The sequence below is a fragment of the Lygodium microphyllum genome, chromosome 7 (genome assembly GCF_053477565.2).
Source record: "Lygodium microphyllum isolate KBCC chromosome 7, Lygodium_microphyllum_v1.1.10, whole genome shotgun sequence".
Classification (NCBI taxonomy): domain Eukaryota; kingdom Viridiplantae; phylum Streptophyta; class Polypodiopsida; order Schizaeales; family Lygodiaceae; genus Lygodium; species Lygodium microphyllum.
In genome coordinates, this window is record NC_141141.1 from 86,533,915 (window position 1) to 86,606,003 (window position 72,089).

Here is a 72,089-nt window from a genome sequence, read left to right on the forward strand (position 1 = left end):
ATACAGCTCTTGCAGAGGCAGTATGGATTGGACATGCTGTCCAAATATGGGATGATAGGTTGTAAGCCTATTTCAGTTCCTTTGGAGCAGAATGTGAAGCTGAGCGCAGATGCAGGTGAGCTTCTAGAAGACCCTACTATGTACAGACGCATAGTAGGAAGCTTGATTTATATGACTATTACCAGGCCAGATTTGAGCTATGCTGTTGGATTGGTAAGTCAGTTTATGCAGGCTCCAAGGAAACCGCATTTGGATGCGGCTAGACGCATACTCAGGTATGTGAAGTCCACATTGCAGTATGGACTATTTTATGAGACTGGGGTTCAAATACAATTGCATGGATACACTGATGCTGATTGGGCTGGTAGCACTTCTGATAGACGATCTACCAGTGGATATGTGTTCTCTTTTGGGAGTGCTGCAGTCACTTGAAGTAGCAAGAAACAGCCTACAATTGCCTTGTCCAGCACAGAGGCTGAGTACAGGGGTGCAGCAATGGCTGCATGTGAGGTAGCTTGGTTGCATAAGCTACTTTATGATATGCATCAGCCTACAAATGGGCCAGTTGTCATTTATTGTGACAACATGAGTAGTATACACTTAGCAAATAGCCCAGTCTATCATGCTAGAACAAAGCACATTGAGGTGCATTATCACTATGTGCGAGAGAGAGTTTTACTAGGTCTTATTGATCTAGTTTATGTCAGCACAGAGGTTCAGGTAGCTGACATATTCACGAAGGCATTGGGCGCAGAGAAGCTGCGCAAGTTCAGAGACCTGCTTGGTGTGTAGGAATTGGGATTGAGCTCGAGGGGGAGTGTTGAGATATCGAGCTCCACTCGTGATATGCCAGGGTGACCGTTGTGCATTTATGTCACCGACTTGTCAGTTGCAGATGCGGTTGGTACACCGCCCATAAATAATAGCTGGATGACAGCTATCCTTATCTACTCTAGTTCGTGGCTCAATTAGCATGCCACCTTAGTTAGTTGAGTTTGGTTTGAGACCCATATATAGGGTTCTTCTATTTCTTTGTAAGAGAGTTCTTTTTGGCTTACACAACTAAGAAGAGGAAAACTGTTTTTTCAGCCTCCACCTTTGTGTGTATTCCCCCATTGTGCAAGCAAGAAAGCTACAAGTGAGACTCCTTCCTTCTCTCCCACAATCTTGACAAGAATGTCACTTATACTTTCATACATTCATTTCAAAATCTCCCTCTTCATTTATTCACCACCAATACATCCCTGCTTCCTAATCTAAAGGATATTTGCATGCACTTTGATGAATGGATCCCTAATACAAATTTCTAACCAAGATAATGCCATCTTTGAGATGTTCTCAAATATCTTTAACCTTTTGAAGTTGTGCTCTCAATTCTAGATCCCCACCTCTAGGTTAAGAGGACTTTGTAAGCACCATTGTTTCTAAAACTCCACCTCCATGTTAAGAGGACTTTGTGAGTACCATTGCTTCTAGGCTCATGCTCCATTGATGACTCTAGTTTCTTTGGGAACCTCAAGACTTGTTGCTAGGCATGCAAGAGGGAAGAAACCAAAAAAATTTGGTAAATATATGATTGGCCCATATATCTCCTACACACAAAGCATGCACCATTTCTATGGGTAGTGCTCCAAATACGAAGCCTTGTGAGCTTGTGGAGTGTGGTGCTACATTGTCCATCTTCTTACTTACATTGGACTTGCTAAGATATGAGGAGGATAGGATGAAGTCACAAGTTCATGGACTCTTGTTGTCACATACAGGGGAGAAGAACCCAATAAGAGCTAATCAACTTAGAAGAGGAGTATTGCATTGTTCTCATTGCCATCTTCATTCTACGAGACAACCCTTGGAAAACCCAATCTTTCTTCTTAGATAAATGGCACTTAATATCTAATAATCTATGATATATTACAGCATTTGGAGATGAAAGAAGAGTTATTCTCGAATCTCATAAGGGATTCTATAGAGGACTTGATAGACTACGAGTACATGGATGTGTATCCATCAATAGCAAAGGCTAAGACATTAAAAAACATTGATTTGGATATTGTTAGTTCCATATTTTTAATAGAAAATTACTACAATTGTGGTTAATTATAACTTGTCTGAGGTTGAGACCAAGGTATGGATTCCTTTTCTCAGAAGTCTCAATCAAATCATACTAGTGTTGTACATGGTTTAGTCTCATAGGGTGATTTTGGCCTTAGCAAACGTTAATCTCTCTCTCTCTCTCTCTCTCTCTCTCTCTCTCTCTCTCTCTCTCTCTCTCTCTCTCTCTCTCTCTCTCTCTCTCTCTCTCTCTCTCTCTCTCTCTCTCTCTCTCTCTCTCTCTCTCTCTCTCTCTCTCTCTCTCTCTCTCTCTCTCTCTCTCTCTCCCCAAATAGCCTTTCCATCCTTTGCATGGCAAGTTTCACCAAGTGACAACCTTTCTTATCTATTTTCCAGCATTTTTCAAACCAATCAAATTAATCTTTAGAATGTTAATTTTGAAAATTAATCTAATTATAATTTATTACTTCTTGCTCGAAAAGATAGTTGTGCTAGCCAACAATTAAATTGGCTAGGTTAATTTGTCACCCAAGCAATCATGTGGAAATACTCAATTAATTAATTCCTAGTTCTTAATTCCAATTGACATTAATGGCTAATAAAACACATTATGACAAAATTTGTCACTAAGCACCATATATATGATCTTGAGAAAGTTTGTTTTGAAAATTCTAAATATTGACATGCAATGATACTCTATCATTAAGCACATCAAGCTAGGAAGAAGTTGCTAACTAAATTCAAGTGAAAATCAAGCCTCCAGATAGCTAACTCAAAGTTTGGCATCCAGAACATTTTCTTTGCAATAGGAAAATATCCCTAGACACTAGATTTTGGACCAATTGTCTTGAGGCCTTATCCACCCAAAAGAAAAAATTCATCAACAAACTCCTCCTAACACAATGCACTTGAGGATAAAGTCTAATGTCGAAAGCCATTTTCTTAGTATCTCTTCTGTTTCTTTCTTTTTTGGTGGCGAGGAAAAGGAGAGCCATGTGGTGTTTATGGCCATTTTTCCTAGTAGGTACCAAGAAAATGGCATCAAATGCTGACTAGAGCATACCTCACACATTTTATTCACCAAAAAAAGAGGATATTAGTGACCATCTTTCAAATGTGTATAGGAAATTACATTTTAATACGGTTAGGTATTCAAAAAAATATTATATTCAAAAATCATGCATGGATAGATGATCGAGGAATTAACATTGCAATTATTGATCCTCAAAAATTTAACACCATTTACACTCTACAATTGCATCATCAATAAAGTGTGCAACAAGTTTTGGAAAATTTCCACATGTTTTACATTTTGAAATTGACAATCATAAGATGTGCTACAATAACACATAGAAATAGCAAATCCAAGATATAAAGTAGTTGAAGCACGGTGCAGATGCAAAACCAACGAATATGTTTGAAAAATATTAGGAGTTGAATGAAGTCCACTATTAGATTTCATGACAAAATTAATTTATTTTATTCTTGTGAATGAAACCACTACTCATGACTTATGGAAAAAGTTATGTGAAACATATGAGAAGGAGATTGTTTCAAATATAGTGTACCTGATGAAGTGACTATTTGAGTTGCAAATAAAGGAGGGTAACAATATTGCTGCCTCAATGTGTTCAACATAACATTCAATCAAATGCAACTATGGAAATTGAACTTTGAAGATGAGGTTAAGGCAATCTTTCTGCTATGTTCCTTGCATGTATCATGGGACACCTTTAGAACATCCATCAATAATCTAGATCTAGATGGTGAACTTAATCTCAATGATATTGGGGGTAGTTTATTGGCTAAAGACATGGGCAAGAAATCAATGGACTAGGGTAGAAATGGTCAGGCATTGGCAACTAAACAAGAAAGAGACAAAAATTTATATAAAGGTAGAACCAAGTCTGGACTATCATGTAGCACATCTGGGTCCAAGAAAGACATTGAATGCTTCTAGTGTGGTGAAACAAGCCATGTCAAGAAGGAGTATTATAAATGAGAGCAAGAGCAAAAGAGGAGAAGAAAAATGGCAAGGATGTTGACAAAAGAGAGGGTCAAAAGAGAGGTACAGTAAGATGGAGCCAAAGTCAAGAAAATGCATCTTTATAGGCTATGAGACAGAGTGGCAAAATGGTTTACCACCTTTGCTAGGATCATACTCATGCCTTTCATCCCCCTAATAGATTTCAACTTGGGGTAGACTATGTAATGCTAATAGATTGTGGGGAGCCATCTTGCTACAAAGAGGCCATGGCTCATGATGATAGGCTTAAGTGGGAGCTAGCTATGCAATCAGATTGGATTCTATCATGAACAATTAGACTTGGGAGTTAGTTCCTTAGCCAAAAGACAAGAACTATTTATCATGTAAGTGCAGTTTAGAAATTGAAGGTTATAACCTCTGATAATACTAAGCCAAAATACAAGGCACTTTGGTAACCAAAGATTTCAAGCAAGAAAATTGTGTGAATTTTTTTGAGACCTTTTAAATTATAGTGAGAATGACTACTCTTTGCATTGTGCTTGCCTTAGCAATTAGAGAATATATGGATCTTATGCAATTGGATATAAAGATGGCATTCTTACATCATGACCTTCACAATGAGATCACATGCATCATCCAAAGAGCTTTCTGGAAAAGATAAACAAAACCTTGTATAAAGCTCAAGAACAGTATTTATAGCTTAAAGTAGGTCCCACTAGAATGTTCAATGAGTTTGATGATTCTATACAGCCTTATGGACATAAAAGAAGTGAGATAGATCAAGGCTTATATATAGAGGAGCTAAGGATGGTAGCTTGATAGTGTTGATCTTATATATGGATGATATGTTGATTGCTAGGACAAATCAATATGAGATTGATGTCCTAAAGAAATGGTCAATGGAAACCTTTGAGACAAAGGATTTGGCACATGTCAATCACATTATTGGTATGCACATAATCAAGGATACAACAAAGAGGTTATTCTATCTATCCCAAAAGGATTATGTAAGCAAAGTGTTGCATCATTTTAATATGAAGCATTACCTCCATATTTAAAACTTCGTGGTAATGGTTGTCCCAAATCTAATGTGGAAAAGGCTAAAATGGCAAAGATTCCTGACGTATCATGCAGTAGTCTTGTGTATATCATGATTGCTACTCTCTCAAACATTGTATCTACCGATGGGAGTTGTGAGTAGATACATGTCAAATCCTAGCAAGAAACATTGCGAAGTAATGAAAGGCATCTTGAGGTACTTGAGTGGTACAAGGGATATATGCATATGCTTTAAGAGAAGCACTACTGGTGTAGTTGAGTATACAAATGCTAACTATGCAAGGAATGTTGACAATAGAAAGTCAACCACATGATATAAATGTACCTTGTATGGTGATGCAACCCTATGGATATCATCATTTGCTGAAATGTGTGGCATTATCTACCATTGAGACAAAGTACTTAGCAGACACCATAGAGGCATACAAAGAATGTTTACTCATCTACTGGAATATTTGACATGACATTATTGCACAGTAATAGCCAAAGTGCCTTATGTTGGCAAAGAATCCTATATTTCATGTGAAGACCAAGCATAGAAGTGAAGTATCACTTTATTCATTAGGAGCTTAAAGATAAGCACATTGAGCTTGGTCAAAGTGCATACATGTGAAAAACCATGCACACTTTCTCACAGAGTCTGTCCTCTAAGAAGTCTGTGCAATATCAAGAGTTAATGGACATTGGGTGAGTGTATCTCACATATTCTTACCTCACATAGTATTTTATTGTTCTTTCTCTATTGAAGGCACATTGATCTTTAAGTGGAGATTGTTGGTGTAAAGGCCAATGTGGCTAGCCAACCATCTCACTTACTAATCCTGACTATACATGTACATACTCATTACTTATGTGTTAAGTGATAAGGCAGTAAGATGCTACTCACAATAAAGCAATCGAGGCATTATATGCACAACGTCTCTCTCTCTCTCTCTCTCTCTCTCTCTCTCTCTCTCTCTCTCTCTCTCTCTCTCTCTCTCTCTCTCTCTCTCTCTCTCTCTCTCTCTCTCTCTCTCTCTCTCTCTCTCTCTCTCTCTCTCTCTCTCTCTCTCTCTCTCTCTCTCTCTCTCTCTCTCTCTCTCTCTCTCTCTCTCTCTCTCTCTCTCCACACTATGTGTAACTCCATCATTAACAATCTCACTTTCATCTAACTTTGTGAACAATTAGAGTTTACTGGCATATGCTTCTACAATCATATTATAGTACACCTTGTAAATTGCACCTTGTATATATCCAAATGGTAATTGTTAAGCTCTATGAACTTTCATCTAGTGTAATAATCCATTGGATTTTATCATCATTATATGCTACACCTTGTATAAATCTAAATAGTAATTGTCAACCTTTGTGAACTTAACATCATAGGCATTCCTTGTCCTTGGCTTTAATGTTTCCACACTTGTAGCATGCATAAGATCTCTTATGGGATCCAAAATCTTATTGTTGAGTATCTTTCAAGACACTATCAATTTAAAAGGGTATAAGAATAGGTATAGTTCTATTTTTTTTAGTGCATGACCAAATCCACCTTTTATCCCTTTAAACAATTTGGAGTAAGTCTCTATGGTAATCCCAATCCTATCATAAATAGCTTGTGCATCCATATAAGATAACTGATTTGAAAATCTTTCTAATTTGACTCAATTTATTTCTCCATTATATCCATGAACTTTGGGTTACTAAAGCATTTTCCAATATTGACTCCATCAACCTACAAATGAATGATCTAAGCTCTCCCTCACCTAGACAATTGATTGATTGGTTTTCTCTTTCTTTTGTATTCTTGTGTCAACTTATTTCATCTTCTGAAGGTTTTCTAGTTGTGACTTTGTCTCCTCTTATATTGTGTTGATATTGCAGGATCCTCCATTATGTCTAGCTAACTAATTTTTTCACCCAATAACTCATTGAGATGCATAACTTGTCCTGATAGTTGTTGATTTCAAAAACATTGTGCACTAATGGAGTTTTGATCTTGTTTTTTTGTATTTTGATTGCTTGTAAATACCTTCAATGCTTGATCATTGAGATTTCAATAACAAACCATCCAATAGGATCAAAACAAACATATTAGCTTATCATACCAAAGACACTAGGAGAGATATTAATGACGCGATCAATTGGGTAAATTGCTCCATCCACCCACATCTACATGCTTCAAACCCATGTCCCTTAACTATATAACTTAAGGATTAGCTTGGGTACATCCTATCCTCTTAGATAAGGGAGCATAGTCAACATCTAGCTCAATGTATAGCTCTTTCTTTCCTATGCTCATATTCTTAATTAACTAAGAGCTTAATGTATGTGTTAATCAAAAATTGGAAATATTTCAATAAATTCAAATAACTAGCTAAATGAATGGTGGTAGAGAGAATGAACAAAGAGAAGAACGTAAAAGAGCTCAAAGGAAAGTGGTAGGCCAAGTGCATAAAGTAGGAGAGGGTTGGGCCAAGGAGGGGACCACTTCATGACGTCTAAGCTAGGGGAGAGGATGTTTGGTAGTCACTTGAATACCTTTCCTAAGTAGCATCATCTAAACCCCTTAGGATTTATAGACTTAACTAGTCATGTGAGTCTATCTTGCAACAAAATGTTTGGCCTTGATTGACCAACCCACTAGGATTTTAAGGGACCTATGACCTAATAGTCTCTATTAGCATTCTAGCACCCAACCAAGAAAGGTTACTTTTTAAACAAACTCGAACAAGAGCAAACTAATCAATTGCACTTGGTTCAAAGAAAGTGAGAGATGAAGGGGAGCTGAGCTCAACCCCTCTATCCATAAGGTATAATCTCAACTCTAGCACATGGTGCTTATAGTTGGGATCTATGACATTGACCCTAAGAAACCATCTTTCAACTCTATTTCTATCAAGAATCATTAGAAAAGCACACCCAACTTATCAAGTCCCCATGTCCATAAGATAGCATCCTCGTGATGACCATCCACCTACTTTCCACATGCACACTCAATATTCTTAATTATTTGATTAGATCCTACCACACACTATGAGATATATTAAAACTAGTTTATTGGCCATTACACAAGGTTTATTCCATGCCTTTATGCACAATACGAAAATAGTGAGAATAACCTTTTCCAAAAAAAAAAACTTTTTATTATAATAATTTACCTAGTCTCCCATCAAGACTACCATGATACATCAACTTTATCCCAAATTTCTCTTTCCACTTGATATCCATCTTTGGATATCTTAACCCTAGGCCATGTCAAAAACACCCTTGACCCCTGTCTCCTAATCTGAGTCCTCCTAATGCCCATCACCATGTACCATGCCTATCGAGGCAACAATCATTACCTAAACAACCAGAGTGCTACTAGTTCTCACATAACCATGAGGGGAGGCCTTCCTCACACATTTGATCTCTTGTCTAGGCGGTGATCTACACTTTAGACAATCATATCTAGCTGAATGGATGCCATCATGGCAAGATGCAAGGGAGAGTACATGCCTCATGATTCCATAATAATCATATGATAGATTCCTTATGTCACATCCACAAACAGCCATATATCTAGGTGCAAGCATTTCCATTAAACAGTAATTTCACTTTAATCAACCATTCACAACCATTTCAAAGGATAACAATGCATAATCTCTGTCTTCAAAATCAACACATCCATTCAAGGACAAGGAACTATTCCAAAAATCATTACATCTTATGTGGTGATCAGACGATTTTACTATTGCATGATCCCTATCTTCAATAACAAGGTGTCGATAAAAGCGCACCAAATGGTACAAGAAGATATTGTGTTTTTCCACCTAAACTAATCTTGGTGATACTAGCATATCTTTTATATATCTCCTTGCTTTCTATATTTCTAAGGATACCATCTCTTGCATATGAGTATAGGCATAACCGATTGCTATGTTCTACTTTAACAAACACTAATGCTACTTTAAGAAAACATCCATATTTTATGCATGTTTTTGCCTTAGCCTGTGTAAAAGTAACATCACACTATCTACATCTAGCCCCTACAAACTTGAATAATCTATTTATCCTTCATTTAAATTTTATTTCACACAATTTTAACAAGAATTTTAAAGAAATCTTATACAAATTTGCATTGGGGAAAACTCTAGATCTATGAATGACAACCATGTGCTTGCATTTGTTGATTGCATCTAGGAAGGGCCCTTGGCATCCTCATTCATGAAGGAATGTAGGAGCATGGGAGGAAGAAGCATGGATAAAAAAGGGGAGGGGGTGAAAAGATGTAGTGTCGCACATGAGTCAAGGAGTTTGGCATGCCTTGATTCTTTAGCATTTATCTAAGCATAGTCCTCTCTCTCTCTCTCTCTCTCTCTCTCTCTCTCTCTCTCTCTCTCTCTCTCTCTCTCTCTCTCTCTATATATATATATATATATATATATATATATATATATATATATATATATATATATATATATATATATATGGGCCATCCCTAGGTGCCAAGTAGAAGGATAGGGGAAAAGCTCCTTTATATAGTGGATGGGGGCTTGGTGGTCATTTACAGGCCACCTCCTCCAATTTTTATTTCTCCCTTACCCCCTTAACCTTAGTTAATTTTTTAATTAATATAAATTAATGTACAAAATTTACCTACTTTAACTATTTATTCTAATTAAACTAACTATTGTACCAACTAGGTAAGTTGCTTTACTAACATACTAATTCCTACCTCCTAACTCATTTTCCAACATGAATAATCACTAACCAACTTAATAATATTTTAATTTCTTTTTTTCTTTTTTCTCAAAGTGCATTACATATGTGTTCACATGAATTAGTTAGACATTGCATTGGGCAAGGTATTTGCACAATTTTCAAAGGAGGAAATTGTGACTCTTATAGAGGGTGTTTGTGTGCAACATGCACACCAATATTAAGGGCATTTGCACAAGAGCAATCATTTCACCATCTTTTCAGACAATAATGGGTATGTCAAATGCTTGGAGGGATGAGGGGGAGGAAAACACATGGGTGATGGGAGGGGCAAGAAAGGTCATGGGAGGGAGTGGATTTTACATCCTCTCCCCCCATGAAGAAATCGAGATGTCCTCGTCTTAACAAGATATGGGGAATAGCTTTTGCAAGAGCGATCGAATAAGCTATGTAACATTGTTTCGAGAACATATTCTAACATGATCTATGGAAATCAATGCCTAAGACTTTATCCCAAGTATATATACACTCGCTATAACATTTTTCTTAACAATCACTACATGATTTACGCTAGATACAAAATATCGAGGAGATTTCCTAGGTTTTTAAGGTCTTATAGAAAATTTAAATTATTATATCTCCAAAATGAATGATCAAGGTTGCGATCTACACCACATGCATCATATATGCGGTTCCTTTGCATACTTGGTTTCCATCTTCTTGATCAAATGTGAGGCATTCTACCTAGAAATGTCTTAACTTATTACATTAGAAACATGAGTAGCAATTGGGTGGCAACACACTTGAATGGCAAGGGGGGAGCACAAGCAACATTCGTAGCTTGCCAACTTTTCTCGTCCTTTACGGGACATGTGCAATAAATTTGGGAACTAAAAAAGTTAAGAAATGAAAATGGAGATGGTGGCAAGAGTGAGGGTTGGGTCAGGGATAGGAGCTCTTGGAGGGATAAGGGGGAGGGAAACATGTGTGTAATGGGAGGGGGGTCATTAGCTACCTCCCCTTTTTTCTTATGTCATTCATTCTTTATTTTGTTTAAGGGGAGTCACATGCAAGAGCAAGGTAGCTCTCTCTCTCTCTCTCTCTCTCTCTCTCTCTCTCTCTCTCTCTCTCTCTCTCTCTCTCTCTCTCTCTCTCTCTCTCTCTCTCTCTCTCTCTCTCTCTCTCTCTCTCTCTCTCTCTCTCTCTCTCTCTCTCTCTCTCTCTCTCTCTCTCTCTCTCTCTCTCTCTCTCTCTCTCTACAAGGTATCAGCCTTTTTTCTAACACAAACCAATATCATGTGGCAAATAGATAAATAAAAATACAAAAATAAATAAATAGAATTTTACTATCATAGAAATAAAATAATAAATTATCATAACATGCATCTCCCTCATGCATGTACTTATGGATTATGATTTTAGCTTCTATGCTCAAAAATCATGAAAAGCATCCTTTTGGGATTTTTGCTTTCATTGCTTAAATGGCATGGTATTAGCCAATAGTTTTCTCCAACTCTTATGTAATAGCTCTAATATTCCAAAAATATTTATATTACCCTTAGGCCTTAGTATAAATTATACACCAATTAAAAATAAATCCGCACATGAGTGCACAATAAATTTGTGTGATAAAGACTTCCAATAATAATCATTCTCGTGCGACCAAATGTGCTCCTTTGATAAAATATGAAGAAAATAATTCATCTACATATCTCCATCTAATGATCTACTCATTAGAGACGCAAGATATATTAGCTCCCTACCATCTATCCACCAAGCACAATGTGACTAGTGTCATACACAATGCTATGTGTAACAAGCACTACTATGCGGCAAATAAACAAATGAAAAGTTACAAAATAATAAGTAAATAACATATTATTTTCATGGCAATAAAGTAAAAAACTATTGTAACATTGCTTGGGATGTGAGGGGACCTAGCTACATGGCAAGGTGGCTAGCAATCAGATAGTGAGGTTACATGGGGGGCAACGAGAGCTTGAGGGGGATTGTAGTGATGGTAGTGAAGGGAGGGCTAGGTCAGAGAGGGGGGCTTGTGTAGGGGTCATATGCAAGAGTAGAGGAGCGGTACAAGAGGGGAGGATTTTATGCAAACAAAGACATGATTCAGTGGACAGCATACACTAATGTTCACCAAAAATGAAGTTTAAGGTTAACGCACATATAAGCAATGGAGACATGAAGTGGACAATATACATTAATTTTCATCAAAAATGAAGCTAAGGTCAAGCATATTGGTAAAATTTGAAAGAAAACCTCTAAATTTTTCCAAAAAAATTAATATGAATAAATTATATATCATTGTAGTCATTTTTTATGAATGTACTCAAGTTTAAGGCTTTTGTATTAGTTCTCAAAATTTGTTTTGCCTTTTTAGAGACATTGATAATCAAAGAAACCCTAGGCATTAAGATGTCAAGCACTCAAACATAAATAATATAGTGTTCATAAATACCCACAATTCAAAGTAAGGTGAATCACAAATGTTTCAAAATGAATCTTTTGAGTTTGAAAAAGTGTAAAAGTTAAACTCTAAATATTTTGTCTTTTCACATATAACAAATGATGTAATTTTATTCTTAAACTTTGAGATAGAGGTTTTCATATTTCCTACCAAAACTGCTTCTCATGAACGCTCAAAAGGGCCATCGAAGAATGCCTTCATGTGTAACAATATAATCCCTATGTGAAGATGCCCTTGAAACTAATTTTTGGAGCTCAATGCTCTCGTTCATCTATCTTAGATGTGGAATTAGAGTTTAGATCCACTCAATCATTATAAAACAAATGCAAAAAGAACATTTGGAAGTTGACTAGACATCAAAGAGGATAGTAAAATTATAATAAATTCAAATAATATCCCATACTACATCCGACAAAGGCGCACCAACAAATCCTTATGTGAAATCACGTGTGAAGAATGTTTAATAGGGTAGCAAGGGATTAAAAGCTCATGTATTGTGTTTGTTTTTTATTTAGTGCAAATTGTGCATTTACATAACATAAATATCAAGCTATCAAGTGAGAGAGAGAAAGAGAGAGCCATGAAAGAAGTGATTTATTAATGTCTACAAAAGGCCAGAAGGACCTTTGAAACCATCAATTACAACCATCGATAGTGTGATACAATTGTCTAGAAAAGAAAAATAAGCATAAATCTAAAAGCTAAAAGAAATTCCTAGCTAACAGTTATCATGAGAGATACCAGCCGAGCTGCATACAAAACCTAGCATGGTATACATAGTATCAATCTCTGATATGTGCAATTCATGATTCTCAATAGTAACCCAAATCTATCGATAAAAAGATATGGTGAAAGCACCCAGGATCTAATAATAGGTCAAACACAAGGTAAATATAAGGCTCCCTTGTCTCTAGCTCTAGCTAAAAAACCTTTCATATGTGCTTCTCAAGAGGTATGGATCTATATATGTCGATCTCAATCTCTAACAAATGTGAAGAGGTGCACATTTGGCCAATACCACATCTGATCCTATGAGAGAGATGGGCATCCATATATCTAGAAGAAACAATAAAACCATCATATGTAGTGTGTAGAAGATGCTCTCAATCAAAGGCCATCTTCATGCCCATTCCCTACACTAGTGTCAACTATGTCCTCCTAGTATCTAATTGAATAGGTCATGTTTGATGATCCTTACAATCCTAAGTGTCTCATAGTAAGGGAAGGTGATAGTATATCCATGCTAAATCCATGTAACTCAAGCCAAGGTATCTAAATATACCAATGTAAGGTATCTCCCTCACTAGCAAGCTGTCTTAAGGACTCGAGAGTCAATTGTGCATATCTATGTCTAGGTAACTCCCATAGGCTATGTATGAATGATATTGATCTAATGAGGTCCTCTACTAGATTCAATGTACCCCCTACATTTGATCATCCTTGAAATCATGGACACCTAGGGTCTCGTCGTCAATCTTCACATGTCATATGTGCAAGTCAATCCAATGCAGTGATCAAGGCTAGACCCCCATATATTTTCTCCATGAAATAATGTGGATGTGACCAATGTATCCAATAGCCATAACTTAGTATGAGACTCCAAGAATTGCACCTATGAGCACATCGACTATCCTCATATCTATTTAGTCTCTATTGCCTCTCTCATAGAGGTGGGCCCTATGTATAAGACTTCTATATATAAAAACAAGAATTCACATTCTATCCTCCTATCCAATAGTAAACACAAGTGTTGATCTTTGGACCCATTGTGATATAGTGTTAAACTTGCCATACCAAGGTTTTAGCCCACTATGTTCTACATAGAAATTAATGCATCCAATTGTCTTTGTAGCCATTTGGAGAGTTGGCCGTCAACACAATGTCATCTACATACACCAAGGAGGATATCCAAGTACCTACTAGCTTAGCTCCTCTATACCCTCCTCATAAGGTATATAGTATGAGTCTCATCAACATATCATCTAAATAATGTTAGGGAGAGGAATTCTTGTCACTCCTATCATGGAATGAACAAGTGATAATAGAACCTCGAATGTCTACAATATGTCAATTTCCCTCTCATATAATGATAGAATTCCCTAAGTGAGTCCCCCTATGCACACCCTTTTTTTTTCCATGTATCAATCCTTTAAAGCATATCAAAGCCTTTGTAAAAATCCACAAAAAAAGCCTCTCCTGAATCCATCCTATTTGTGTGCTCTAAGACCCGCTCTCCCTACCCAATATCTCAACTTATGCTCAAGAATGGAGGCATATAGCTTGGCCAATATGTGACCAATCTCATGATAGTGCAATAATTAGTAGGTAAGGGAGGACCACTTGACTTGAGTTTAGGTATAGTCATGCCGCTAGTGGTCCAACTCTCTAGAAAGCCTTCGCATTTAGTTGTATGAAGTGCTTTGCTACCAAGCCATCAGCCCATCATTATCCTATGATTTACATATGCAAAGCCTAGTAATATCCTCTCAAACCATACTTCATGAAGTAGATCTCCATGGGCAAGGTTCTTCATAGAGTATGGTTCTAGTGGATCGAGGAGGAAGGTTGATTTGTCACAATGGATAGATTGGCTAGATAATTCCGAGTCAAAACAACTAATAGAAGTCCCTCTCCAACTAAGCTAAGAAAACTCTCTACTTTTGTCACTGTATAGATTAGCTACATATTTCCCCAACTCAAAAATAACTAATAGAAGTCTCTCTCCAACTAAGCTAAGAAAGCTCACTGCTTTTGTTACATGAAACGTTTGAAGAGTATATGTATGTGTGTGAGTAACAAATCAAGTGCCCATCTCTCACAATAGACCAACTCTAGTCTCATAGCACTCCTCATCATATCAGCTATTCCAAGGCATCTACATGGAGCAAGCTCTCTACATATTGCATATAAAGCCTCACTAAATTGTTGTGTGAGCTCATATAACATTATAGGAGAATCAACATTATATAACAATCCAAAGATCTCATTTGCATAGATATACTCTCTGTGGGGAAATATCTCGTATGCCAATAAGCCAAATGATGAATTTGTCCTGGAATCCTCTTCAACCCCAATACAACACAATGAGACTGAGATCCTAAATACAAGGGATAAGCATAAGAGGGGCAAGTACATAGTCCATTGTCCTAGCACCATGTCAATTAGGGTAGCACGTGAATGCACTTGGTAAAGAATATTTGGCTAGGATGCAATGAGACTATAAGGTCCTGGATATGGGTGATGAGCATAAGAGGAGCCAGTACATAATTCACCATATCAACACTATATCAATGAGGATAGCACAAGAATGCACTTAGTACATTAAGGATAATCAGCTAGACCCTTGAGTTGTGCCCATCTCTGTTAGGTATCTACCATACTATGCACATTCTCCACATCATATGAGGTCCACTCCATTCCCATCTCATCCAGATCTAGACATGCAACTACAAACCTTTCTCATCTAACATTTGCACTCAAAATATTGACAATATGATCTTGTGATATCTACCATAATATATGCATTCTCCCACATCATATGAGGTCCACTCCATTTTCATCTCATCCAAATCCAGACATGCAACTACAAACCTTTCTCATTTAACATTTGCACTCAAAATATTGACAATATGATCTTGCAATAGCACAATACGTTTTCATATGCCACATGCATTGGCATAGAGAGTAAACTCTGTAAGACGAACAAAGCCTGACCATGGGGTTGATGTTTGCAGTCAATAAATGAGGTCAAGCAAAGCAAGGCCTGATGTAAGAAATCTTTTCAACTCTTCACAACTACTTCTTTGACCTCACGTGTTGCCATAACACTCAGATAATATTGAATGATTTATCTTGTAGAAAAACATTGAGATCAGGGAAAAAATCAGGTTAAATTTCTGTTGATATCATCGACAACTCCACCCGTCAATAGGACCAGTCTCTGCACCAAATATGGTGTTAAGACTTTTCAACAAGCAGTGAAATCTTAGCTTTGACCCCCAAGTTAGCAGCTATCCTGTCCAAAAGATGGAACCCCAATCCCCCAACTTTGCAAGGATACCCCAGAGTGAGCCCCAAAACACTGAACAATTGCTTTTTTACCAAAAATACTATTCTTCATTCAGAAACGGGCCATCCAGGATAGTTGTTTAAGGCATAAGCAGGTATCTAGTAACAATGTGCACCAAAGTAGTTGAAGTATCAGAAAGCAAGTGCAATCTCACATAGAGGAACATAGATTGCAATATAAAAAGTCACGTCAGGGAACAGCAGACCATGCTTGCACAGAATTGGAAGGATTAAAGATTTTCCCTACTGTGCATTACTTTCTTTTATCCAATACGATCCTGTTCTTCACAAAGCAGCTCACAAAAACAGAATTTGAATCAATACAGGCTTCTAATGCTGTCACTAGAGACATTGTGTGATTACAACATTTTGATCACACTTCGAATTGTTTAGTGGTATGAATTAAGGCCCATCTGAAGGGCACATAACAGATCATAACAGTTCCTGTACAAGGGGTTACAAAGCCGAAGTGCAGGCTCTTCAATTAACAAAATATAATGGGTTGAATATTTTGTGGGTAGCCCTCTCTTGGCTCAGTTATTGTACAACCACGTGAAGACAGTAAAGCCCTTAGTGGCTTTAATCACTTCAGATTTTTCCCAGATACTGCCTTCCATGAGATCCCAAAGAATTATGCACAAAACCTGCAAAGGACCAGGTTGGTGGAATATGATCATCTCGTTTTCTTCATGGACTAAAGATGCTCTCACTACCTCAAAGGATCAGTGAAGGCATCTAGCTTGTATCCTCCAAGCCCATCATGTGTATGCTTTGCTATGACCAGCTGTCGACTTCATTAAGCAAATCCCTGTTGCTTACTCTGTGTGGTTGATCATACAAGTCACCAAATGGAAGATCAAAATCAGAGACTTTGTCTTCCAAGCTGCTATTGGTATACGCTCTTCGAGAGGGCATTGCATTCCAAGCTCTTTCCTGATCTTCACTACCAGATGAGGAATCATACCCACTTCCAGCAAAATGTCCAGCCCCAAATTGAGGAGGTTCTAAGAAGCTCCCATGAGCCAACGTGGAAACCTGCCCCAGCTGCAGTGACCAATGGTGCCCTTCATCCTGATTTGAGAGATTACACGAGGTCTGGCCCAAAGCATTCTTTCTAGTGTCAAAAATTCCATGATCAGACACTTCAGCATTATTGCCTGATATTTCACATAGATTGGCATCTGCTGACTCAGGACTATAAGATAGGTGATTCTCTAAATCAAAAGGAACATGTGTTGGGGGTACATAACCAGCACCTGTTCCGTAACCATTTTGAGAAGAATGAGATGCATAAAATCTATCCACAAGCCAATAAAGCTGATCTTGCACCAACTTGCTTTCAAAGGCTGAAAGCTCCTCCCTGTAACCACCTGACTGTCCTAAGACATGTTGCTCTCTGATGCTGTTGGTTGAAGATACTGGCCACTGAAAACCATATTGAGGCTGCATAGAGATAGAGTATGAATTATTCTCTACTCTCGGCACCAGTGGCCTTGTAAACTCAAGAGATCTAGATATGTCTGTCAAATGTTGTTCTGGAGTTTGAAATTGAAAATCAGCAAGGATAGAAAGAAACTGCTTCCCAGTCAGATCTGGTTCCCAATGGGGATAGCTGCTTTGAAAGCTGCACAGTATAAGGTCAAGTTATTGTGCAATAGAGACAAGCAGTCTGACTCTCAATTTGTGAAAGTAAAACCCACCTCAGAAATGATTTCTCCATTTTACCCTGACAGCTGCGCATATTTTTACTTGTGTGAAAAGGGGAGCCATAATTTCTATTTCCATGGTGCTCAAAGTCAAAGACACTCAGACTACACGGAAACAGAAAACCATACAGAGATAAGGAAAGAGACTCCTTAAGAAATGAATGTCATAAATAGCGTTCCTTAACTAGACAGTGTACTTGTTGATTTTGTAGAGAGGTGGAAGACAAAAGTCAGAAATATCTTCTTATCTATAAGGCAATGAAGCAGAAAACTCCATACGAGTAAAATGATACTCACCTGCAAACATCTCCAACACCTTCAATATGTACAGTGAAGTTCATAATAAACTGCAGCACTTCATCTACAGACTGCAATTAAGAAGGATAAGACCAAAGATTTTAAAACTTCACCTTTTGGCAAAATATAAGCAGCACAACTCTTCTTCAGTCTCCTAAAACTCACAGATTTTAATGACTCAAGTAATGAGTGTATTTTTCTGGGGGGATCATAGAAAATAAGTCAGATAGTCTGAAGTAACTGGGAAGACACAACTACTGGCACAAATCAGAGTGAGCTACAAGTTAAAAGTAATCGACTCCGCAGATAGCAAGAAGTCATTGCCATCAGCAATGCGTCAAACTTACATTGCAAGTGTTCATCATTTATTCAATCAACATAAGAACCTTTCTCTTCCTTGGGAAAGAAAATGTCATAACTATATCAAAACAATTTGTACCTTTGGAAGCAGCAGCAACAGTGTGTATGGAGTAACAAAGATAGAAATCAAATCCTCCAGTAAAGTCATGCCAGTATACTGCAAGTTAAAACATAAACAAAATCAATTCTAGCTGCACAGCAAACTTAAGGCTTCATATACAAGTAAAACCTCACAGCAATCTCAAGAATTCATAGAACAAGTAAAACTTCTTTCAAGATTTTCAAAGAAAAAAGTTGGGAAGGCCACTTTTTAGATAAAGGAAATTCAGCCTTAATTGTCTGTAGGCCTCCCCCACTGGGGGACAATGGGGATGCCCACTCAACGGCTGCCTTCTGCCCCAGTTATATGTTCCCATCTATGTCAACCCTATTAACGTGTAGCTCCTCTTCAAATAAAAGGGGGTCTTCTCCAATGACTGCAGCAGCCCTTGTTAACTTAATCGCAACACATAAGTACATCTTCCTGCAAGCTATGTTTCTCAGGCCTGTCTGCATCTTAATAGCATAAATCTGTTTGAAGGTTTAGATTATGAAACATGGATGCTGCCTGTAAAAACCTAATATACAGGAGGTTCACAACCAAAAGTAAACATTTTAGCTTGCAATTGATGCCAGTTACAGTCTGAAAGTAAAATGGCTGGACAATTTTTCAAGTTCCTGTTTCGTGCACACAAGTTGTTCACTAAAGTGATACAAATTAGGACACAATAAACTTCTGGCATAGAAGCAGATATATGTTCAAGAATGTGGGCAAACTCAGCTAGCTGTTAAGCCTGACCACATTAGTTGATAGCACACAAACAACCTCCAGTGTAGAATGTATTACATGGCCTTCACGCCAACCATTTATGATTTTAAGATCACATCACAGTCTCCCCACATATGACCAAGCCTTTATGGCCCATGATAATCATGAAATGTGCTTCACCAGGCGTGAAATGCAAAATGCATTTCAACATGCAATGTTTCACCTACCCAATTCACTCCAAGAGACAAAAGCAATTTCTATTAAAGACCTATTGAGTACATGGATTCTAAATTTTTCTTCTACCATTTCACGTGGCGTTTTACTTGGGACCTACCTAACAGTTAAATGTTTCATGCTCAAACATAATGTTTTGGTGGTGAAACGTTTTGCAGTTAACTTGCTTTTACCTTTCCTTTACATCAAAATTGTCCATTAACATCCACAAATCTCTATGGTATAAATTCTGCATTACTAACACACGGATTTGCAGAGTCAAACTTCTCATAAACCAGCCCTCCCCACAGCTATGCACAAAGTGTAAGTATTAAAAGAACTAAAAATGGATTCCCTGGGGTAAGCTGTCTTTCAATAAGTTCATTTAACCTAAGATTGTCAGCAATATCCACTCAACCAATGTGCAGGGCACAAACTCTCTCAGCTGATATATGCTACTCAAACTGTAAGGGAACTTGAAGCAGGGCAGGTAAGCTGACTTTTTTCTGGAGGAAAACCTGATGTGACCTTACCTTTATACTGAATCATATTATTGTTAAACTGCTGAAACTATAGATACTATTCCAAAATTGATTAATCAACTTTCAATCAATCAATAAAGCATGATTGATGCTTTCATCGATAGTCAGCTTAGAAAGTAAATGGCATAGTAAGATCGCCAAAAAAAACTGAACACGTTAGGAATGAAGGAGAACCGACACAACAGAGAAAAGAATTGGCTTGATATGAATTCAAGATGAAGGCATGGCAGTTTAACCTGGAAAAGCGATTCAAACTCAGTTCGTACATTGTCTTTGTTTTCAGCACCTCGCCAATGTTTTGGCATGTAGTGAGTGAAGCAAGCAACTAATCTCAATGATTGTTCAGGTTCAAACACCTGAAATTCCTCTATTATGAAAGACCGACTTATTGCTGTTATGGTTCCAAATACTGCAGCAAACCAAAACAAATTGCGACCAAAGAGCTGCAGAATAAAACAATAGGTATTGAGGCACATCAGATCAGCAGAAGATCGGTGACAGATAACTCAATATAGAAAGTATCTTACATGTGCCTCCAAAAGAGATTCATCGAGGACGGCAACAATTATTAGAATGGCCGCAAATCCCCCTGCCACAAAGGATATGAATTTTGCAAGAAGAGATAATATAACAGAAGGGAACTGCTTCAAATACTCCACAGCATGCCGGTAGCTACAATTGAGCCTTTGATTAAACATGTGTTCCAGCTGTATTTGAGATACAGTAGAAACAAAAAATCATGAGAGCCTGGAACAACAGAACTGTCATCGATGTATGTTAAAACACATGCAACAGATACCTCATTAAACTCTCTGAATATCCATTTTGCCAAGTTGGACCACCTCCGTGATGCTGCTGTGCTCGGATGATGGTAAAACTCTTCAGCATGTCGTAGGAAGAAATATACAAACATGAATATTATCAAAAACGGAGATAACACTAACATAATAAGCCCTACAGCCATAAATCTCCTCCTCAACCATGTAGGGTTATTTACAAAGTCCTTCCGAACCAGAAAATTCCTGCCAAAAAATAGAAAATAAGGCCTGTGCTTCAGAACATTTAGAATGCTGTGTTTCATCAATAAATTGGTGAAAATATAGTCATTCAGCCAGTAACACTTTCAAGTTGTTAAGATTAACAGAAGTGGCTCCTAGAGATGTGCTTGCAACACATCCAAAGACAACAAAACTATAAATTTGATAGACCCATTCAATCATCTTAGATTCCTAAAACAATTCCCAAAGGTTAAGAATCCCAATGCAAGAACCCTAACGTCGAGCCTCACCCAAAGTGCTCAACCTGACACAATTGTGAAAGGAAGGGTCTCACACCAACCACAAGTGCCAATAAAATACTCCTGGGCATGACATCATGAAGGGACTTCCTATGAGTATCTTTTTGACCCTTAGGTCCTACAACCAAGTAAGCTTCTTGTATTGATGAAGAACTTCAATCAATCCAGCAAGAGTTGGACAATGCTCCACCTTGACAATTAACTGTCTAGAACCACGCACACCACTTTAGTGGAGTGGCTAGAACAGTTGAGAAGTAATGGATGCATGGTATCAGTTTCTAGCAGCAGTTTTGGACTCTTTTGGTCTATTATGTTTTGATTATGCTAAGCCAGAAACTTTCAGCAAGTGTTTGGCAGTAGCAAGGTTAAGCAATAGCAGCTGATGTTGTTTTTGGAGATTTCAGAGAATTTCAAGAGGCTAGCCAGTCAACATTAAGTTTAGGGCAAAATTTGTCTTCAAAGGAGCAAATTGAAGGCCAACCCCAAGCAAAACCAAGAGGTCATTTATGATAGCAAGTGGCATTGGAAAGCAAAGGAGATTGGAGTGATCTCAATGTACTTCATCCAATTGCAATACAAGATAAAGAAATACCGCAAGGGGCATAAGTTTTTGGGGTCAATCTGGTATCCAATGTCAATGGTGACACTAGGGAATTAGCCATAAGTGTCAGTGGTGACACTAGGGAATTAGCATCATTTACTTGAATAATCCCAATTCCGAGACTAATGAGTACTCAGGATTACTTAGGTGATAAATTGGCCTAGTCAACTTAATTGTTGGCAAGTCTTTTTTTTTAAGTCAAATAATTATGAAATTAATTTTCAAAATTAATAACTAATTTGATAAAGTTGGATAATGTTGGAAATTGGATTTGGAAGGCCGCCACTTGGCAAAACTTGTTCATGCAAGTGTGAAAAGGCTGATGGGAGGCTAAGAGAGGGAGAGAGTGTCATTTCTGAGGCGGTTCGACTATGGAGAGGTCTGCACGAGCAGGTCACCAAGAATTCTAATCCTTTTGCAGCCACCAAGGGCACCACCAACAGTAGGCTGTTACGGCAACCCTAGGCCTCTGGACTGCAAGTGACAATTGAGCAAGGGAGTTTGCAACCACTCAACAGCACCTTGGTTATAGCAACAGCTCCAAAGGTTAAGAGCAAGGCAGCAGCAAAGATCAATCTGTTCTTCATGACAAAAGTCTGAATTTTCTCTCCCCTCCACATTCTCCCTCATCCCCCAACGTATTCTCATTCTTCCTCAATAATTTCCAATAGATTCAACCATTGAAGGTGGGGATTTTGATGAATCTTTGTTGTAAACCCTAATTTACATTAGAAATTAGGGTTTAAAAGCCACCTCAAGAAGCCTACTCAGAATTTAGGGCCTAGAGACTTAAATGTCAATCACTAAAATTGGGGATTTCAAGAGATTCAAGTGGTCATTCAGCCAGCAAACATTTGGGGCTGAATTTGTCACCCAAGGGGTACAATTGAAGGCCAATCTCAGAGCAAACCAAGGGGCAAATTGGTTTGAAGGCTTGCTAATCATTTGTGATAGCAATAGACACTTGAATCAGTGAAGAAGATTGAAGAATCTCAATATACTCCATCCATTTGCAATAAAAGATATATAAATACCCTAAGGGGCACTAGTCTTGGGGCCAACAAGCTGTCCACTATCCAAGTTTAAGTGGTAAATCGTGCATTTCAGTAAATTGTTTATTGTATTCAACTATGAAGGAGGCTACATGAGCGAGTCACCAATAGTTATGGCCCTTTTGCAGCCACCAAGGGCACCACCAGCAATAGGCAACAACAACCCTAGGTCTCTGGACTGCAAGCAACAGCTGAGCTAGGCAAGTTGATCTTTGCTATTGCCCTACTCTTAACCTTGGCTGTAGTGACAGCTCCAAAGATTAAGAGCAAGGCAGCAGTAAAGATCGACCTTTCTTCATGACAAAAGTCTGAATTTTCTCTCCCCTCAATATTCTCTCTCATCCCCCAATTTATTCTCATTCTTCGTTAACAATTTCCAACAGATTCAGCCATTGGATGTGGAGATTTTGGTGAATCTCTATTGTAAACCCTAATTAACATTAGAAATTAGGGTTTAAAATGCATCTTAGGAAGGCTGCTTGGAATTTAGGGCCTAGAGACTTGAATATCAATCACTGAAATTAGGGATTTTAGGAGATTCAAGTGGCCATTCAGCTAGCAAACATTTGAGGATGACTTTGTCACCCAAGGAGCACAATTGAAGGCCAATCCCAAAGCAAACCAAGGGGCAAACTAGTTTGAAGGCTTGCTAATCATTCGTGATAGCAAGAGGTAGTTGAATCAATGGATAATATTGAAGAATCTCAGTATACTCCATCCATTTGCAATACAAGATATAGAAATACCGTAAGGGGCGCTAGTTTTGGGAACAACAAGCTGTCCACTATCCAAGGTTAAGTGGTAAATTGTGCATTTCAATTTATATACTTTCATTGTTTGCTGTAATTATTAATTAATCAGGTTATTACCACCCTCTCCGAGGAGAAAGATTGGTTTCATGGTTCCACTGCCGCAATACCATCAATTTCCTTAACTTGGAAGTTGGTGGGCCTGAGACACCTAATTGAAGGTTGCTCTAGTACTAAAATTGTATTCAGCTAAGCATTTACACCAAGAATGTCTTCTTATAGTGAGATGGGATCAACTAATGATGATGCATCTCATTCTAAAAATGCACATAATGAAGGAAAAAACGCAATGTCTAAGCTTGGAACCAACTTAATATATGGCAAGGAGAAATTGTGGTTGTTGACCAAGAAGCGGATCCTTCTAGGCCACATGATGTGCGTGACTAACAAGGAGGTGAAGAATACGATGACCAGTTAAGGCTTGGTTGAAGACAACAACTCGTATCTTTGCTTAATGCTGGCCAATTAGTTTTTATTTTAGGCCTATTTCATGCCTATTTGTATTGGGGCTCCTCCTCCTCATTTATCATCATTCATCAAGTGGACTTCTCATTGGAGAGAGGAGCTTATGCCAGTCCCTGCATAGCTAGTGACTCACTATTGTACGCAATTGTCTCGTGTCTTAGTATATGGACTCCATTTCTAGAGTCTTCTTCAGAGTTCTCTTCTTTTGCAGTGTTCTTCTTTTCTCTCTGTCTTGTGTTCAACAGTCTCTTTCAACATATGTAAACACTTCCATTGTTGCATCTACTTCTAACATGGTATCAAATTGCAAGATCTAGGTTCCTGCTACTACTGGGTTTTCTGTTGATTACAAGTCTTTCCTCCATTTGTTGATCATGCGACAATCTGTTGCTGCCACCCACCCTGTTTGCTGCCTGCCCTACCTGCATTTGCTGCATTTAATGCAGCGTCAGCGTCTAATTACCCCTTCAAGACCTGCATTTTCAGGCCATGCTGTTGTTTCTCCCCCTGGCAGCTCCTATACTGTTGACAACTGCTGCTTTTTTTATCAGCATATCTACGCTTTCAGGTTCTTGCGCCGAACGACCTCCTCCAATTGTTTTCTTGCAGCTTTTGGTGCTACTAGCTTTGTACTTGTGTGCTTCACTTGAGAATACTACACGTGAACTCTCTTATTGTGCAATCTTTGTTGTTTGGCTGGTTTTTCTTCTTTCTTTGTCTACCTTCTATTCTCTATCTTCTCTTCTTATCCTCTCCATATGGCTCCTCCATGCACTTCTATAGATGATAAGTTACATGGACCTAACTATCTAACATGGAGTGCTATCATGAAAGCCTAGTTTGTGCAGAAGCAGTTATCGTACATTATTTGTGGAGCTACTCCACATCCTCCATGTCCATTTCCAATCCTTGATGATTTTAATGAGGTCAATCATGAGGAAGATGTGCTTATATGGGATACAGATGATGCACATGCCTATTCTGCTCTTCTTTGATGTATTTCTAAAGAGGTTCTACCGACGGTCACCTTTTGCAGGACATCTTCAAAAATCTAGTCGAAGCTTCAAATGTTGTACAAGGCACCTTCCACCATACGTGCAATGGCTCTTTATGTATAGCTTTAGTAGATGAAGTTTGAGTCTAAGGACACTATTTAGTAATTTTTTCTTCGTGTTACACAGGTAGAGGACCAACTTCGACACGCATCCACCCTTCCAAAGGCGTATCTCATGGAAACGGTACTCTACAAGCTCCCCCCAGAGTTTGGAGTGGCAAATGCTTTGAGGACACACACATCATCTACCCCTATATGCTTCACATATATGTCCTCGATCCCACTTGAGCATGAGGTATCCTTGCGTCTACACGGCAAGCCTCCGTCTCATTATGGAAAATCGGGTGAAATATCTGCAGCTTCAAAGAGGGGTGATAGGAAGTACATGTCGAAGGCCCAGTGTTATCACTGTGGTAAGAAGGGATACTTGCGGAAGGGCTACAAGGAATTAGTAGTCTCACAGAAAACGAAGGAGAAGACGAAGAAGTAGAAGAATACAAACTCCTCCAACGAGTTTTCCTCTTCCTCAAACTCCAATTTAGATCCTCCAGCCCAAGCAAAGGCCAAGGCGCAGAAGGGTCTACTTCTTCAGATCGAGGAAAGGGCTTGGCTACCCCTTCCTCTACTACTTTCTAGTACAAGTGATGCAGTCATTCCTCACAACTCTTCGATACCAAAGAGGGAGATTGAGAGGACGGTGAGATGGGGGAGGTCAATCTCATCTATACAAGTGTACAAATGCACAAGTTCCATAGAGAGATGTCCCTGACACATCAACTAAAGTCTAGCAGATTCAAATCCTAGAGCTAGGATTGACATCCAAGTTCATGATGAGCTGGTATGTGACAGAGATCAAGATTGGCTTCTAGTCTGAGCTCCTATGAAGAGACACATTAGTCATCTAGCCAAAAGCGGGAAATCCATGGTCACATATGTTCAGAGGCATTTTTTGACAGGATGGTCTTATATGCTACTACAAGACATTGTTGACATACATTGAGAGCTGCTTTGATTCTTCTCTATTTTTAGGAGCTGGTACGATCGACTTTGACATCAAGTTCTCTCTAGGGCACCTTGGTGGTAGCTTCTACACCCACTGCTTGGGTATCCACAGTTCTACTCTGGTGGACATTGTTGTATGCATTATGATGGGACATTATCATTGTATATTGTAGCTGTCTAGTCAGCTCATGTGTGAGTCTGGGCTATGCCTAATATTACTGGGTAATTTAGGCATTTTATAGTGGTCATTTTAGTGATTATTTAGGCATTTATTGCTCACCGATCAGCTGCCATATTTGGCATATTTTGGGCCTATTATTCAATGGTTCCTCCTCTCATTTAGTCATCATCATTCTTCAGGTGGTCTTCCTATTGGAGAGAGAAGCCACTCCTGGTACCCACACAACCAGTGACTCACTATTGTGCACATCATTCTCGTGTTTGGTATATGGATTCCATTTCCTGAGCACATCTCTGAGTTCTCTTCCTTTGCAATATTCTTTTGTTCTTTCATTTCCTTTCTCTTCTGTCTTGTGTTCTGTCTATGCTTCCATCATTGCATCCACTTCTGACATGATAGCAAAGCGCAAGTTCATGTGAGAGTGCAGCGGTGCGGAAGAGTAGGACTGAGAGAGAGAGAACGCAAAGAGAGAAGAGAGAGAAAGAGACAGTGGAAGACGAAGATCTGCTGTATAAAGTGTGCTGAATACAAAGATATACAGATATATACACGGGCGCAGTGCGCTGGACTGCGTGTCTCCACCTCGACGATGCAACCTGCTGTTCACCTCGAAGTCCGCTGCAGTCTGCACTGTCTCCTGTCAGAAATCTGCGAACAGAGACAGAATCTGCGCGCGTCACCGGTCTGTAATCTGCGAGCAGAGAAGTGTAGGAGACTGTTGGAGAAGTCGGCTATTTATAGCCAGAACCTGGACAAAAACAGGGCGCAGAAAATATCCTGTCGGCTGCATTAAATGCAGCCGACTACCTGCACAGGTTGGACTGCCACGTGGCAGTCCGACTGTGCAGTCCGACTGCCTGTCCGACTGCACTGGCCTGACCTGCCAGGCTGTGATCTCTAACACCCCCTCTCAGAGCCTGGGCAGGGTAGAAGCCTGAGGGGTCTAGAATGTCTCCGAAGTAGAGCCTGGGGAAGTGCCTTCGTAAACAAATCCGCAAGATTGTCCTCCGTCTTGTAGTACTCCACAGTGATGGTCTCATCCAGAAGCTTTTCTCTGATGAAGTGGTACTGGATCTCTATGTGCTTCGTCCGGGCATGAAAAACAGGGTTCCGTGCCAAGGCAATGCAACTCTCATTGTCACATTGCAGCAAAGTAGGACGAGTCTGGGGGCACCCAAGCTCCTCCAATAATCTCCGAAGCCACACAGCCTCACATGTGGTGGAAGACGCGGCCCAATACTCCACCTTAGTAGACGAAAGGGCTACCGTGGGCTGCTTCTTACTACTCCATGAGATAACACCTATACCCAAGGTAAAACAATAACCTGTAGTAGACCGCCTGTGGTCCACATCACCGGCCCAATCCGAGTCGCTCCAACCTACAAGTACAAGATCTGAACCATCTGTCCCTGCGGGGTAATGAATCCCTAAATCAGACGTCCCCCTCAAATACCGAAGTATCCTCTGAGCAGCCTGCCAATGCACCGTCTTAGGTTCACTCATGAACCCTGCCAAGATCCCAACAGCAAAACAAAGATCAACCCTAGTGTTGAGAAGCCAAATCAAGGACCCAATCAACCGACGATAGTGGGAAGCATCCACCATAGGAGAAGCTGAATGGGAAGTGGCCTTCCAGTTCGGATCCATAGGAGTAGAAAGGGCCCGACAATCCTTTATCTCAAAAGACACCAAGAGCTCCTATACATATCTCTGTTGAGAGATGAAGATCCCCCTCTGAGACTGATAAATCTCATGGTCCAAAAAGAAATGGAGTAGACCCAAGTCCGTCATCTCGAACGTCCGATGTAAAGCTGACTTCGTCTCTTGGACCTGCTGTGCATCATCACCTGTGACAATCAAATCATCAACATATAAGACAAAAAGCACACAACCATCCTCGGAAGTGTGAACATAAAGCTGCGGATCGGCCTTGGAACGCCGATATCCCAACTGAGACTGGAGGAACGAATCAATCTTCTCGTTCCATGCACGCGGAGCCTGCTTGAGGCCATACAAGGCCTTCTTCAACCTGTAGACTTTCCCATCTGAAGATCCAAAGCCAGGAGGCTGCTCAACATAGATCTCCTCCTTCAAATCACCATTGAGGAAGGCCGACTTCACATCCAACTGGTAAAAAGGCCATCTCCTATGGCCAGCCAAGGCAAGAACAGCTCTAATGGTCGCCATACGAGCTGTGGGGGCAAAAGTATCATGACAATCAATCCCTGGGCGCTGTGCAAAACCTTTAGCAACAAGGCGAGCCTTGTGCTTATCCAAAGAACCATCACTAAGGTATTTGGTCTTGAAGACCCACTTGACGCCAATCACCTTCTTATTCGGGGGGGCAGGGCACGAGTGACCAAGTGCCATTCCTCTCAATAGCTTCCAACTCGGCTTCCATAGCTTTCTTCCATGGTGCGGACTGTAAAGCCTCCTTCACAGAGGTGGGCTCTCGATCCTGCATAACACGGGTCATCAAACAATAGTTAGAGCATACAAGCTCCGTTGAATGTGCCTGGTGCCGCCACGACCGCCGCGGACCATCCTGCGGTCCCCACTCCTCAGGAACCCCCTCGATCCCTGAATCACGGAGTGTGTCACGGGCCCATCGAGGAGGAGGCCGAACCTCCCCTCGTCTCACTCCATCAGCAGAAGACTCTGGAATATCCACCGGTGGTAACTCCTCAGGGGTGACCGGTGGAACAGTAGACTCTGTGTCAGCAACAAAATCATAATCAAAAGGCATGGGCTCCAATGGAACTGTAGCAGAAGCCCAACTCTCCCCTGGATCTCCAAGAACGGGATGCTCCTTACCCGATGATATAGCCGGAACCTCCACAAACCGCACATCGCGGCTAGTGTACACATCCCGCTTGATGGGATCATACAATCGATAGCCTTGGGACTAGGAGCTGTAGCCAACAAATACCTGTCTTCGGGAAGCTGCTTCAAATTTATCACAGTGAGCCTTGGGAATGTGAACATAGGCATCACACCCAAAGACCCTAAAGTAAGAAACATCTGGCTTCGTCCCAAAGTAAGCCTCAAACGGGGTCATTCCTTCCACGGCCGAAGTAGGGGATCGATTAAGGATGTGGACTACAGTAGCCACAGCCTCGGCCCACAGAACCTGAGGGGTCTGTCGGTGCTCCATCATGGTGCGCGCCATCTCGATCACACTGCGGTTCTTCCGTTCAAGAATGTCATTTTCTTGAGGAGTGTTGGTATTGGCAAACTCCTGGTGAATTCCTTTATCTGCACAAAACCGAGCAAACTCATTAGAAACAAATTCACCGCCCTTGTCGGATCGCAAGGTCTTCAACTTCCGCCCCGATCAGTTCTCCTCAAAGAGAAGCCAATCCTTGAAGTGTGAGAAAGCTTGACTTTAATGCCAAGAAATAGGCCCATGTCATCCTGCTGTAGTCATCTACGATCAGCATGAAGTAGAGCTCCCGCGCAAGGACTCATTCCTCATAGGGCCACATAGATCCGTAGATACAAGCTCCATCGATGAAGTAGACCGCCGCGAAGCTCTGTGGGGAATGGCATCCCTATGCTGCTTCCCCCGAATGCAGGAGACACATGGCTGCTGGCTCACCACTATATCCAGCAACCCTCGAACAAGCTGTCCACGTGACGCCCTCCGAAGATAATCATAGTTGAGGTGACCAAACTGAGCATGCCATAACTTTGACTGTGACTGAGAGGTAAGAAGAAGAGTAAGGAGGGCGGTGGAAGACTTCAATTTATAGATGCCGTTCTCATCATATCCAGATGATAGAACCTTCCTCGATCCACGATCAAGGACTCGCACCGTAGTACTGTCAAACTCCACCAAAAGGCCAAGGGAGCAAATCTTATGAACTGACAGGAGATGGTACCCTAAGCCTGGTACATGCAAAACCTCTGAGGTATGGGTACCACCTCGTCCATCTGGAATGAGCTGCATCTTACCCCGACTTGCAATAGATACTGAAGAGCTATCTCCAATGAGAATCTGCCCACGCAAGGGTCGCAACTGGGCAACACCATCTGATGAAGGAGTCATGTGCCGGGAGGCACAACTATCAACGATCCACTCTCGAGCCTGGGAAGCCGTTGTCGCAGCATCAGAAGCATTCGGTGAAGCGTCCTCGATGACAGCTAGATGAAGAAATGCAACTGATGAGGGTGCAGCCACCGCTCCAGAATCCTTGGTGTCCTTCTTGTTGGTGTCCTTCTTGTCTTTGTCAGGGCAATCCTTCTTCCAATGGCCAATCTTTCCACAAATATGGCATGTGGAGTCTTTGTCCTTGTCCTTGTCCTTGTCCTTGTCCTTCTTGGACTTGTTATCCCCCTTCTTCTTCTTTTGGTCCTTCCTCTTCTTTTGAGAGGCTTGACCTGTCAACGCCTCCGACTTGGAAGCATTCTGTCCCTTTAACTGTTCCTCTTGGTCCAAGACCATAGGAACCAACTCTTCCCACCGAAGAGTAGACTCTCGCCCCGAAGCAATAAGGGCAGAGTAAAATGTACCGAATCGTGGCGGCAACTGGGACAGTAGCGTGATCGCCATGTCTTCGGAGGAAATCAGCTTCCCCGCATTCTGAACCTACATCTGAAGCTGCCTTAGCTTGTTAATGTGCTCCCGCAGCGAAGAAGACTTGTTTACGGACAAGGTCCGCATCTGTACCTCCAAAGAAACCCGCTTCATAAGGGTCATCCGATTGTACATCTGATCAAGCTCCAGCCATATCTCCCGAGCCACCGTCAAGTGCTCGATGTGAGCAATCACGGCTGTAGTACATGATAGAAAGAGAAAGGAACGAATCCTGGAATTCAGTTTGTCCCAATGAGACTGAGCCTTGGCCAACTCTGCACGAGCATTGGAAGAGAGTTTGGACTCATCTCTTACCGAGGGCCGGTCGATCTCTTCCTGTACCAGCTCCGCCAAATCATAGGACTCAAGAATGGCCAACATCATGACGCGCCAAATGCGGTAGTTGTCGCCGTCGAGCTTCTGATCTGCAGGAAGAGCCGGTAAAATAGGCACCTTCCGGTCCATAATCGACTAGAACTCCAAGTCAATCTCTGTAGACATCTTCACCTGTAATGCCTTCACAAACGCAAAAGCAGCCCCCTCTGACTGTGAAAACTCAGCCTGCTAAAGCTCTTCCGCATCCTGAAACTTCTTCACCTGCCGGAGGCGATGAAAAAGCAAAACCTGCACTTGTAGGCTGAAAACTCAAACTTTCTCCGCGTCAAACAGCAGTAAACAGCAGCAAATCCACCACCTGGACTCCTTTCCTGCGCGACACACTCGCTTCAGCCTTGTTCCAAGGCGCAGCCCTCCTGTCTGCCCTCAAACGCAAAAAACGCAAATTTGTGTCGCGATAGAAACTCCTCTTCAGGTTGATTCTGCGCTCAGTCAGCCCTCTAACACTGCTCTGATACCATGTCAGAGTGCAGCAGTGCGGAAGCGTAGGACTGAGAGAGACAGAACGCAGAGAGAGAAGAGAGAGAAAGAGACAGTGGAAGATGAAGATCTGCTGTCTAAAGTGTGCTGAATACAAAGATATACAGATATATACATGGGCGCAGTGCGCTGGACTACGTGTCTCCACCTCGACGATGCAACCTGCTGTTCATCTCGAAGTCCGCTGCAGTCTGCACTATCTCCTGTCAGAAATCTGCGAACAGAGACGGAATCTGCGCGTGTCACCGGTCTGTAATCTGCGAGCAGAGAAGTGTAGGAGACTGCTGGAGATGTCGGCTATTTATAGCCAGAATCTGGACAAAAACAGGGCGCAGAAAATATCATGTCAGCTGCATTAAATGCAGCCGGCTGCCTGCACAGGTCGGACTGCCACGTGGCAGTCCGACTGTGCAGTCCGACTGCCTGTCCGACTGCACTGGCCTGACCTGCCAGGCTGTGATCTCTGACAGTTCATTGTTCCTGCTGCTGTTTTACACTGTTTCAGGTCTAAGTTTTGGCTTTTCTACTGCTGATTGGACCTGTTTCTAACTGCTGCAACTGATTTCCAGCTGGAGCGACCATCTTCTAATCATTTTTGGTCTGTTTTCTTAGCGTTTTGTAAACTGCCATTTTCGTTTTCAGTTTTTTGGGCCGGTTTCAGGGCTGGGGACTTGTTATTGACCCTTTCCAACTCTGCCTTTGGTGTCTGCTGCTTGCGTTTTACTGATCAGCACCTGCATTTTGGTTGTTAGCTCCTGTGCAAGGCTGGGTGACAATATTTTCAGGCTGTTCTAGTTATTTTTGGTCCGTCTTTTCACTTTGTGGTACACTGCTCAGCTTTAGAGAGAGTTCATGTGCATCCGGTTGTTGTGTTCTCATCACTGCACTCTGGTTACTATTGATATTTTCTCTATGTGCTTTCTTTACTGCTTGGAACTTGTGCAATCCTTGTGACTCTGTATTTTTGGCTACTTTTCTCCCTGAAGATCCCTTGTCTTTCTTCATCTTCTCAGTATCTCCCTCATCATGGCTCCTCCGACATCTCCTCCTAATGGTCAGCATGCCAATATTCTTTACTCATCTATAAGTGTTATGTTGGAGACTTTGCTATGTTCAGCTTCAGATTTCTATGAGGCTGTTATCTCCTGGTACTTTAAAGGTTTCAGTTTCAATGAGGGGTGCTGTACCATGGAAGAAGAAGACGTCTCAGTGCTATTATTGTGGCATGAAAGGACACCTCCGAAAGGATTGCAAGACATTAGCAACTTTACAACAAGAGCAAGCACGGATAATGACGACCGGATGATGACTCTCTTGGCGAGTCTTCCTCTTCTCCAAGTCCAGGTTTAGGTTCCATCTATATGGCCCCGGCGATAGCTGCAAGGGCCTCCCTTCCAAACTGCTAGTATAGGTGATGGGATCATCCCTCACAACTCTCTAGTGCCGGAGAGGAAGTGTGAGAGGGTGGTGAGATGGAGTAGGTGAACCTCATCTATACAGGTATACAAGTACATAGGTTCCAAAGAGGGGTTTCCCTAAAGCACCAACCAAAGTCTGGCAGGTCCAAATCCTAGAGTTGGGATTGATATCCAAGTTCATGATGAGTTGTTTCTTTGACAACGAGCAGGATTGGCTCCTAGTCTTAAGCTCACATGAGGGGACACTTTGGAAGTCTTGGCCAAAGGCGAGGAATCCATGGTCACATATGTTCAGATGCATTTTTGACAGGATGGTCTTGTATGCTACTTCGAGACATTGTTGACACACACTAAGATCTGTTATGACTTCTTTATTTTCAAGAGCTAGTACGATTGACATTGACCTCAGGTTCTCTCTGAGGCACCTTGGTGGTGACTTGATCACCCACTCGAGTATCCATGGTTCTACTCTGACGGTTCTTTGTTGTGTATGATTATCATTGTCTCATTGTATTGTATCAGATCACCCATGATCTGAGAGAGGGTGTTAGCAATCTAGTCAACTCACACGTGTGAATCTGGGCTATGCCTGTATTATTGGGTAATTTAGGCATTTTATAGTGGTCATTTTAGTGATTATTTAGGCATTTATTGCTAGCTAACCAATTGCCATATTTGGCATATTTTAGGCCTATTTATTCATGGCTCCTCCTCTCATTTAGTCATCATCATTCTTCAAGTGGTCTTTCTATTGGAGAGAGGAGCCAATGCCGGTGCCCACACAGTTAGTGATTGACTATTGTACACATCATTCTCGTGTTTGGTATATGGATTCCATTTCCCGAGCACATCCCTGAGTTCTCTTCCTTTGCAATGTTCATTTGTTCTTTTATTCTTTTGTTCTTTTGTTTCCTTTCTCTTCTATCTTGTGTTTAGCACTTTATTTCAGCACTTGTCTATGCTTCCATCACTGCATCCACTTCTGACAACATATACGCTTCCCTTGCTACATCAACTTCCAACAATTTGTGTGTTGTTACTTGTTTCTAGCTCAAGTTTTTTGCAAATACTCAATCTTCCTCTAATACTCTCTGTGACGAGTAACATACGAGTTATTCTTTTTTTTTCGCTTCATTATGATCTTATTGATGCACTTAAGCACAAGATCATGCAGAGGTCTACATCATCATGTTGGGCCTAAAAGTGAATGGTCCTTCTTGGCTCTATAGATATTGTATGCCTTTATATGCTCCCAGCCAAAGAGGGGTAAGTGTGAAGGTAGGTGGGTGGAGAGAGGGCATGTCAAAGCTCTATCATGTTTAGTGGAGATGTGCCATCGAGACAGCACCATATTTCAAGTCTTATCTCTATCTATGCTTGGCCATTCATGTTCACTTTTCTTGTGTTCCAGCAATAGCTGGTTTGACCTCATACAAACCACTCTGAAAATTTCATCATTTGTCCTCAAGATAGGTGGGTAGCTATGAACTTTGAGAAAACTCCAGCACATCACCCATCTATAAATTGAGATTTGTGCAAAGGCGGAGCCTTATGTGGAAAAGGCTTGATGATTCAAGTAAATTATGAGCACACTGCACAACTGAAATAAACATCAAACTTTATGCGCATCTTAGTCTACCCATATCAATATGAAAGATGCCTTTATAGGACATTATCCACCAAGGATAAATTATTGTAATCATTTTTCACATTCTAAGGTTTCCATTACAAAAAATGACATGCCCACTGTTTTTATTTAACATTGATGGAATTTGACTTCTTTAAAATGTTACAAATTAACTCCCAAAGTGCAGGTGATGGTCTATTTTGTTGACCACAAGCATGGCATTAAAAAAAAGGTCAACATCTTAAGACTCGCTTCAACATTACACTTCACTTCAAATTTTCCTCCAGCTCATTTCACATCATTCATACTCCATCATGACAGTCTTAGCCCAAGAACACCACCACAGCTCTACTCATAAAAACAGCTCAGCTCTTGTCCGCTATCTCAACTAATATTTGAGGGAAGTATTCTTATATGAGGTGTAGCAAGGGTAAACACTGCATCTGCATATGAAAGACAACTGTGAACTGGTCGCACTAAGCATGCTGCATTTTGAAGTACAGCAAAACAATGCATCTCATGCTGTTAGATCTGCACAGGCAGGCTGAACACACACATGTGCTGAGTGCCCCCAATGCTTCTTAAATGCTCACTATGGAACGCATCCACACACACTCGCTATAAAAAAGACACAATGCAGGCCTGCAGTACTATTCCACACTAAGAAGCGTCCAGACTAAATCCTGTTTGCAAGCTTAGAGATATCATAGCCCAATAGATGTAAAGCCTACATTTTTGTTGAGTGTAGCACCTACATGGATTCAACACAAAGGATCTGTTTTATGGTGCATCAGTTAGAGGCAGCTGCATTACTCAAGCCAGTAGGCATCAGACACAGTTTCAAGCTTGCATCCATCCTAAATCTGCATTTTGACTTCCAGTCAGTTTTGCTCGCCTGGACTCCACTAGGATGAGGGGCATAATAATTAACAATTAGGCAACAATTTCACCATTCTAGTGAAGTCATATCATGAGGAAACAAACCATCTATTTTTCAAAAGAGCACAACTATACATGTGCATCAGATACCCCGCTTTGCCAGTACAATTTGTCTAAAGACATACTCCTACTGTTTCCAATCTACTGATTGAGAAAAGGGAATAAGGCAGCAAGAAATACCTATCAAACATGTTCTGTAAAATGCACCAATTTAAACTCCACTCCAATGTCTTGGTCAGCAAAAGCCTTCTTTCTGTCCCATCATTATCATGCCGTACTACTGGACCTGATCCCGGTACCCATGCAGGAAGGGCAACAGCCAGTATGCCCTTGTTTAACATTCCAATTAAGTAATTTTCCTTGCGCATTATGCGCATTACTACATCATGAACAGATAGCTCACGTACAACACACAGTCGTTGCTGTTGTTGGAACTGCACTATCTTGTCAAGGAGCACTGGCCAAGATGTTGCTTGTAACTCTCGGTCACTTACATGTAGACTGCAAATCAAGAAGTCTTCTTAGAATGAATATATAAAAAGCATCTATACTGAAACTGCTTCCATGTAAAACATAAAACAAACTGCACAAATCTTGAATCTTCCTGAGACTCACCGATGCTGATAAAAACGCCGAACCTCGAGTATTTGCCTTAGTTGAGTGAAAAATCGTAAGAAACAGAACACCCAATACACTGAAAATAAGAGCAGATAGATCACTACAATGCCCTTTGTAACTGTCAGGGGATTGAGAGGGTTTTCCTTTATGGCTTCCTTGACAAGATTGCACGGCTCAACCGCATTAGCACCACAAGTGTGAAGTACTTTCCAGTCGACTATGAGAAGGAAGAATCCAGAGAAGCAAATGGTAAATCCGAGACTAAGAAGTTCCACCACCCACTGTGTAACAATGCACCCGAGGCCTTTATCACAGTAATACTTATATAACCATCCAAAGAATGCATCCAAGTCAGCAATAGCTTCAAATTTTGCACTTTCTCCTCGAAGAAGATCCCTCGGATCCTCTGGCAACCTTTGATAATCAGAAAGCTCAACCTCTACCTGTCCTTGTCCTCGCCTTGAAGATGTTTGATACCGTGGCATAATCCAAGACCATTTACTTGTCCCTGCTCTTTCATTTCTTCTCTTTCGCCAATCACTGAACATCATCTTTAGCCAATGCCCCCACAAGGATTCCAAGGATCCATCATAGCGTGTTAAATAGCAGTCTCACCGGTGAAGAAGCTTGTCATAGAACTGTGAAATGCACAAAACTTTGTTGAATATAATCTTCTGGCTTATATGGTTAAATTATGTGCATATGTAGTTTTCTTTGTTCAAAAGTAAAATGCCAGCGTGCCAAAGCTGCCCACAACTCACAGACTAATCTTCTCTTATGTAATTAATCTCGTGAGTAACTTGAAGCAATAACATTGAAAAACTAAAACAGAAGCAGAAAAACCTTTTGTTGCTAAAGAACATTTTAAGGACTAGATGTCAGACAGAAAATGGCACGCAAGGAAATAGTTGTGAAGGTCATCCAGCATCATGGTGCACTTGGGAGTTGTGCTTATCAATGCAGATGAGGCTACAGGTCATGAAATTTGGTCCATCGAATTACTCTCCAGTCTGCTATATATGCAGGACTGAGTCTTTGGCATTGCGAACGAAGGAAAACGAGAAAGACGGAGAAACAATTGTGTGAAACCTTGTCCGTTAAATTACTCTCAAGTGTGAGAAATATGCAAGACTGAGTCTCAGGCATTGCAAATAGAGGGAAACCAAGAAGGCTTAAGAAGGTATTGGTACATGACAAGCGGGGACGTGATAATCAGTAATGAAAGTTTTCTGAGAAAGTGATAGACGGACTAACCAGCAAAGTCATGGCAGGCGATGGAGAGCAAGAGGCAATCCTGTGTTGATGGATGATGATGGAGGCCACAGGAACAGAGCAAAGTAAGCCGCCGAGAAGGGGGAGCCTGCTGCTGCTTCCGCGTTGTGATGGGAAGGCGGTTTGCGCCTGCGATCGTCCTGACGATCGTTCCCCTTTCAAGGAATGCCCTTTCGTCGATTGATGGAAGGATTGATTGCTGCTGTTTTTTGTGTGTCTTTTTTGGCTGCGAATAAGAGAGAAGAGGAGGAGGTGCGATGGCAGAAGGCGTGCTGTGCTTCCTTCCTTTATTTCGGGTGAATGAATTGCTATGGCGTTTTTTTTAAATTTTCGTGATTTATTTGTGTTTGGTTTTGCGGTTTGTGTGCAAAAGGGAGAAAACTCTCCATGGCTTTGCATTATTAGCCTAGGTCGGGTTTCTTTAAAAATGCCTTTTAAGCAAATCAGTCCGAGAAGGTGCCTTTCAGGCTGTGATGCTCTTTGTGCGTTTGTAGCACGCATAAGAACACACACAATACTCTCTTACCCTAAACCAAGCACTCGAGTGCCGGTAGCAACCCACTGGCAAGCTTTGATGTGGGGCTTCTTCTATGTCGCCAGCAAACACCTAATCCTGAGCACATGATCCAACTATGGCAATGTTGGTCTGATCACTTTGCATTTGTTGATTTTATGTGAGACCACTTTACACATGGAAAGAGAATGTTGGCCTATTACATGTTGTCATTCCCTTCCTCTGTTTTTGCCAATCCACAGGATTAGGACTAGATTTTACCAGCTATTGGTGTGCCATTGTGGTAGCTCACATTCCAACCAGATCAGCTCCAAATCAACAAATAGCCTTGCAACTCTTTGGAATGACATGCCAAATGGCCTCTCTCTCTCTCTCTCTCTCTCTCTCTCTCTCTCTCTCTCTCTCTCTCTCTCTCTCTCTCTCTCTCTCTCTCTCTCTCTCTCTCTCTCTCTGGTGATAGACCAGTTAATATGAGTGTTTCCAATTTTCAATTATGGTTCAAAGCATGGAAGTCGTTCTCATTAGGGTTTCCTACACAAAATGGTTCCCAAACAAGTAGGGGTTCTTTGTTCTGGGAAGGAGGTCATGTTGGGAAGTTTTCACATTCCAATTTTGATTAAATATTATGTTATTTTCTCCATTGTCTCTTTTGCCATGTTGTTTGTATACGTTTTACTTTTTATACACTATATCTAGTTCCTTTTTTCATGGAGAGAGAGAGAGAGGGGTAATGGTTTATATTTGAAAAGACCAAATGGAGTCTATTTCAAATTGAAAACTCACTAAAAATTGAACACCTACACATTGTCTACAATAGTTTCTAGTTTTCAATGAAAAGTTTGACAAGTGGTTTTAGAAAACCCCCTTTGTAGGATGGATTGTTGAATCAATCAATCTCTCTCTCTCTCTCTCTCTCTCTCTCTCTCTCTCTCTCTCTCTCTCTCTCTCTCTCTCTCTCTCTCTCTCTCTCTCTCTCTCTCTCTCTCTCTCTCTCTCTCTCTCTCTCTCTCTCTCTCTCTCTCTCAAAAAAGAACCAATAAGATAAAGGGGACAATCGCATAACATGCCCCGATAATGTTACACTTTGTGGCTAGCACATACTAGTAACATATTATGGCGTATGGTTTAGCAGTTCAAGTGTGATGACATGGGGAGTAGATATCAGTCAAGATGCCAAGCTCAAACATATGAAACTATTGGTTGTATATGAATTTTCCCCAAGTCTACATATGTATAAACATTCAGATGTGTTTCTCTTTTAGTGGATTGCAAGGTTGTCCTTTGAAACATGTTCAATCGCCATCACATGAGCTCATACCTTGCAAGGAGTTTTGTCTGCTTTTCATGTCCCCAAAAGTTGCACATTATGCTACTAAAGTAAATATAGTACACCTCAATTAAGGTGTAGCATAATTAGCCCCCATACCCTAGTATAATAATTGGATTGTCCTTACAACTCACTATCACCACAAGTTTCACCCTTGAGATGAAAGGGGGAATAGAAAATGAATTTTCTTTTATGTTGTAAGCGAATGCTACAAAAAATAGATATTGGGGTAAAACTAATGGCCATCCAATCATAAACAAATGAGGAAGTTCAATGAAGACACAACTAGTGGAACATGTGTTTGAGTCCACAACACCACACATGAAGCACCTAACCATGTTCTCTTTTATTGGCCACACTCCATCATCACAATCATGTCACAATTAAACCCAAACATTGTATATCTAATGCCCTTTATAACTAGAAAGTTTAGAAAGAGGTAGTTGATCATGTGATCCAAGTCAATGGAATTGCACATATTATTTTAGTATGAAAGGTTCTTATACTTAGTATTTCTACATAGCCTATCGTATTCTTATAGGACCATCAACCCCACACTTTACATGGTCTTAATAAGATTTCACTATCATGTTGCTAATATGTAAGAAAAGGTGATGTGTTAGAACCTGGGTATGGGCACGTTGTTCTATTATGATGTTATATGGTGTTTCGCTTCATATCCCTCTCTTTCCCTTTGTTGCATAAAAATAAAAGACATATCATAATCTTCTTTGAGCTATTAGGAATTGATGCATACAACATGCCTATAGGTGTTGAATTCAAATCCCTTCTTTGTTCTAACCTTAAAAATATAAGTATCTTCATGAAATTCAAAAGTATGGTTGCTCACAATTTTGTGCAAATTAGTGCATGAATGAGAAATAAAGAGTATTGCTTTGGTTCATTTGCAATGTCTACCAAGTAAGCATTCAAAGGATAACTCATAGCTCACCATGTCCAAGCCTCCATTAGGCACCACTATAATGGTCGTTGATTGCTTTCAACTCCCAAATAATCTTCTAGTCCAATGCAAACATTGCATAGCTCTATCGAAACTACTTGCATCCATTTAGTATAGGGAAGTTATGTCCTACCAAGTTCATATCTACATAGTATCTCTGAGTGGATACATTGCATTTTATTAAAAGATCACCTTAATAGTGATAGACATGCCATCATTGTTGTTGAAGAAGTTGGCCTTTTCTATAAATAAGTGGTCCATTTGATTTTGAATTCTCCAAGCATTGTTTCACATTCATATAGCTTCTTTTCTCCTTTACTTCTCCAAAAAAACCCCATCATCTAAGACATGAAATTAGTTATTATGTTGCCCTTTCAAACATGAAGTAGTTATTACATTTCCCATAATCTAAGACATGAAAATAACTTGAAATTGGTTATTACATTGCCCTTTCAAACATAAACTAGTAAAAATGTTTGTACATATGTCAAAAAGGATGAATTTTGATATTCACAATATGTCATGCAAAGAACATGTCAAAAGTTGCCAATAATCCAAATTTATTTTGATAGTTTGAAGCATCATGTTTGTTACAACTTCTAGACTAGACCTAAATAACCTCACTCTCTTACTATTCCTATTAGTGTAGCAATATGGTGTGGCATAATTATGATACAATGTGCATGGATGACACATTCCAAAACCATGTAAGATGGTTGACTAGTTTACGTATACATGTAGTGGTCCATGATAAGAACATGTTGGAGACTTGGGGGACTAAACAATCAAGATGGACACCTCCTAAAATAAAGTAAGATTCAACTATATTAATGGTAGCTATTGAAACACTAGAGTCTTGCGTGATCAAATGATCAAGGCTTGACCCAAGTAATGGACCATATTAGGGGACTAGATCATTAAGATGGACACCTCCTAAAATAGAGTGGGTTTCAAGTATAGGAAATTTTGATGTATAAAGACATTATAACTAAGTTGAGAAATGATACCATGCCCATTTACTTTCTCCTATTGGTACCAATGGAAACTTTGAGCTCGTGAGCTTTGTGCTTTATACAAGCTCATGTAGTCTTATTCTTGGGTACATCATGTGTGCTAGTTGGCTACCCCTAATATTAGGATTATACTAGCATGTTGTGGGTTCATGTCTATTTCTTTGACATATATGACAAGAATCTCTCCCCCCCCCCAAAAACCTGTCACTCTTGGATCTTTAAATTTCTACTTAATTTTCTTTTCCAACTTCATTGACATTTTAGACCTTCTTATCCTTAGATGACTCCTTGCTTCTCTTCCTTGCTTTCTTCATTTGCACCTTTTCTTCTTGCTATCTTCATCATGTGAATCCTTTAGCTCCTTCTCTAATTTTGATTCTAAGCTCAAGTCTCACTCTTCTTCCTCACATTTTGAATCCACTTTGTCCTTAGAATCCAAACTATCATCCTTAGCGCTCCATTTCAAACAGCTTAATCAAAGCCTTCTCTCCACCCTTATCATAGCATGCACAAATTCATCAAACTTGCCATTTTGATTCTCTCTTATATTAGCAACATAATTTCTAATCTTGCAATTCAACCATTTAATGAAATAGGATAGAGTCATCTCTTAAGAATGTTTGTCTTTGTTAGCTAACTCTTCATTAAATTAAATAACTCCTTAGCATACTCTTGAACCAACATGCCTTTCTACTTTCTCCTTTTAACCATTCTTAGAATATCCTCCATTATTTTATCCTTTTAGACCCTTTTCGAAAATATATTCTTTGAGTCATCATAATCATTGAAATGGTCGAGCTCAAAACCACTAAACAAATACATTGTCTTACCATTAGGTGTGGTTGTAAATTGTTTTTCTTCACCTCATTACTATAAATATTCTCAAATCACTTGCTACCCATCTTTCTCACTATGTATAACATTATAATTAGGGTCTTGTTCTTTTTTCCCTAAAAACTTCATTGCTTGGACTTTGGGGTTTTGTAGTCATTGAGTTGTGTTGCAAGGTGTTGTTTACATTCTTCTTCTCAACAATGGAAAATGATTAAAATTTAACCTTTGATGAGAGGTTCCAAGATGGTCCAAAAATGTTGTAGTACCAACTATTCAACTTTGAAATCTTCTTTGAAATTGAAGAGGTGTGACATGCATGAACAATAAAGGGCTATAATTAGGTATAATATCTTCCTCTTTGCTTGAATTATATATACTAAGCCAATGTAAATTCGAACTTTGAGACCTAGTAGTATCATGATATTTGTCAATGCTTTCATGTCATACCTCTTGACATGCTCTCTCATGCAATTCCTATAATGCAATCCCCTCTGGCTCTTGTCAATACTCTAGTAATAAACAAATTTCCATTTGAGATACATTCAACCAAGTTGCTGCTTGATTAAGAATTTGAATGCCATAACACCTTACAGCAAGAGATCTGCAGGATTCTCGTCAATTGTCAAGACAAGAGATCTACAGGATTCTCGTTAGTTGTCAAGATCTTTACAAGCTTGACATACTTGTCTTTTACCACCTTTCTGATGAAGTGATAGTGCATCTCAATGTGCTCTATCTTTGCATGGAAGACCAAATTCTTGGCCAACTGAATAGTACTCATAGAATCTAAATGTAGTGTAGGGGTAACAATAATACCAAGGTCTACCACCAGACGACCTAACCATAGGATGTCCTTGTAACATACTTTGCATTAGTAGTAGATAATGACGTGCATTTTTGCACCCTAGACATCCAAGAAACATCACTCCAGCAAAAGTGAAGACATATTCAAAGGTGGACTGCTATTATCAGCATGTCTTGCACAATCGAAGTTAGTGTAACCCATGATTGTAGTATCCTGACTACCATAGCAAATCCTCATATCTACAATGCCTTTTAGGTATCTCATAATACCCTTCATAGTGGCCCAATATTGCTAGCTAGGTGTAGCCATATAGCATGCCACAACTCCCAGTGCAAATGCTATGTCAGGGCAAGTGGCTGTCATGGCATACATCAAACTACTTGCTACTGATGCATAAGGGATCTTGGCCATCTTAGCCTTTTGCTCATCTAACTAGGGACAACTAACTGGGGACAATCTACCTAATTGACCTTCACATGGGAAGGTGAAGGACAGCCAATAGACTTAACATCTTGCATATGGAAGTGCTCAAGGACCTTTTGAATGTACTCCTTATGTGATAAGTAAAGAAGCCCCTAAGACCAATCGTGTGTGATGGATATCCCAAGAATATGTGAGGCCTACCCCGTGTCCTTCATCTCAAAGCTCTTCTTGAGTTGAGTTTTTAAAGCATCTAGGTCATCATCATGAGCTCTCCAACAATCGATATATCATCCACATAAAGTACCAAGATAATAAGGTTGTCATCACAAGCCTTCTTCATGTAGAGACATGAATCCATATCATTGTGGAAGTAAAAATGTGACTGCATAAATGGATCAAACTTATGATATCATTCCCTAAGTGCATGCTTAAGACCATAAATACTCTTTCTAAACTTAGACAGTAGGTGTTCCCTACCCTTTTCTTGAAAGCCCTTAGGTTGTTGCGTATAGATCTCATCATGCAAGTCTCCATTTAAGAAAGCCATCTTAACATCCATCAAATAGAGATCCAAATCTAACCAAGTAACCAAGGCCAATACTAAGTGTAGGGTAGTCATCTTGAGTACATGAGAAAATACCTTATCAAAGTCAACAACATGCTCCTACTTAAAACCCTTAGCAACTAATTTGGTCTTATATGTTGGCTTGGGGTGTCTAAGGGTACTCTTCAACTTGTACACCCACTTGCACAACAATGCATGTTTCCCATTAGGCAAAGGAAAAAAATCCCATATATGGTTTTTCTACAATGAGTCATACTCTGGCTACATGGCCCTCTCCCAAGAGTGACTATCACATTTATGCATGGCCTCTTCATAAGTAAGGGGCTCATCACAATCCATCACCATAACATAGTTTGTGGAGGGCTCAAACCGATCAAGATGATGTCTATCTCTAGTAGATATCGGCCTATGGAGGGCACAAATTGATTAATTTCTAATAGATCATCTCAAAACAGGTTGTGGAGTCTCTATTTCCTATCCAACATCACGATCATGGGCCAATGGAACATCATAGTTGTAGCATGTCTAGTTAGCTATATGGTAACAAGAGGCTTCTCCTAAAATATCACCATGCATACCTCAACTACCTACTTAAGCTACTTATGCATATTCTCTTTATGGAAAACAACATTATGGCTGTGAATGACCTTCTAAGCCTGCAAATCCCATAGGTGATAGCCCATCTCGCCTACATCCCCATAACCAAAAAAGATGCATTTCACTAATGTAGGATCCAACTTATTGTCTGGTCCTTGGGAACATGGAAAAAAGCCTCACATCTAAAGACATGCAAATAAGCATATGATGGAGGTTTTCCAGACCATACCTCCTTTGCAACCTGACAACCAATAGTAGTGCATGGGGATATGTTTATCAAGTGTACAATAGTAGGAACTACCTCAGCCAAAAAATGTTATAATAAGCCTACATGGCTAAGCACACTATAGAGTCTCTCATGAATCATCCTATTCATGCACTCTGCAATACCATTCTAGGGTGGGATGTAAGGGGCCCTTACCTAATGCTTAATACCCTACCCATTGCAAAACTTCTCAAATGCTATAGAGACATATTCACCCCCATTATCTAACCTTAGGCATTTTAGTCTATACCTAGGCTAGTTCTCAACAAGAACAAGCCAATGTTGAAAGGTAGTTAATACATCTGATCTCTACTTTAAGGGATATGCTCAAACCTTATGCGAATAATCATCAATGAAAGTCACAAAGTACTTTGCGCCACCTAGTGATTGACGAGGCATGGGACCACATACATTAGAATGAACAAGAGGTAGAGGCTCACCCATGTGTGTAATGCTAGACTTCTTATGAGAATTACGTGTTTGCCTTCCATAAAGATATCGATCATATGAATCAAAATATTTGTAGTTAAGGAGCGAAATATATTGCAAATGAGAAAGCATTTTCATTCCTTTTAAGGGCATGCCATAAAGATATATATGGTATATCAACCATAGCCAAAACATGGTCAATAGACCCATATATAAGCAAGGGGGATAGAGATTGCCAACCTTGGCACCTCAAGCAAAGATAAGATTCCCATGGGTAATCTTCCACACAGAATCACCGAAAGATACATAATAGCCTACATTATCAAACTGTCCAATAGAGAGTAGGCTTTTGGGCAAAGCCAAAACACAATGTACATCATGCAAAATAAAAGTGCTACCTAAAGTAAATTGTAGATGTACATTCGAAATACCAACAATGATATCTAATGCCAAGACATTTCCCAGTCTAATAGAACTTGTCATGCTGCAATAGGAGTGAAACTAATCCCTGTGTGGGGTAACATGGAAAGAAGCCCCCGAATCAAGTATCCACCGTGCTAAGACAAAATGGATGAGGCATCAACCAATTGACTAACAGCAAGAGAAAAATATGCCAAGTTATAATCATCATTAGACTCGGGCTCCAAGGCATTTATTTCCTCAATTTTTATACCGGACTTACTAGGAACAATGTTGCAATCATCAAACTTATATTGTACTTTGCCCTTGCCTTTCTCCTTGCATTTATCATCACGTATCTTATGGCACTATGGCCTAATATGACCTTACTTCCCATAATAATGACATGTAAGAGAGGCCTTACAACCATGAGACTTATTGTGCGACTGGTTGCGAGACTGAGATCTCAATGAGTCTCTACCACGGTAGTCATTATCGCTCTTATCACCATGTCTACTCCTAAGAGTCAATGTATAAGAAGAAATTCTTGTTTATCTCCTTTGTGAGTAAGGCACCTTCAACATTGTGGAGTTTCAAACTATCCTTAGGCATATTAATACACGTGGCAGTTCGAAAAGTGTTCCATGACTTGGAAAGTGTCACGAGCAAGAACAGGGAAGCGAGCTTATCTTTGAACTCAATGCCATGTGAAGCCAATTGGCTGAAAATAAAATGAATTTCATTCAAATGTGCAGATACACTAGTCCCTTCCCTCATGTGAAGGTCCATGTGTTGGGGGTAAAGGCGTCTATGCTTAGCCGCCCGTGTATTACTACACTAACAGTTCTCACACACTTGTACACTGCAGGTGACGAGCACCCATCACTGCCACTTCATTCTTTATTCTTTTAGTGATATTTGAATAAAGGGAAGGCTGCGATCACACATTGTGACTATTGGAGTTCCCACATCTTGTGTCTGTCTCTCTCTTGCTCTTGCTCCTTTCACCATAGCTATTGCTTCTGCTTGTGTGCTTCCACTCCGAGCTCACTCCCTTCAACTGGTATCAAAGTCAACCATTTAAGCAACTTCTTCATCCTTTGCTTTAGCTTGCATTCAAAGCTTCAACTCAAGGTTTCATGACAACCATTGTTTCTTTCTCTCAAGGTATGCATTGAGTCTTTTCTTTTTCTAGCTTGCTCCATGTTTGTTGAGAACACCGTATTGGGGAATATGGGAATTTTCCATAAGTTTGGGACATGTGGTCAAATCTTTGGATTTGTCATAACTTGAATACTGTAACTCCAAATTGAGTGCTCTATAGCTCAGTAGATTCCATTTTTCAAGCGCTTTCCAATGATAGGTTATATCATGTGGTTTTGAGAAACTTATGGATATGTTATCCGAGTGCCATCTTTTTAGTATTCAAAAAATGGGAATTGGGAGATTCCCAAACTCACTAATATTGTGTTTGAGAGCTTTCTAAGGCTTAGGTGAGCCTTGTTGAGTGCTTATTGAGTTGAGGAGCAGTCATTTTATTCATTTTGAGTGGATATAGAGCATGCTCTAGAAGTTGTGGACATCTTTGGCAATTTGACAGCACGGTTGTATCTTGGCCATGACTTTTGCATACAATATCAGATTTAGATGTTCTATAGCTAAAAACGAAGAGCACAATGAGAGCTGCAAAGTGATGTACTCTATAGTTTATTTTGTGTAATTTTATATTCTCTATTTCACACAAAACATAATTGTTCTGGTTTGGACAACAAACAATAAATTCCATAATGCATGTTTGATGCTTCAAGGACGCTATTTTGGTGCCCAGATGGTATAGTTATGCTCTTGGCCTGATTTGACCACACATTTGGCTCAAATTTTTTAGAGATTTCATTATTATAATAATAGGACTGAATGTCATTTATTTGGGAAAAGCATATGTCTCTTGTCACTTGATGCTTCCAGGGCTTGGTATTGATGCTCGAATGTTAGCTTGACACTTGGGGATGCTTGACACATGCCTTAGAATGATTTTGGTTTTGATTGAATATTTTCATTATCATATCCCTACTATTCATAGTGGACATCAAGCAGTTGTTTGATAAAGATTATGCTCATTATGCTTTGAAGCTACTTGGGTACCACATATTGGATGTATTGACACTTTGGTTGTCGTGTATGCCTATGGATATGTTTATGACATGCTCCTAAGTTGAGATTGGAGTTTGGATGCTTTAACTTTGGCTGACATTCCTCTCCTTGGATGCTACTTGGATGCTACAGTCAGAGTCTTGCAGACTAGTTGGGTTCAATGCTTCTGAATGTATGCTCTATAAATCTTGGATACTTGGATGTCACTCACATGATATTTTGAGCTTTGCTTGCTCATTTGGCATTTAACTTTTGCTTCAGTGAGAGCTATTCGGCTTTATGTATTGAGCCACTTTGACACGAATTACTACATAGCATTTGGTTCATGCAACTGAGCTTGAGCTTATTATAGTGAGATAGTGGGACTCATTATGACATGTACATGCTCTCTAGATATTTATTGGATGTAGTTACCCTATTGTGGATTGATTTGATCTCTTGGCTTCAGCCTAGTACTTATGTCTATTAGGGTGTTGTTAGTGGTATTCATATGCTTTTGGGTTATGTATTAAGCTTTTGCTCAGTGGGGGTGATGCATCTGGCAATTCTCTTCATTTACTCTTGAGACCTACTCTATGCATGATGTCTATGCCTACTACATATATGGTTTTTGACACATTGCAATTGTGATAGTCTTCAATGCCGGTTGTTCCTAACTTCTTTCCTCTTGGTTGCTCATAGTTGGTTGTTGGCATATTGTTGAAATTTATTATAGCAACGTGTCATTTCAGTTTTATGTATTCTATTTGAGGGCAGTCACATGTACATGATAGTTTCTTAACTATAGTTTATGGATAGCTCATTATTTTGTCAGTATCTCTTATTTTCAACTTGATTTAGGAGTGGTTTTGGAGCTAAATTGTATAATATTACATCATCCCATTTTTCTCTTCTGTATACTTGCTTGGTCTCATTATGGTTAGTGGTTCTTGTGACATGAGAAACTGGATGGGACCAATTACAGCTATTGGAAGACCCAAACATGGCAAGATTTAGTGCATAAATTGTAGGTTAGACTACTCAAAAAGGGGTGCCAAACCCAAAAATGGAATGAATTGGATGAGCTATGCAAGTCCACGATCATTTTATTGCTCTCTAAGCAGGTTCACTATAATATTGTAACTGAAAATCAAATTGTTTATGACCTTCAAAATTACCCTGCCAAGCCACGTGGAATAAATTTCATGACCTTTGGACACAGATTAAGAATCTTTATGACAAGAAGAGTTCTACATCTCAAATATATTGGTTGAAACGGTTGATGGATCATTGCATGAAGGAAGGGACTTTTGTTTCTGCACACTTGAATGAGTTTCACTCCATCATCAGCCATTTAGCTTCGCAAGAGATTGAGTTCAAGAATACTTTGTATCCTTTATTTCTACTTGGTACTCTACGTGAGTCATGGGACACTTTTCATATGGCTCTTTGTGTTAAGGATGGGCTGAAATTGCAGGATTTTAAGAGTACCATCTTGATAGAAGAGGTGAATAGAAAGAATGTGGATGCTTCTTGTACGTCACATGCATTGATTGCGAGAGGCCGGCTTGATGGAAATGGTCATGGTAGAGACTCTAATAGGTCTCAATTTAGGACTTGTGGATAGTCTTGCAGTAAGTCCTATGGCTCTAAGTCCGATCTTACTTATCATTATTGTGGGAATGCAGGTCATATTCGGGCACAATGCCATAACATGTGTGAAGCCAAGTGCAAGGAAAAGGAAACGGGTAAAGTACAGGACAAGAATCATGATCACAGCATTGTGCCTAGCAAGTCTAGCGTCAAGATTGAGGAGATTAATATAGTACATCTTGATATATCTGATGATCTTATCTTAGTAGCTTCTTCTTTAGATTCTTCACAGTTGACTAATGTGTTGTCAATATATACTTAGTGTGGGTTGATAGATTCAAGGGCTTCCTTTCATGACTCATAGAGAGTGTTTTCACTCCTATCATAGTATGACTAGATTTGTTTGTTTGGGTAATACCCTAGCATTAGAGACAATTAGTATTGGTGATGTCTATTGGTTCATGTAGCATATTCACTCTTCATGATGTATATCATGTATTGGCTCTCACAAATAGCCTTATCTCTACTGGCACCTTGAATGATGTAGGAATGAAAATGCTTACTAGTTTTCAATATCTTCCGCCCCTAGACTATAAGTGCTTTGAGTCTTGTGATCATTGTTTATACTGCATGTAGACATATAGTATGCATAAGAAGTCATGCATGAAGTGTATGGGTGAGCCTTTGGCTCTTGTTCATTCGGGTATATGTGGTCCTATGCCTTGTTAGTCTCACTAACTTTGTCACATTCATTGATGATTACTTACATAAGGTTTGGGATTATCCTATTAAGTAGAAATTGGATGGCTTGACTACCTTTCAAGCGTTGGATTACTCTTGTTGAGAACTAGTCTAGATATAAGCTGAAATGTCTAAGATTTGATAATGGGGGTGAGTATGTCTCGAAAGATTTTGAATAGTTTTATGATGAATGGGTTATTAAGTGTTAGTTGGCTGCCCCCTACACCCCTCCCCAGAATGGTATTGTCGAACACATAAACATGACGATTTAGGAGAGAGTCCATAGTATGCTTAGCTAGGCATGCTTACCATAACACTTTTGGGTTGAGGCAGTTACTACTACTACCATACAGTTGATTTCGGTCTTCTTGCACTGCTATTGATTGCTAGGATGCAGAGAAGGTTTGGATTAGGAAACCTCCATCATATACTCGTTTGCGTGTCCTTGGTTGTGAGGCATTGTGCTATATTCCCAAAGACAAGCACAATAAGTTGGATCCTAAGTCTGTGAAATGCATCTTTCTTGATTATGGGGATGCAAGTGAGATGGGATATCACCTATAGGATCTGTAGGCTCGCAAGGTAATCCGCAGCCATGATATCATTTTCCATGAGGAAAAGATGCAGTAGCTTGAGCAGGTGGTTGAGGTACACAGAGTGATCTTTTAAGAGGAGCCTCCTACTCATCTACAGCTTGTAGCAATTGATGCTTCAATGGCCCAGGCCCCACCTCTTGTGCATGATCAGCTTGCTTTGTGATGCTCTACTAGAACTAGACTTCTGCTTGAGCATTTTATGCCCTCCATGTATTCTATTATGGTGACAAATGCAAATGAGCCTCTCTCTTATGATGAAGCCATGGATAGAGATGATAGTTACTCATGGGATAGGGCTATGCTATCAGAGTTTGACTCCTTAAATAGATTAACTATATATAATGTTGAAAAACTATAATTAGAGAAATGTTGAAATAAAGACAATAGTATATGTCAATCCAACAATGGGCAAATAGCCAAGAAAGCAAGCTCTCATTACGAGGGATATCCAAGTAGCAACTGGGATACAAATGATGCAACTAATAGTGACTAAGCATGGACCACCAGTACCAAAGTCTGTTACGAGCTCAAAGTGTCAATATACCATACATCCCATAAGCATACACATCACCAATAAATTGCTATCAGAGGTAAGTGCCAATGTCCAAAGCATACTGAATCAAATCAATCCACAAGCGAAAGTAATTGTATCCAATAGTATACAAGAGAGCATATACATGAACCAAGAGTCCCATGTCTCAAAGAACCAAGCTCTTCCAAGTAAGTACAAGCATATTCCATTGGAAGTGATTTCAGAATAACAAGTGAGTAAGCAAAGCTCAAGACATAGACATCAAGGCATTTGGGAAGCCCAAGTGCATCACAAATACATCCAAGAGCATAAGCGTCTAATGAAGCTTCAATACTTGTAAAAGTGAGTCAGCATAAAAGCTCAAAGTAATTGATTAAAGCCTAGTACATCAAATGTAGCTTAAATCCAAGTGCCAAAGCATGTCACAACCATATTTGGGCTCATACATCAATGCTAGATATCACTGTAATGATGTAGCGTACCCAAAATACCATGTAGGCACAATAGGTATCCAAAGCATGAAGTTCACTATTGTATGCTTGCTATCCAAACTATTATGATAGCAATAAACCTCTGCAAAATTCAGTTAATCAAGCTCTAAACAATCCAAATAGCATCTCAAATCATAACCATACCATATGGGCACCAAAATAGCATCCTCAAAGCATCAAATATGCATTATGGAATTTATTGTTTGTTGCCCAAACCAAAATCGTTCTATTATGTATAAAATAGAGAAGTAAAAACTGCATGGAATGAATACTATGAGTGCTTAGATCTATAGCTCTCATCAGTGCTCTTTATCTCTAGCTATAGAACACTTGAATTTGATATCATATGCAAAAGTTATGGCCAACATTCGAAAGTGCTTTCAAGCTACCATAGTTGTCCCCATGACTTTTACAGCATGCTCTATATCTACTCAAAACGGATAGAAAGGCTACTTCTCAACTCAATAAGCACTCAACAAGGCTTAACTAAGCCATGGGAAGCTCCTTGACAAGCCGGGAGCAAGCTAGAATAAGCTAGGACAAGGAAATACTCAATGCATACCTCAAGAGGAAGAAACAATGGACACTATGAAACCTTGAGCTAAAGCTTTGAATTAAGGTTGAAGCAGAGGATAAAGAAGCTTCTCAAATGGTTGGATTTGGTACTAGTTGAAAGATAGAGTTTGAGTGGATGTACACAAGCATAAGCAAGAGCAATGGTGGTGGATGGAGCAAGAGAGAGAGATACACATATGTGGGAACTCCAATGGCGATCACAATGTATGACTAGCCTTCACTTATTCAATAGTCACTGAAAGAATAAAGAATAAAGTGACAATGATGGATGCTCACTGCCTACAGTGTACATGCGTGCGGTCATAGCATTGAAGTAGGTAGAGGTGCATTTACACACAACATAAACCATATATTTAAGAAAATAACATAGCTATGTATAGAATACATATGTATCAATGCATACATGAATGTATGTGTGTGTTAGCAAATACTTACAAAGGTGTAAACTTTATCAAGGATTGTTTGGGAGAATGTTGAAAATGATAAAGAAGACCTAACTATGCATTCTTTGTGATTTGCAAAGGAGAGGAAATTGTATGGATTCTAATGAGTATAAAGAAGGCAAACTAATTTGTTAAGTGCTTGTGTGTGTTTTGTGAGATGTGTCTTTATTTATACAAATATATGCATGCATGCACGTGTATATGTGAGAAAAATAAGCCTTCTTTACATGAATTATGATGTTCAAAATGTGTACAATATGTTTCTATTAGGACAACCACTCTACTAAGAAGTAGTCACCAAAGAGGTTCATGTAAGTTGGTCTATCTTTGTGCAAGTAAATTTATTGAAAGGTTGAATCTAGAACTTAATTGATTCATTAATCATCTTATTGTGATTAATGTTCTTTTATATGAGCAACCATACTTTATTTTCCAAAAGATCCCCGAATACTCCTACTCAAATGACAAATATCATGCTCAAAATATTTGTCTCCTAGTTTTATTGAATTCAATATTTATGAATGCTTAGGAATTTTAGACATGTACTATATACCTAAAAATAGGTTGAATTCCTAAACGTGAATTTGAAGGCAAATCAAGATAGGTGTAGGTACTTATATAATAGATTATATGTGAATTAAAAATAAATTGTAGCTTAGTCCCAAGTGGAAAGGGGACACACACACACACACACACACACACACACACACACACACACACACACACACACACACACACACACACACACACACACACACACACACACACACACACACACACACACACACACACACACACACACACACACACACACACACACACACACACACACACACACACACACACACACACACACACACACACACACACACACACACACACACACACACACACACACACACACACACACACACACACACACACAAAGAGAGAGAGAGAGAGAGAGAGAGAGAGAGAGAGAGAGAGAGAGAGAGAGAGAGAGAGAGAGAGAGAGAGAGAGAGAGAGAGAGAGAGAGAGAGAGAGAGAGAGAGAGAGAGAGAGAGAGAGAGAACAAAATATAGTTTTTGGTGGGTACTTAGTTACCCTTACTATTCATTATCTTCACTTATATATCCTACACACTGTGTACTAGTACAAAGACGACTTGCTCAACCTTTGGGCATCGGCCTTTACCCCAACCACCTCCCATTTAAAATGCATGAGAGGTATACTCTCCATCATTATTAGTCCTCTAGCATTTCTAGCATTTCAACTTCTTTCCTAACTGTTTTTTTGCATAGGCCAAGAACTTGTGAAAGGCATTGAAGATATCACTTTTCTTAGAAATAGGAAATGCTCATACTTTCCTAGTGGCATCCTCAATAAAGCAATAGAGTAAGATGCTCCACCCAAAGAAATTGTAGGCATAGATCCACATACATCACTATGTATCAATTCCAAACATACCAACACTCTTTTGATGCAACACTTAGTTTGTTTACCACGCATACAATACTCACACATTCCAAGATCAAAATAGTTAAAAGATGTTAAGTGCTACAAACATGAAAGAAGTTTCGTTCCAATGATAGACATATGGCCTAAACAACTATGTCAAAGTGAATAGATGGTGGTTCTATGATAACTACGACATGATCTTTCACACTACATACACATAAAGAGTACAATGTGCAAGATTTTGGCCCTTTAGTGACTATAAGAGACCCTTTGCATATCTTCCAAGCATAATCACCAAAGATCACAAAATAGCCATAATCATCTAGCTATCGCACATGTGTAATCAAGTATAGACAGAATTAGAAATCATATTATACTATTGTACCATGCTTAATACAAGATAAAGAAAGTCCAAACATAGCAAACAAACTATCATATCACACATTTGACTTAATGAGTAAAAAGAATTGGAAATGTGAAAACAGAACACTAAAAATCATTTCTAATCAAGACATTCAACCAATCATGAATCATCCATACATTAGAGAACATACCTCAACACTTAATCACAACAGATCTAGAAAGACATGAATGATTGTTCATTATGACCATTTGTACACCAGACCATCAAACCATCTATCCAACATCTAGTGCCCAAAACATGGCATGCACAGTGGACTCAAACCCATTTAGATTAGTCATTGTCCAAGTTATTGAAATAATTCGGAGTAGGTTCTTTTAGAATGACCACCACCAAAAGAGGCATTCCAAGAGCGAAACCAGAAACATTCCTCCCAATGGAGCAAGATCTAGAGCAAGAATAGTAGAAACTTGATTCAAAGCAATAGCATCATGGGAAGGCCAATTCTAAATTAGAGGTGGACCAAGACCATAAGTAGAAGCAATAGAAATGGATCATAATTCAACTAGTGATGTTTGTATCCATAGATCAATCTAATTCCATAGAGGTGGCTCAAGAACATTGTAAAAGATTAATTTCACTCATGTTTCACCTCCTTCAATTGCTACTAAATGTTTGATTGATCATCATTGACAAACTTCTTTGGAGCATCTTACTTTTGATCCTTGTGCTCCTTAGCCTTCTTTGGGCCTTTACCCAAATAACTCCTGCAGGATTGGTCCTACTGATGAATGAGCTTTGGACCTGTTGGAGACTAAGTTGGTTCTAAAGAAGTAGAGGATAGAAGGCCCAATGGAGCAACCTACATTTTAGTGTTAAGCATATCCTACATTGGCTTCAAGATATGCTTCAATAGATACTTCATCTCTAGGTCAAAATCAACATAATAGTAGAGGGTGTCCTGCTTTAGTGCCGCATCCCCTCATGCAAGTCTTCATTTTGCTTCTCCAAGAGTTGAAATGTTCAAGAAGTATCTCCATCTTGGGGTTAACTAAGTTGCCACCAGAGGCCACAACCAAACCATCATGGGTGGCTAGCAAAGGTGGGTAATCCTCCTCATCACTTAGTGACACATGCTCCTCTAGCACTGCCTCCTTACCCTTTGACTTAGTATCCACACAAATATCTTTAATAAATTGGAGCTAATGTGGATGGATGTGGCTGGATCTGAAGGGTGCTAGGATGGCATGCAAAATTCGCCAAAGAAGGATGTCTATTAGGACCCTCTAGAATGAAAGTTGATTGAACCATGACAATAGACAAGACCCAAATCCATTTTGCACATAGAGTTGGAACCTATGGGGGTGCTAGATGACCTTGGAGTAGCCAAGGTGAGTGGCTATAGGTCAGAAGGAGTACAATCACAAGTAGAAAGTTGCTCTTCAAGTTTGGGTATGATGGTCCCACTTGAAGTATGAACCATATCCACTATAGAAGAAACTACCCTTGCTACACCTAAAGTTGCTCTTGTGGTTCTAGCACTACCTAGAGCCACACCAATTATTGCTAGAGTTGTTGTTGTAGCTTCCTCTCCCCATTGCTCCTTTGTAGTGGCATCTATACTTGGACCACCACCAATAGAAGAAGTAGCTTGTTGGACCTCAAGACCTACATGCTCCAAGGCATGCAGTGGATCCTCATTACCCAAAAGAGGAAAGAGAAAAGTATTGTTCTAGCCAAGCTTAGTGTGAATCTTGGTGTCGTTGTTGTGAGCAAGTGCTATCCTCCAAGAAGAACTCAAGTGAGCAAGAAGAATGTTTGTCCAATTGGGGGCAAGGGATATCCTTCAAGAAGAACAATGAGTCCATAGGTGAAATTTTGAAGGATTTAGGCTAAACATATAGGGCCTCCATCAAGAATCTATGCTTAGCCTCATGGGGTTCTTACATAATGCAAAGGTCAAACTCACCACCCAAGGTTGGGCTAAAAAATTGGCACATTTTAGAAGATGATAACAACACCACAACCTCCACTACTCCATGTGCCAATACGAGGAGGTTCTCTTGCACTGACATGGCACTCAACTCATACTGAATGTGCCGCAAAGTAAACACTTACCTTGTTGCTAGTTATTCATGCCTCAAGGTGAGCACATGTAGTGGCCCAAGGAAGGTGTAGAAAAGGTAGAAAAGCCCAATGACTACAATTAGGCCTCCTCAACCATAATTTCTTTGCACTCTAGAGGAAAGAAAGGGTCAAATATTAGAGGCTAATCAGTAAACATGGTTGCAAAAAACATACAAGGATAGATAATATTGCAAATGAGAATGTAGGAAGATGATTGAGAATGACAAAGGCAAGGAGGAAGTGCTAAAATGAGAGCCAACAAAAAAGAAGATGGCTTATGTATGTTGCGTACTTAAGGAAAAAAGAACAAAATATTTCCTCCAATGCATGTTCACCACATCAACCAAAAGATCCATAAACTTTGTTTAAGAAATGACTACATATGTCACTAAACTAATTCCATCATACATTCATACTAAGTGAACATATCTTGGAAGCAACAAGTAGCCGACATGAGCTATGTTATCCTTGAGAGGCCTTGCCTTGTCCCACTTGGTACAATAATTTGTTTGCTATCAAGATATACTTATTTTGGGTGTTGGTTGTCATCGTAGATGTAATTAAACCAACAAAATCCAAGCCTTGTTTATGAAAGGTGTCTAAGGGGAGAATAGGGTGCAAAGGTAAGAGATTCCAAGATTGGGGCTGATCCTATTGTTTACATGAATCACGTTGGTGGTTCCACACATCACCATGAATGGTTAACCACCACAAGCCTGCTTTTGGATTTTGTGGACAATAACTTCACCAAAGAAATGGCCTCTTGATAGTCCCTAATGAGCTTAATCCATCATAGCTATTTGCTCCATGGGCACAATACCACCCACTGCTATAGAACCCTTGACAGGGTCTAAGGATAAAGTTGCCCCAAAATTACTTCAAGATGATGACTCTAGATGACAACCATTTCTATGGATCCATGGGTACATGATCAGGTGTCTCTCTAGTAGTCAAGAAGGTAATCATTTATTCATACCAAGTCCAGGGTAGAGTAGGTAGAGAAGGATCATTAGAGGGTAAAATGGAAGCCACAAAAAGTTATGCATCTAGAAAGTCATTAGTTACACTACTTGAGACTTCCCCATTGTCTAGTTTGGAGAGAAAATTTGTGACCTTATGTCCTCTTGGCCTATGTACCACCCAAAATTCAAACTCTTGCAACAATAGAATCCATGTAAGGTGTCCCACCACATTCTCATGCTTAACTAGGTACATCAAGGTAGAATGGTCAACATGCAACACAAATGGGTGACCCAAAACGTAATGGTGAAACTTCCTGATAGAATACACCATGCCTACACATTCCCATTCAATGGGTGATAGAGTCATTCTTTTCAATCATAGATAACCACTACTGATTTGCATAACAAATGCCAAACTAACCCTTGAAATCTTCCTACGTTAGGATACTTCCAATTGCATTATCCAAAGCATTAGTAAAAGCATGGAATTCTTTGTTTCAGTCAAGGGGAACTAGAACTAGGGCTTTAGATAACATCAAGCTTAGTCACCAAAATGCCAAATCCGACTACTGATTCCACTAAAAGGCTGACTTAAAAACATTGAGCCAATTTGTCCAAGGGAATTACACCATGGGCCAAAAGGCATAGATGATGACCATGCCAGTGGACTTGCTCCAAGAATCTTAGAACAATAGAGGGAAAAGTGGAAAATTTTGTCTACATTATAGTCACCATCTTGTAAGGATCCACCAAAATCCCATCACAAGAAATGACATGTTCAAGTAACATTCCTCCTTTCATAGCAAATATACTCATCATTTGGCTCCTTGAATTTGGGGAGATATAATCAAAGATGATGAAGACAAAGCACCATGGCTTCGAACACACTAAAGTCATCTAGGAAGACTCTCATGAACTCTATTAAATATGGCCTAAATATCCTCTATATGTCCCACTGAAAAGAGGTAGGTGCACTTTCCAACCCAAACCACGTCATAGGACCAACAAAGACTCCCTAAGTGGTGATAAATGCCATCTTTTATTAAACTTTCGGAGCTAATCACACTTGGTTATAGCCATTGAACCCATCTAGGAAGAAATACATTTCATGTCCCACCACCTCATCCATAATTCTATCCCACTATAGGAGAGGGAATTGGCCGAGAATAGTGGCTTCGTCCAATTTCTTGTAATCCACGCAAATTTGGAGCCTTTAGGGGCAATCACAATTGAGAACATCCATTCAACCCTAGGCACTAGAGTAATAAATCCAACATGCAATAATCTATCCAATTCATTCTTCATGAGCTTTTCCATATGTAGATTCATCTTTTACAACTGCATTTAGACAAAAATTGCATCGGGATTTAACATGATATAGTGTTGATAGAATTTGGGATCCAAGCCTTTCATATCTCCATAATCCCAAGCAAAAATATCCTTGAACTCTATTGGTAAAGAAATGAGTCATCCTAAAATTTGGAATCTAGATGAGCATTAATCTTGATTACCTTGTTTTCCTCTTGGCCTAAATACACAATAATCAATTCATCTTCTATGACCGAGTGCTATTATTTAGAAAGCTCTTCATTTGGAGCTTTTTAAGTGCTTCTTGAAGCTTTTTGGTCATCACTTGGATTTTTTTGGTTATTTTATGGAGCTTTTTGTTTGATTATGTTATCGCTTTGAATTTAATTATTTTGCAATTGCAAACTAATTAGATAAATTATATTAGGATGTTGAATTGCAAACTAATCGCAAACTATTGAATGCTTTGATCTCTAACAAAAAATAGGTATGCAACTACTTCTAAAGTATGAAGTTTTAGCATAATTTTATAAGTTTATGAAGTAATCCCAATTTAAGTGAGATCCAAAATCCATAGAGTCATACATAATTCCCGAGCATCATCAAGCCCCATGGCATGCACTACCAATACAAGGCATCATATTAAAAATAATGCAACTACAAATCATGTGAAATCATCATCGTCACTAGGATGAACAGATGGTCTGCATGCCACATCAACCAAGCATTGGTTGTAGAGGCTAAAATCACCCTCAAGGCACATGCAAAAACGATGCATCTTTGTGCATGCTCTACCAAGGCCGCCACAACCTGAAAAAATATCCAGCACATAGTCGAGATCCTCTATGAACGTAGCAAGGAGCCACCTACAAAAGAAACCATTTAGTAACATCCATAACGAAAGCATGACATATCTCAATGCAAAGTATAAACCAGTCTAAGAGTGTATAACACACCTATGAAAAACTAGTGATCTTTCTGCACCCCCTCGAACCTCTACACCATCCACATAAGTGTGCTCAAATGATGTGCCCTGGAGGTCTGTCTCGAAGAGGAAGCTACGAGAGGCAGGAAACCTATATGGGCTAACCCTCTCGCCAGCCTCTCTATCATATGAAGGGACATGCATCCCTCGATAAAACAAGCCAATAGTAAGGTCCATGACCTAGCAATGCAGAATCATCTTGTTACAAGTTTGTCTTCAACACACTTACCTCCTCTCGAGTATCAGGGTGTCTATATCCACCCTCACACACGAGAGTCCATGTGCGATGGAGCTTCAATCCAATGGCATGAGCTCCTCTAAGCACTTTTCCAAAGTGTTGTGCAAGTCCCAAAGTCACCAAGAACCCCTCATCTGCCAAGAATCTATGGGCTAGGTCCATGACACCTTTGACAAGTGCACTAGAAAATGTATTCCATTCGGGAATCCCTTTCAAATGTAAAGATGTATAAGACCATGCAATATCACATGAGTTTATAAACTAAACTAATGCAAGCACATATACCTTCTGCCTCAAGGCCAACAACAAGCAAAGATGTAGGAAAATCTGCAAACAACAACTTAGCAACCTCATATGATGGGACACCATTACACTGGTAAGAGTTGATGGTATTTCCCTCCATAAAGCGCTTAATGCTAAAATTGAAAACACAATAACAAAGCATAAGTAACCATTACAATAGATGTGTATATAGAGAATGGTGATAAAATATACCCATCCAATGCAAAATCGTCGATCGATGTCACGTCTACCAACAGAGCATCTATGATAGTTTGGTATTGAAATCCTATCATCAAAATAAAGTTTACTTACAAATGTTGATGTTGGCTAAATGTTAAGACTCAAAATGTAAAGCTAGAAATCTACATACCTGTCTTGCGTATAGCGGGATGTCTACAAGACTCTTGTATAGGGTCTGATGAGAGTGAGTCATGAACGACATAGCCCGAGAAGGTGTAGTATGTTGCAAAGATCCCTCAAATTGACCCTCAAATGCTATGCATGTCAAAACCATCTTTTTTGCCTAAAGTTGTAAAGAAAAATAGGAAGGAAAGCAAATTATTTAGTGTTTAATATTTAGATTTTATATTATCTTCAAAAAAATATAAAAATGTACTTTTAACATGACTCCAATAATCCAAAAAATGATACTTGATTCACCTTCTAATTCTTCATCCAATGAAATAACTTTCTCTTTGTGTTTAGACCTTCGCTTTGTTGTACCAACCTCATTTGATTCACTTATATTACCTACGCAATATAAAGACAACAAAATAATACTTTAATAAATTGACTCGTCAAATGAAAATCCTAAACTCTATCATTCATGCAAATTGGCTTACCCTTGCTATGCTTCAATGCATCATCTATCGTGGGGATATTCTTTCGTTTTCCCATGGACATTTTCTTCATTGTAGTATCAACAGTTGCATCTCTAATGGCACCTAAGTAGTGTGAAGTCAACACAATATAATATCATATTCATGCAAATTAGAAATAAGGCTACTTGGATTACCACCACAAGTCGCCTTTATCCCCACAACATGAGGGACCATGTCTATTGTATTGGACATTTCTAATTTGCAAAAACAACAAAGTTAAGAAAACATAAAAGTCTAAAAAATTATGATAAGTTTCATGTTAAACAAATACATTTTTAGAAAGTACCATTTCCTTCATCCTCTTCTTTGTGCATAGAATTTACTCTATTTTGTTCCAGAAATCCTACATATAAGGCAAGTATTACTAAAACAAATAGCTAAGAGCAAGAGTTACCACATATTTACTATGTTTGGCTCTCAAAGTACTTACTCTCTCTTAATTCAATCTCTTGCCATGGAATGTCATCCAATGGATAGTCTATCCACCATGGACAAATATGCATTTTCCATTCCGACAGACCCCTCTCAAGCAGTGCTTTTGAGAACATACAATTTTCACATCCCAAGTCCATCCACTCCTCCACTAGAGGAGGGAGGCTTTCTAGCACTCCACTTTCCTGTAGACTATGCAACCATCTTTTCCAAAAACATAAGAACAAACAACAAAAGCACTCTTAAGTTAGAATACATTTGTACATATGGTATTTAGAAAATATGGTTTCTTTATACTAGAAATACCTGTATACCACCCTCTTGCTTGATTGTGTGAGCTCTGGAACCTTCTCAGAGTCTCCAACATTCTTCATTTCACCAAAAATATTTGAAAATGCCTTTAAAATATGTAAACGTCTTTGGCCTTTAAAAAAAACATCAAAGCCTTCTAGAATCTCAGTGCCATCAACTTGTAAGCTCCTGATCAATAAGGAGCATTCTCCAATCATATGAAACCAATACACCTCTTGCTTCATGTAGCTACGAAATCTCCTTACATTCGCAAAGTGTGACATAGTGGAGTCCTTTGCCTTTGTGACAGTCATGAGAAGTAAAATCTCCCTTTTTTTAATATACTGGTTATTGAACACATAACTTCAATATTGTTGAACCAAATTATGTTCAATTCCAAAAAATAAGAGAACATTAGTCCATGAGGAAAACATACCTCTCCGCAGCAATATTAGCACTACAAATGGCATACAATTTGTCCTTGGTAATAGCCATCATGTTCTTTTCATCCCAATTCAATGCAAACAAAACAGAAAAGAAATCCTCTCCATGCGCAGGATTAGCTATTCCAAGGTACTTGTATCCTTTGTCCCTCAATTTATCTTGCTCTTTGTTTATGAATTGTTTTCTTTTTGCCTCATAATTTGCCTCTGGCAATGCAAGCTCCTTGAGGTGAGCCTCCTCTTTGAGTATGGCAGAGTTATAGTCATCCTAAATAGAAAAACCAATACACTATTCTTAGTTATGGTTAAATTCAAGATACCACAAATTGTTATGCTAAAAACTAAAATACTATACCAAACTTTTTACCTTCCACACCAAAAGCGATATTAGCAAACATGGGTTCTTGTACCATGGATCATTGCCATGGTTACTTTTTCCCTCAATTTCATACTCTATTTCAGCCCATCGTCTTTGAGAAGGGCTCATCCTTTCCAAAATGCTTTGTTTATCAGCGATGCCAAACTTTTGGAACATGAAAATTTCATGGCCTAGGTTGGGTTTGACATGTGCTCTTGTTACACTACAACATTGAAAATTGTCTTTAAATTTTAAGATTCACATAAATAAAACCTATTCACATTCACATAACTAATAAATAAAACCTATTGGCATTCACACGTAAATGAAACCTATTGGTATAAATAAAATATCTTGACATTCACACATAAATTATCTTTATATTTTGAGATTCACACATAAATAAAAACTATTGGCAATATTCACACACAATTGATGATCTATTAACCCATTTGAAAAAGTTAATAGTGATAAGTATACTTACGCATTTGATGTATCCAATGCTAACAATAGTTCTCCTTCTTTCTTCTTCTCCACTTGAATGAATTGACATAGAACTCTAACATGTCGCGAAATATCTTCATTATAAACTACATACATCAAATAATAAAATAAATAATTAGTCAAAGAAGGAAGTATCATCACAATAAACAAGAGAAAGCAAGACAATGCATAGTTACCTTCCTTTATCCTCTTCATCCATGTCTTCAACCTATGATTACCGTCCCATGCCAAAAACTTGTGCCCTCTTAAATCAGCCCACTCATCAGTCAATTCATCTTCAAACCTTTGGTTAACTTCTCTCCAAAGAGGGCCCCACTCTTCCAAATTTTGGGGAGATACATCCATTAGCTCACCAGTGGGCCTTCTCAAAGAAACCAAAAATTTTCCCATTGTTTCCATATACGAAGCATTATCGAAAGATGAAATCAACCATGTAGCAGAACTAGATGCAAGCCTTATAGCCTCATAGGGCACAAGTCTACGCAAAGGGATAGGAGGAGGAGAAGTAGACCTCGTTACAAAAAATGAGGCCAATACATCTGACATAAGCCCAAACTTGACATTCTCTCCAATGTGTCTATCATGCTCACTGACCTCTTTCTTTTCTTCATTAGCAACATCCTCATTCACCTCTTCATTTTCCTCATGTACAATTTGCAAATCTAAAGACCTCCCCTGTGTTGTTTCACCACACTCCATGGTGGTAGTGATGGGTGCTCATAGGATCAGCATGAATGTCATTGCTTGCTTCATCCATGCTATCCTCAAGCGCTTCATCATCAATGAAAGGACATTTTTTCCTTGGTTTTCCACCTTTGTTATTTGGAGATTCAGAGAATGCACGGGAGGATGCTTCTTGATCGATACTTACTAGTCTATTGCATAGATCGGATCTTAACCTTGTAATTGGAGCATCTACAAAAACAATTTGAAAATAGAATATAACATTTATATGAAACTTTAAAAGAGTTGCTTAACCATTAAGAATAGAATATGTAAATTTAAAAGAGTGATTGAATGACTTACTTGGACGGCCCCTTTTGCTTTGACCTCTCCTACCACCACCATGTCGACCTCTAGCCATGCTCAGAAGCACTAAAACAAATCACAAATCATTTTAAAAATGAAGACAACTCAACTAAATCACATGTTCTATTAATTAATCTCCACCAAATTATGACCATTTGATGCAGACAACACACTTTAATATTATTTGTTATTTGGTTTTAATAAATGTATTAAATTTTCTTAATCATTTGAACCTCCTGACCACATTTTCACCCCCGCACCCCCAAAGGGGGGATACTCCCAACCCCTTGTTCCTGTTTGCGTTGACGCAGACAATGCTGAGTGTTTGATAATTCCCAATCCAAAAAAATCAAATCATGTCACACTTATTTCTTTAGGATGATTTGCGTACGATTTAAAAATGGTTTAATTTTTCATGCCTTGGACTCGCGCGGTTTACACCCACTCTATATGGAGGGGGGGTGTAGGGGGGGCATCAGCCCCCCCTACTACTGTCGCCGGGGGGGTTCCAAGGGGGGCCGGCGACAGCCATGAGGCCCCCCTTGGCGGGGGTTCGGGGGCAGCGCCCCTGAAACCAAAAATTGTAGGTAACTTGGATATAGAAGAGGTTTAAGGGGCGGTTTAGGGAGGAGCAGTGGTTTAAGGATGAGGGGCTGAGAGGGGAGTGATTTAGGGAGCAGGGACTGAGAGGGGAGTGGTTTAAGGAGGAGGGGCTGAGAGGGGGGTGGCTGTGCACTACCCGCCCCATTTCATAAGGTACCCCGCCCCCCCACCAGGTCATCTGCGTTGATGCAGACAGCGGGCGGGTACTGAGGGTTCCCCCTCCTTGCCTTCTCCCTCTCCTCCTCCTCCCTCCAAAGGGGGCTATGCCCAACCCCTGAGAGTTGTCTGCGTTGACGCAGACAACCCCGGGTGTCCCAAAGGTCTCCTCCTCTCCCATTTTTTCAGTTTACCGTCTCCTTCTCTACCTCCCCTTTCCTTCTCTCCCCTCCCATTGTTGTCCTCTCATTGTCTACCTACTCTTCCATTTCTTTCAACCATGGAGGAAAAATGAAACTTAAAATATAGATTTTCAGCCATGGAGTGTGGAGCTTACCCGGTGAGTTTGATGGAGAATGTTGATCTTGTTTGAGCTTGTTGCAAGGGCTGCTCTCCTTCTTGCTTCTTCTTTATGCCTTCCAACTTGCAATGGGAGAGAAGAAGAGGGAAACAAAAGAGAAGAAGAAGAAGAAGAAGAAGAAGAAGAAGAAGGACAAATAAGAAGATATGTTTAAACCGTTACACACAACTTTCAATGGCAAGCGGTACGTGCATATTGAACATCCATCATGAGAGAATGTTTCTCTCGAACATCGAAAAATTATTTACTAAAAAATGTAAATGCTGACGGCGCCTGACATTTGACAAAATAAAACGTGCTTATAAAAATATGTGCTACAACACGACATGATTTTCAAAAAGACATGATTTATTTTCGAAAAGACATGTTTTTTTTAAAAAAAATTATTTAACTAAATCTTGTGATTTTTCAATATGTAGACTTTTTTTAATGATTTGGTTCATTAATGGACTGATTCGCAACTTCAACCGTCACTAAGAACTTGCCCATGGAGTAAGAGCTCATTTAATCCATATTTGGTGGGGGTAACGGACTATTATTTCTACGTTCAAAGAAATTGATAAACAATAGGCATGCTATTAGATATAATATTTCGCCTTCATAGCTCCATTGTTTGTTGAGTTTCAAACCAGCTTTTGTGAGAGACGATGGCAGAAGTTACTCTTCAATGGTCAATCGGCTCCGAATCACTGGAACGTGTTGTGCCCCTGAGGGATGGAAAGATTCTTGTGAGCTCTTACTTTCTTTAATCACTTTTACCCCCTGACCGGAAGCTGGTAGGTTTGTATGCTATTTTCCAACTTGATGCTTACACTGAAGAGATCGCGGTTCATGGCCAACTGGATATCAATGGTGCGGAGTAAATTTTGCTCGATTCTTCTCTTTCATGTCAGTATAAAATAGTACATTGTGATACCACTTTCACCATGGACCAAGATGAAGGACTACACACTGTAGAAAATAGCAAACAAGCTCATTCACTTTCAAGACTTGTTGTAGACATTATATTCGATTCCTTCGCAGAGACGTCATCTCAAACTTCTTCACCACTTATAACAAATGCTTTTTGTGCACCCGTCTCAACTCCGACTATTGGCTTAGAGTCGGATGATGGACTTGATAGTCCTCATTCATTTCCACAAATAAAGAAAGAGATTTTACCTTGGATTGCTAATAGCCCCAGAGGAAAGAAGTTGAAGGCTTTATTGCAGATGAGTGAAGGCCCTTTTTTTGTTAGTGAGATTCCAAGAGAGTACAATGGTTCTGTTGCTTTCGTTCTTCTGCCGACATATGGCACATCTTCAAACATGGATGGGATGCAACAACAATATGATGGTCATGTCTGGACAAGACCCCATCCAACTAATATCTTCCCTGATGCTACTTCAAGAATTAGCCATTGCCTTGGAGACTTACAATGTCATCGAGTCAATTGTCCTTACTATGAGAGCAACAATCAACATAATAAAATGTATTTTCATGGTTACCTCAATAGCACAATGAGCAAGGGGCTACTTGCAACAAGTGAAGAAAAACATTCAATCACGTGTCACTATTGTAGTAAAGTTGTCACTTGTTATGCAACTTGTGATTGCAAAGTTTATTACATTTTGCCAAAGGACACAAGCATGGAGAGATTGATGCTTCATGTAGGCACTCACACACACAATGTGCAACTAGGGACTTCAATGGTTGCAATTAAAAAAATTAGATCTCTAGTTCACTCAGTTTTGCAAGTGAATCAACACTGTGGTGCTAGGAAGATTCAAATGATTATAGCAAAACAAATTATCACTAAATTTTTGACAACTAATGGTTCAATGGTGGAGGGAGAACAAGAGCTTACAAAATTTTTGGAGAAGTTTATGCCATTGGTTCAAAATCAGAGGTTAGTTTCGATTATTCAAGTCTGCAAACTATGGTTTGTAGCATTGTTATTAGTTTAAAAACTTTCGTTTGTTGAGGTTGCAGGTTCAATAGTATCGTGACATGCCAGAAAAAAAAAGAAACGTGTGTTGTTGGAGATGGCTTTGATAACATTTTGGAGTTGAAAAAAAGATGCATGTTTCCTTTTTTTTCATGGCAGTAGATTTCCAGGGCAAGGAGGGGTGGGTGAAAAAAGTTACATTTTCAAGATGTCTACTAAAGGACCCGACTCTGGAGTGGAATTGGTTAATCGAATGCGATGCTTAGGAAATGGAGACCTTTGCAAGTCTTGGGTTCACTTTGACTTTACACACAGAATAGATGACTGGGCAACAATGTCTTGTTCTGTGTACGATCCATGGTTTGTTTGGGAACCTTACTTGTTATCAATTTTCGTTGACATATTCTAGTTGCTAATCACTGTATTTCTTATTGTAGCTTGAAGGGGATCATGGTGATTGCTATTTGTGATACAAAGGAAAAGGATACAGAAACACAAATTCTTTTTTGGAGATGCCTTAATAATGTGATGCTCGAGTGTGGACACCCTCCTGTAGACTTTGCAGGTTTTATGGTGGATGAAGCCGGTGCAAATTAGATGGCGATCTGCACTGTTTTCAATGGGGGACCTGACAATGTTTTGGAAGGAAGAGAGTGATCGTGTTTGTTTCACTGGGAACAAAGCTTACAAAAGCACACAACAAAATACATGCCTTCAAACCTTCGGAAGCATCACTTGAATTTATGTGAGAGGTGGCGCCTTTCAAAATCCATTGAAGAGGGCAAGAGGAATGCCACAGCTATACAAAATTGGTGGCAGCAAGTAGGACTGCCTCGAGATAGTACCGTACCATTGAAGAGATGGATCAAATGGTGGGAGAATAGGATAGACCATTGGGGTAGTACTACACATGTAAATGTTTTTTTTTGTTTCTATTTGTTACATACACATGTACTAATATCATTGGGGTGGGAATACCCAAGTATGAGAACAAAATAGACATGTAAGAGGAATTGTTGAGTTTTTTATTGGGTTGCAAGCTTCCTTGAGTCCTTGGGAGAGGGCTTGTATTCCCAACACAAATCTTTCTGAGAGCGTGCATGCAAGTTGGTTGGCAGGGGAGGATGGAAAGAAGAAAATTGATTTGTATGATGCATGCGTCACTAACTTGATCAACTCATATATTCAATGTTCAAGGCAACCGGCCTTCACAACTGGAAGATACTCTGGAAGTGGTCCCGACGTGGATGCTCTTATTAATAGGGCGGTTGCAAGAAATACCCCTTCACCTGCATTCATAGCTCAAACAGTTCAAGGAGCAGTTCTTGGCACCCCCATGTACGGAGAGCCTTTCATTTCTGGAAAGAAAGAAGCAGTTCAAAGGAAAAGAAGAACTCTAGATGGTTGTAGCTCTCATAAACCTGGCTATGTAATGGAGTCAAGGGATAGAAAACAAAAAGGACGACCACACAAGATAAAATTTCAAAATAGAAATGACCAACCTACAGAAGTGGGCTTGGACCATGAGGTGCATGCAGTGCCGATTGAAATGGATCTCCCAACTAATATTGTCTCAGAGGAGGAAATGCATAGAAGTTTGTGGGCCATCTGGAGAATGCTTGTTCATTGCAAAAGAAAATGTTTTGGTATTATATATAGAAATAAGTGCTGCAACATGATAGAAAGTAGATCACTTGGGTTACTATGCCCTTCATTTTGGTCAGAGAGGGAATTTCAAGGTAAGCCTATTGCACAATGGTTCTGGTTTTGCAGTCATGATGTGGAGCATACATGGGATGTTGATAAACAAGTTAAGCATGTGCCCTTGCGACCAAGGTTTGGTCTATTGACAAGGGCACCAATGCTTCTGCAGAGGAGATTTCAATTCTTATAAAAGGAGGTTTTGTATTCAAGCATGATGGCATTCCACCTACCCCCAAAAATACTACGACCCATGGGACAGAACCACTTACCTCTTCAAGTGGCAAGCAAAGAAAAAAATGGAGACATGGTATTTCTAAGGATGCAGAAAGAAAAATTGCATTGGCTAAGGCATTGGATGTAGTTTTCATGGAAGAGAAAGTAGTGGTGGCAAATGAGAAAGTTATATTTTATGTTATGTCAGAGCATTTGTATGAGGTGCATGTCAATCCCGAGCCCTTCTGCATGTGTCCTGACTTTCAAAAGAGAGAGTTGGAAAGTAAACCCTTCCTGGCTTGCAAGCACATGTATTATGTCTACATTCGTGTGCTTGGGATGGACAAAAATCAACATATGATGATGCATCAACCTTCCCTTAAGCAAACTGATTTAAATTTTATGCTTGCCCTTCTGCGACGCATAAAATGCAAATCAAAGACTTGAGAGTTTTATGTTGGCTATTGTTCAATGAGATGGGAACCATGCAGTACTGAATAAAAGATTTAAAGGGCATATGAAGAAGTGGAGGTGGACGTTCATTTTGGATACATGATGTGAAGGGACCACATATTTGGTATTTTTCTTTTTGAGCATAATGAAAACTCTAGTAAAAGTAGACATTATTAATCATGAACTAGTTATCCATTTGTGGACATGTTTGGATGAGGATCTAAAAGTGGAATTATTGATCATGCTTTTTTGATTCATTGAGGGGGCCATCTATTTATAGGTTAGGGATCTCTTTATAAACTATGCTTATTTAGTATGCAAAGTAATTTCATTTTTCCTGATTTGATGCTCCAACTTCATTTTTGTTGAGCCAATTTTTTTTCAAGGTAATCTAGATCTTGCTCCTCTTCTCCTATTATGAAAAGTATGCAAGTTTATTGTTTGCCTTTTGCTATGATGAATACATCCATAAAGCTTGGTATTCACTGAGGGGGGTACCTATTTGTAGATGATGGATCTCATTATAAATCATGCTTATTTTGTGTGCAAAGAAATTTCATTTTTCTTAATTTTAATGCTCCAAGTTCATTTTTGCTAGTTGTGACAATTTTTTTCTCAAGGTAATCTCGATTTTGTTTCATAAAGCTTGTTGATAACTTCGTTTTAATTCCCCTTAGAGGATTGTCTGTTTATATGTGAAATATCTCTTTATAAATCATTCTTGTTTTGTGTGCAAAGCGTTTTCATTTTTCCTGGTATTGATGTTCCAAGTTCGTTTTTGTTGGATTGTGATACTTTTTTCTTAAGGTAATCTTGATCTTTGTCCTTTACTCCTATTATGGAAAGCATGGTTACATAGAATCTAATCATGTATCATCTACTTTCTCCTTCCCATGTTACACCTTCTCAATTGTTTGCTTCCCCTTATCACGTTATCATGGTGTTTTTTATCTAAACCATGTTCTAATTTCTAATTTTCATTTGTTAATTGGGTATTTTTGATCTAAACCATGTTTCATCTAACCTTTGATTGGCAAGTCTGCTATTGATATAAACCATGGCCAAGTTTGATGTTGAACCAAACCATGATATGGTTACTTCCCGTCCTTATGCAACAACTCTACTCTTTGCTTCTCTTTTGCATATTGCTCTTCCTTCCACTTTCCATAGTCAATTCTACTAATTTTTATTTTTAGCACAAGGTTTTCTTTAAATTCTACATGAGTCAAATCATGCCTAAACCTACACAAGAGGAGCTAGACATGAGAAAGACCTTCAAAACCGCAAATGGTAAACTAGATTCGTTGTCAAAAGCTACAAACTATGATGAGAAGTGGTCAATAAATGATGCAACCTTTGCCATTGGAAAGGTTGAACAAATACTTGGCCAAATTTTTCAACAAGAGGATGAAAATGATATATCCCTTGTAGATATGTTAGAGTTAAAGCTCCCTACAACCATTGCATACATGAGAAGCTTTGGAGTGATTAGTAAAAAAGATGAGGAAAATATTGACATTTGTTGCTATCAAGTCCACATATCGATACTATATAATAGTTATATATAAGTGGCTTTCATAATTTGCCTAAATAGTTGCAAGAGAAATAATTATATTTTCCTATATTGAGTTCTTTTTGTGTTTTGTTTAGATTGACTCATAATTTTAGAGATTAGTCTGAATGATAAGGGTACTTTTTGAGATGTGTGGTAGAAACCCAATTTTGTTCATTTTTCTCTCTTCGGTATATTTTGAG

General features: G+C 39.4%; 1 protein-coding gene across 1 annotated transcript; it reads right to left on the minus strand.

Moving 5' to 3' along the window:
- Positions 1-16,698: 16,698 nt before the first annotated feature.
- LOC148033654 (autophagy-related protein 9-like) lies at positions 16,699-38,395 on the minus strand. Its single transcript, XM_087681572.1, has 10 exons — positions 38,027-38,395; positions 36,770-37,410; positions 36,335-36,655; positions 21,057-21,279; positions 20,785-20,964; positions 20,494-20,700; positions 18,774-18,851; positions 18,335-18,405; positions 18,032-18,142; positions 16,699-17,955 (listed from the first exon to the last, which is right to left on the minus strand). Exons 2-10 carry the CDS (start codon positions 37,321-37,323, stop codon positions 17,106-17,108), a joined length of 2,595 nt encoding a protein of 864 aa, XP_087537698.1. The 5' UTR covers positions 37,324-37,410; positions 38,027-38,395; the 3' UTR covers positions 16,699-17,105.
- Between the last annotated feature and the right edge of the window lie 33,694 nt (positions 38,396-72,089).

Excerpts from the sequence above, each read along its gene's own strand:
- LOC148033654 (XM_087681572.1), bottom strand. The coding sequence starts at position 37,323 with ATGATGTTCAGTGATTGGCGAAAGAGAAGAAATGAAAGAGCAGGGACA. Across the intron at positions 36,656-36,769 it reads CGGCGTTTTTATCAGCATCG|TCTACATGTAAGTGACCGAG; the intron begins GTGAGTCTCAGG and ends CTTGATTTGCAG. Across the intron at positions 17,956-18,031 it reads ATGGAGAAATCATTTCTGAG|CTTTCAAAGCAGCTATCCCC; the intron begins GTGGGTTTTACT and ends TATACTGTGCAG.